Consider the following 70454-nt stretch of genomic DNA (forward strand, 5'->3'; position numbering starts at 1 on the left):
GCTGCCATGGCTGCCGTTTAAACACACTACAGGATAACAATGCACCGGCCCGGACCTTTTATGACAAACCAAAGTGACTGAAGAAGACACTCACCTGGGACGAGTTTGAAACAGTTTGCACTTAACCCGGCGCAGACAACAAAAGCAGGCAATCAAGCGCGCAAGCGTCACAACACAGGCGCTTCCGTGTTTCATATTTGGTTTTGTTCAAACATTTCGATTGGTGTTTGTGTGCAAAGTTCTTCTTTTTTCATACATATATCTTCACAGAGAAAGTCCTCGCCCGAGGTGCTCGTAAAGCACATGCAGCCTGCAGCAGTGCAATGTGAGCTGAAATTCATGTGTGATTCAACAGTCTCAAGTCAGAGACGAAACCAGTTAGCTGAGTAGAGACTGAGGAATTTATACACTCAACTTCAAACACACAAAATGCACCAGATCCGTGAAAGGCGGTGAGTTTAACAATAACTCATATCAAATGAATTCTTCAGATTCAGCCCGGGGGGCGGGGGCAAAATAATAAAGGCAAAAAAGACCATGACCTAAAAAGCTGAATGGAGTGAAACCAAAAATACTTCATTCTAAACTTAAAGAATTAAACTGCTATCCATTCGTGTAGATCTTGTCACAGGTAAGGCCGTATTACTTTGAAGTTTACTCTCTTTCTTGGATCACGTGAGAAGAGAAAACGAAAATATTTGTGTACGCGATGATTCATTTTCTATCGTTAAATTTAATGCAGTTAAACATTTGTGTTGCTATGAGGAAAAGTTTCCATTGTGTATAAGAACAAAGTTAAAAAAACAAAAAGCAGCAGAGTGACACTGATTTATGACTGACTGGCCTTTTGTTTGAATAGCAATAATATTAAACCGCACGTTTTGTTTATTCCCATAATAAATCAGACAACGCCTAATACAGGTGTATTAGTTAAATCCCTGGCAACGCTAAGTCAAATTGTGCCTCATACACTCTCATTCCATTTAACGCAAATCTTCAGTTACAAGAGCTCAAACAAAGAGGGACATGTCGTCATTGTTCGAAGTGTAATTCGAGCTGCACCTGTACAGACACGATGAGGAGGATGAATTAACACATAAACAACTGACAGACGGTGAGATTAGTTTGGCTTTCAGTGTCAACTGTTCATCCTGGAAGACGGGCTGTTGAATATTTTTCCATCAACGTTGAATATTTGGTTCACACCAGAAAGATCAAAGCGCTCTAACACGCTGAAATCTGCCTGCAAAACCGGATAAGAGTGATTTGCCCCATCAATAATATCTCAAGTGTTGACATCATCGCTTATATTTTCGAGCATCTTCTACTTCTAACAAAACTTAATTAGTAATCTGTTCTGAAGTTCGCTCTCCTCTGTGTCAGGGAAAAAATGCATGTGGCTAAAAATACAAGTTTGGGGAAGTGCCGAGCCTCCATGGGAAGTTTGAAGGTTTTTGAAGGTCTTTGTCCATAAACTAATCAAAATGACCAACTGTCCCAGTACTGTCAGAAACATCTATAATTGGCAGCTCACGTCTGAATGTAAGCGCTGACCGGAGACCAGCTATTCTCTTAAGCCACACAGGAGTCATGTGACTGCATCAAGAGACACTCTTTTTAAATGCTCCTGTTTGGGTATGGGGTCTTCAGGGAACTAAAAGGGTAGTTTTGTTTACATCTTATTTATAATTTCAATTTAAAAAATAACTTTTTAAATACGTATACAAAACAATATTTCTTCCTTTCCTTCTTTTCTCAGACAGACTTAAAAAAATATTTATATATGTATGTTGCCACTCCATTAACTGCAGTAAAGGTTACCACAAAACTTTGCCACTTTGATTTGGAAACGACTTCACGGGAGATCGAAAGATTGTTAAATTAAAGAAGAAGGTGTCTGTGTGGAAATCCTGCAATTCTGCTGGATGCAAGGAAGAGAACCGTCCGAGAGTTCAGCCCTGTCCAGTGTCGTCGCCCCCACCCCGCCAAATTAACAAAAGAAGAAACACATTGAGTGATCCCCCGCAGCAGGCCTCTCTATCGGCACAACGCAGAAAAGAAAGCCGAGGCCGAAGGGGACCAGCGAGGGCGCACACAGAAGGTACACGTATAGAGAGTGAGTTGGGTCACAGGGTTGGAGAGGTCGGCCATCCAGACTGAAATGAGCCTAATGGGACAGAAAATGTGTCCCCGAGGTGAACTCGGCCTTCTACCATTTCGCCCCCAAACTTCAATAAAGTACCTTTTCAGCTTCGCGACATGGAGGCGACAGGGCCTAGAAAGAGGCTGGAGGGATGCTGGGACTGTGGCGAGCACATTAATTTCTCTAATCTGTCCAGCAACATAAAGGCTTCTGGATTCATTTTTCAGCGCCGTCTCACCACTATTCTACTGCCTATCCAAAGCCCTGTCCAAAAAGTAGGTTTGAACCTCTTTGGTCCAGCTTAAAGTCCAACTTAACTTTCACATTTGTGGGAAAAGCAGTCAAATAAAAAGAAAAGTGGCATAGGATGCGACCCCGTCTACATAATATTTGATAAGATCAAAACTGGTTGTTGTCAGAGCTGTTTTCCAGAACAGAGCACAAAGCTCTATGGGGAAAGATTGATGATGGAAAATACCTCATCCTTTTGTGCTCTTTTGCCTCCCACTACGCGAGGCATTTTATAAGGCCTATTCATGTCACAATTTCAATAATCTGTCAAATTCTTGCGCGTCTTTGGACTCAAGCCATTTTTAAACCGAAATCCTTCTTCCCCCCCCCCCCCCCCCAAAAAAAAAAAGAAAAAGAAAAAGGGGGGAAAAATGGGAGACAAAATGAAAGCACTTCAGGCACTTCAGTTGATGATTCAGTTAAAAAGACTTTCTTCAAATTATTGCATCAGTCCAGCAGGTTTTCAGCAGCAAAGAGTCCTGCAGTGAGTTGGTCCCCCTGCCAGATGAAAGTCGCACGATGACGTTGCACAGAGACGCCTTAGCGCCGTTTTTGAAGTTTCTACAGTCTCGCGAGCTGCAGCATACTACGGAGGCAAACTGCCCACTGGGGAGTCAGCAGACAAATGAGCCAAAGTGTTTATACAAGCAAGAGTCAAAGAGTGAGCAGACAAGAAAACAACAGCATTCCTTTTTGTGGAGAGGGCACTGCTTTAGATCAATTTTAAAAAAAATGTTTAAAAAACAAAACCAAAGGTAAACTAGTGTACTTCATCAGCATCTTCACTCAGATATTTAACGAAGACCACACGACGCATTATACTGAATCTATCGGCAGATCACGACTTTATTTTTTTTATTCATTTCACATTTGAAAACCCAGTCGCATGGCGCAGAGGACTATAGAAAAGCAGGGCAACCACTATTGTTACAAAATGAATAATTTCACAACAATCTAAAATCTCTAACACATTGCAAATGTACTCTAAATTAAACGCATGCATCTTTGTGTTCAAGTCAGGACGAAGGAAGCGAGTAGCTTCTTTTGTAGCACTGGCAGAGGCAGTGCAGTGTGGACTGGAGGGCCTCAGTGGCTTGTCTAATTGAATGCCCTTCAGACTGATGAGGTTGCACGTATACTGCACAGCGCAAACTATTTCATTTTCATATTTCAGAAATAACTTCAATCCATTATGAGTGAAGCTTTAACACGCACACACACACACACACACACACACACACACACACACACACACATACACACACACACACACACACACACACACACACACACACACACACACACAGTGTCTGTACACATTGCAAATATAAACACGCAAAAAAGGGAGCTGCAGGATTGACAAACACAGTTTAAAAACACAGTGATTTTTGTTTCCCTCGTGAAATGTCCAGTATTCACACATCTGTACACTTTTAAGGATCTCCTCCAATTTGCAACAGTAGACCTCACCTTACCTAAAATGAACTTGGAACAAACGTATTTAAAACTAGTAGACACTCACTGTTTTATTGACCAATATGATTAGCACAAGTACACTAAACTCCGTTTATTGCATTTCACAATAATCTGCTTTGAACGGTCTAAAACACAACATCAACACTACAAAACTAAATTGCAAAAAATTGAAAAAGAAAAAGAAAAATCCTGTTTCTGAAATACACGAGGTAATTCACACATTGTTATTCTCCTAAACATACAAGTTCAAGATCAATGGTGTGTTCCAGCTTTCTTTTTATATACCAAAAATAACTATTATTATAGTGATTTCCTTCCAGTGTTGTTTGAAATAAATAGATTGTGCATTTCACCTTGGGCAGCAGGGCAAAAGAATGGCCCACAATAACATTTTGATAAAATGTATATTTTTTTCTACTTTTTCATCCTTCATTCAAAACATTTTTTAATAAAAAACATCATTTTAATTGAACTTCAAATAAATTAAACCCTGTGTCACGTAAAAATAATTCATCGGTATTCGCAGTAATCCATGCTATATAACATGCATTTTATATAACTTTGGACTTAAAGGAAACCGCACAAGATAGCTACGAAAACAAAATATATAAGTGTTCTATAAATAACCAGTTCTTATTCTACCCCCAGTAATGGTTCGTGGTTTTATAACCTGGTAATATCCTCGCCATGCTGAGCTCCGGTAAGTTCGTCGGGGGCCCCGGTGTTAGTGGCCGAGGCAGCGGCAACAGCGCCGGCTGCTGAGCTTGTGTTGGACCCGGAGGAAGAGGAGGAGGATCTCACTTTGGTGTTCGGGAGCCTGTGATCCTTTTTCCATTTCATCCTGCGGTTTTGAAACCAGATTTTAATCTGCCGCTCGGAGAGAACCAGGGTGTGTGCGATCTCGATGCGCCTCCGCCGAGTTAAATATCGGTTATAGTGGAATTCCTTCTCCAATTCTAAGACTTGCTGCCGGGTGTATGCTGTCCTAGACCGCTTGGGCTCCGTCCCATTGTAACCAGAGTTCACTGGAAGAAGGAGAAGAGGAGAGAAAGGGAGACAGAGAACGGAGGAAAGGAGGGGTAAACAAGAATGGCCTCAACTGAGATATGGCTGGAAAGATTTATTGGTTATGAATGTTTAGCTGTTTGAGAAATTTAAATGGGAAGTTAAGAACTTCTCAGCGTAATGAGAGGACACTCACATCCAACTATGAGCTAAATTATTAATGCAAGATTACAAAGCTCAGATTTTTTTTCTTATTCATTTCTCCCCCTCTCTCCATCGCGCAATACATAACAGCAGAAGCCACATGGTGATACGGCTGCCCTGAGTATACCTCGGCTATAAAATTTATGGTGGGTGTAATTACCAATGCCGAGTCGTAAATCCGCCTCAATTGTGCCATTTCAAAGGCTTCCCTGCTATCGGAGCAGGGGCTGGCAACGAGATGGGAGTCAGAGGGACTGATAAAGGGAGGGAAGGGGAGAGAGGAGCATGAGGAGTGCAGGGAACATAAACACACAAGTTGCCTACCAGTGCTGACGTGAATTTTCTTCATCCATGGGTACACCACAGGCTGTTTGGAGGAGGCTGTGCTGTTTGGATGCTCCGGGGTAGCTTGGTTGCAGGCGGAGGTTGCGGCCGGTGGGGTGGCGGGGGACATGGACAACTGTGGGGTTTCACATGAAGCAGGTTGCCCTTTCCCTGTCAGTAGATGCGCAGAATGGGGTATTCCATGTCCCCTTGGCGTGTCAGGTTCAGGGATGCTTGCACAGTTAAACTGGCGCTCTTGGTAGCTCGCCCGCGGAGGATATAACTCCTGATGGTGATGCTGGTAGCCAGTGTCCCTTGCGCGGCTGTAATATTCTGGACTATGCTCGGGGATGTAGTTATTTTGCGAATATTCCTCGCATGGAGGAAATTTCGGATCAATGTAGTTAGACTCCATCAAATACGAGCTCATGATCATTAATTTCTGGAGTGGAAAATAATTTTTCTAGCTTTGTCGTTTTTCTGCTCCATAAAGCCCTCCTACTTGCGAGCAGCCCTGTAAAGTTACTTTTACCACGTGACCCAATGGCCCAATAGCAGGGTAAGAGGTAGTTCCCGGATAAGGAACCAGAGGTATTTAGCATACCTACAGTCGCCATTGTGGGCACAAATCTTTCTCTCTCGCTCTCTCTCTCTTTCTCTCTTTCTCTCTCTCTCTCTCTCTCTCTGGCTGCGTTACCAAGGCAATTGATCTTGGGGACAAAACTAGTAGCTAGTTGCTGACCAAGGAAAAAATATAACAGGCAAATACAGTGGTCTCAATTATTCAAAGGGACAAGGATGAGGTGCAACAACAAACCAGTCATTGTGTTAGTTATAACACCTGATTAACAAAGACTGTCTCTGACAACAAAGCTTCAGCTGTGACACAGCCCAGGGTTGTGTCACATAAATTCTTTCTTTCTTTCTTTCTTTCTTTCTTTCTTTCTTTCTTTCTTTCTTTCTTTCTTTCTTTCTTTCTTTCTTTCTTTCTTTCTTTCTTTCTTTCTTTCTTTCTTTCTTTCTTTCTTTCTTTCTCTCCTATAAAACATTTCAGCAGTAACATAGGTAGGTCAGTGGAGAGGTGAATGGTCTCCAGCTTTTGAGGAGATGAAGACTGATCATTTGTGGTGCTGGACAGAAGTGGACAGAGAGAAACAATCTGCCTCAGTGGCAGGTTCTTCAACAATGAGAAATTTTGGTCTATCTATTTCGAATCCATATTAATTTCTTTAAAACTACACACTTGTATGGATTTTTTCAGCTTTTAAATGAAAATTGGTAAGAATAATCAGAATCAGAATGCTTTATTAATCCCTGCGGAAATTATGTGGCCACAGTAGCTCCAAGACAGTAAGAACAGTAACTAACTAAACTAAATTAAATAATACAGTATATTACAAAATTACAAAATATAACAAAAAAGATTTAAAAGATACAAATGGCTCAGTTATGAATATCCCAGTATATAGCATTAAGACTGGGACTGAATTACAGAAGGATTCTGTATCTGAGGTTGCTGCTTTAAAGTCACAGTAGCCAAAATCTGTTGGAACAAAAGCTGCAAAATGCTTTACAACATAAAAGATTTTAAGAGTGCATCCATGGTGCTTCTATTCTATCCTACAGAAAGACAAAGCTAAACTCTTTTAATCTCTAACCTTTGCTTCCATAAGGCACAACACAACAAAGCAACCATAGAAAACAAAACATTGCATAAATCCAAATTTGAATATAAACCCTGACATGCCACAGACGAAAATGTCATAGACACAACAAAACTGCAACACAAATGTGGGCTAAGCAGGCGTCAAACATCCAACTGATCAAACTTACATAATATCACTAATATGATGTCACAGATCAGGGGCACACAACCCTGCAGAGAAGCATTCACCAGGAGCTCACAAACCAGCCAGCAGTGAAACTACATCACTATTATGTCACAGAGCAGAGGGTGTAATGAGCTGCTGATTTAACTGCAGGACCAGTATTGTGTCACTGTGAAGTTGCTGCAGACAAGAGAGTCTGCTGTACACACTCTTGACTAAGTGAACATCTGTCCTAAATGCAGGATAGCAATTCATGACACGTGTAAATAGAAATCAGCCACCAGTCCTTGTGATCTTGAGTGGTGCTAATTCCCTCTTCTTCTGACTGCAGTTTTACAGCTTGAAAAAGCCCTTATCTGTTACCTGGTGCACATGTTTCTGAGCTTTGTAATGGCCCAAATAAAAGCGCAGGAACAATCAATGAACAGCATCTATGTGAGGAAAAACAACACTGTTAGGCAGATGAGACAGGCCATTGAAACTACAAGAAGTGCTGAAGAAGAACTGCAGAATGAAACATCCCGATGATTAGTAAACAAACATGGTTACGCAATGCTTCAAACTAGAATTTAAACAGTAAAATACAAACACTGAAAGTATTACAACATTTTCTTTTGTTCAGCAGCCTTTAGGCAAATCCACCCTGAAAATGTTGCATGCTAACCCTGGCTGAAGCATGACCATGAGCCAAGGCATACAGCACTGGTGGTCTGTTGTTTTATTGTAAACTGATACTGCCTGGGTGTATAAACTTGTCATGTGCTGGAAGCTTCCCATTGTTTTCTCAGAGTCAGCTGTAGGCAGACAGAGTGAAGTTAACCTCCCTATCACCTCAACACCCCCATGTTTCACATATATGTCTTCAGGTGGAGAGTAATAATAATAATAATAATAATAATAATAATAATAATAATAATAATAATAATACAATGATATATTTCCATTCAAACCATCACATTACAAGTTAAGCATCTATTTTCACAGCAGCAGTTAAATAATACGGTTAAAAACGACGTGAAATTGCTTATCGTAATTCCGGCTGTACTGTTTGTAAAGAATGCGCACGACATTTCTATTACCCCTAGTGAGGATGTTAGAGGCGTTTTATAGAGCAATAAAAGCCGTAAATCAGTCACTTTTAAACGACCCCTGGTTCCTAACGTGTTTTACAGGGTCTGACACAGTAGTAGCCGCACACTGCACGTTCTCTGTGGCCTACCTACACAATCTGTGGCTGTCTGAGCTATGAATACACTTTGTGACAGCGTTATTGCACTGCCAGAGCCCGTGGATGGGGTGGATGCAGGCTGTATGTATCATCGTTGATGCTTGTATATGCAAAAGCAGGAAGAAAAAAAATGCCAGAGAGACGTGAAGGGAAGCAGATGCAGAACAATTCATCGACTGGCGTGGTATTTCAGTTGCCCATGTATTCCTGTAGAGACGTATTTGCGACTGCTTGTACTTCACACAAATTCGGTTCTACAGGGTATACATATAGACAACTAATGTGTTTTAGGTTAGACACTGTAAAAGGTCATCTGCCGGGCAAATATCTGTGGCAAGCAGGTTATCGTGCATTTCACAGTCGTGTCACAAGAAGCATCAGAGTGGAAATACCACAGAAAGCGTGCGTCAAAGCGGATTCTGTTTATCAGGATTCAAGAAGCAAAGCCACAAACAACCCCACTCCTGCTATGGATACATCTACAAGCAAGGGAAAACACACATTTTAGGTCCTTTCTCTAAAAATAAAATATCCGTGAGTGCACACGTATGCCTACACACACACACACACACACACACACACACACACACACACACACACACACACACACACACACACACACACACACACACAAAGCATAAAGACGCCGTACGCAGAGAACAGAAAGGGTCTCTTTTCTCAACATTCAGCCTCTGCCTTTGAGGTGCCTCCTATATGAATATTCAGCTACAAACACGAAGGATACAAAGGGACGGCGTGACAGCACACATGAAAAATAAGTTTCTATTGTTCCCAACCATTTCTTCTGCTTGCTATTACCATACTGACCGCTCGGTAACCTTTCTTGCTGCCACTCTGGAAGCTAATGAGAAAAGCCTCGGATGAAAAATGCAATATCAGACATGTGACCTGTTTCGGGGTTATTAAAAACAGCAAACATGCTCAGATTGTGAATCAATGGAATTGATTAGAGCGGTGATGCACAGGGTGCTTCAAACACTGTCAAAAAACATCTCAATCTACATATTTCTCCGCCAGCATCCCGCGCATCAATTTGATTTTTTAAAATTGATTAACAAAGCCTCCCGCCCCAACACACACAGTGAACTCCCGAGAAGTGGTAACAAAAAAATCTAACTCATATTCATTTGGATTTTTTTCATATTCTCATCAAAAGACATGCTGTTTGTCGTGCACACAACCAGTGTGAAAGGAGCTACATACACACCACCTACTCCCTCTCGCCCCATGCGCTCTGGCGGACGCATTTTAATATTAGTTAGACAGCCTGACCCGCGTTTCACCCCTCGCGTTTGACTGGTTCCAATAGTTCACTGCCAAGGATTATTGATGGAGAGACAGCAATGAATTCTTTCTCCCCACAAATGGCTTTCAGATCGTGCACCTAGTTCAATAACTAGTTATAATGTAGAAGTACAAAAAATGAGGCCCTCAGGCAGACTAATTTGATGTTTCATTTGTTCATTTGAGAAATTAAGCTTTCCCTTTTCCTCCCCTGCAAAATAACAGCCTTACAAGCGTGTTCACACATGTACATATGTAAACAAAATAAATCTGTGCAAAACTATGTGGAGGTCGTTCTGTCCACGCAGTGCTGCTCTTTTTCTTTTTTCTTTTTTTTAATTTGGTGGCCGAGTACCTGACCTGGATGCAGACAGTGCAGCAATATTGTGCTCCCTGATGAAAACGGTTACGATGCGCTTTTAATCAAACTCTTAACCTAATAGCCTTTCCACGTTTACTCTCCCCAGGTGTAATAACGTTAAGCTGTATCGTCCAGTTAAAATAAAAAGTTTTAATGAAGTGCAGACAGACTGGAGACTAGTTGGATATGAATACTCTTTAAAAAGCAGCAGCCAAGGGAGCAGAGGCGGTTTCAGAAACCAGATTCCTCCTATAAACAGTTGGTTGGTTTCGAAGCAATGATGTGGTTCATAAGACTCACTGCGCAGTTAAATCCGGCTAACTGGCACTGCAAGAAGTTGAGAGGATAGGATGGTAATTCCATCTTAAGTTTTTGTTTAGGCGTCCAATGTTGGAAATCGTAAGAAACGAGACACAGAACATAACGCCAGAGTGTCTGGATAAATTAAGTGGAAGTGCAGATATTAAGGTGGTTGCTGTCATTGAAAAAGCAACTCCGCCAGACAAGCTTTACTCTCAAATAAAGGTAGGCAGATAAGCGTGGGGCAATGCGTAACACTTACTATTAAATCCGCAGTCTCACTCACGTTGGCTCGTTGAAATGCCTGAAAAATAGAGAGAAAGAACGAAAAGAATTAAAAGGGTAATCATGACAAAATGGTTCATAAAGGTCCATAAAAAATGTCCTCATTAAGTGACAAAATGAATTTTTGCACCCAAACTGCAAAAATAAAATTCTCGAGGAAGAAATTAGCTTTATAATTTGTTCAATTAATATTTTATTTTTAAAACATGTATTAGACACCCCCCCCCCCCCCTCAAAAAAAAAAAAAAAGAATAGAAAGAAAATGTTACTCAGTGTTCTCTAAATTAACGAAGCAACCTATTTGTCACGCATTTGAAGATGGCATAAACATATGCGGTGTCCGTACCATATTTCCGGTTTTTTGCTCCAATTTTAAAAAGCCACTGTATAATCTAAAAATAAATCTAAATATATAAATTGGCCACATACAAATATGAAAAGGAGATTATATAATACAATCGAAAGCCACAAATGTATTTCATTATAATGATTCCCTTCGTGTTTCCTACAGTAAATCACTCAAAGTTCAAATACAGAAAGAAACTGTTTGCATGTGTTTCCTTTTTTCCTAATGACCCGTCAGTCCGTCCCTTTGCCTCTCATATCCTCTGCTATCTACTTAAGCGAGGCTGTCCTAGAAAAGCTCTGACATGTGTAGGGCTGCTGCAGAACTGGGACCGAGGGCGAAAATTTAGGACGGGTCATTTTCAGACAGTAAAAGTAAATTTACAACCATTTTGGTATTTCCTTGGGCAAATTTTCTAAGAATAGAAATCCCAGGACTTCCAGAGCGCTGTGGAATTATGGCGGAGAGTCAATGATAATTCAAAAAAAACAAAACAACTAGTTTGTCTTCACATTGTAAATCAATTCTTGCTGAGTTAAACAAAACAACCGATGTAATAGGACTTTATGGTTTTTATTTGGGCTCAGACAAAAGGATGTTTGTGTTCACCCGGAAATGACCTCCGAGGTTTGAATGATGACAATGTCAGCTCCACAGGTCAAAGAAAGGAATACGACAGCTCAGAACATGGCAGTGAAAACGGATGTTTGTGCCATTTCACTTTTATTGCGATGCTATAAGAGTGTTTTTGGAAAGGTCTGTCCTAGTTTTTGTGAGGTTAAACCAGGTCTTTAATTCAAAGTGACTAAAAAGTACTGAGAGTAAAATTAGTTCGATTGTAATAAGCGCCCTGTAGCCCCATGAATGTGGCAAAACACACGTTAATATTTGTTTCTAATTTATTGTAAAAGAAAAAATATATTTACTAGTCATTTCTGCAGGAAAACAAATATTTTCCTTTTGTTTTGTTTCATTTTAGTGCGAGATTTATGGGAGTTAATGGGATATGACAAATGTCTGTATTACGTAAAAAAGCAACGAAATTGCTTTTGAAAAAAGGAGGAAATAAAAAATAATAATGAGAAGAAAGAGGAACTAACAATGCCCTGACTTGGACATGTTGCCCCCGCAGTGTATCACCCACACAGCAGCGTGTTATACAGTGCCCCCTATTGAAAGTGTATAATTTTTCCCTTGCACACCTGAAAGCAAACCAGGACAGACTTTACGTATTCCACATAAAGAAAATATTAAAAATAGGTTTGTAAAGCCAGGACTGGAGAGATGCGGTAAGTGGTCAGCCTTCAGTGCATTTGTGCACAACCTAAAGCCTCGAAACTCCTCATTTGGAAGAAAGCTGACTCAAATACTTTGTTTTGTGATTTTTAATTCTCACATTATGCAGCATTTACAGCCTGTAAATTCCTGATTCACCTTGTGCCTAACAGCATAGCTGAACACACCCAAAAAGTCTTACTGTTAGATTCATCCATTCGCAGTTTCACACACTGAGCAGCTTTTCTAAGCTGAACTACTTTCTAGGACGTTTTTAAAATAATGTAGCCTAAAGAAAAGCAGAAACTCGTTTAGGTTATAAGATCGCATAGTTTTAAGACTGATAACACATTTCTGCAAAACATGCACATGCACGCCTCGAGCTAACACTAGTGCTGCCTTTCGTAATATTTCAGTTTGGATAATGGCATATTTGAACTGCAAAAATGCCTTTGACTCAAGCCGGTTCCTTTGGCCCAGACATGACCCTAAAACAATATGATGATGAGTGCAAACAGTAACTTCGAGTCATGGTAGTCAGGTGGTTTTGCACTAATAAGCCTCTTTTTGTGGACTAATGCATTCTTTTAACCATCAGAGCCACCTTTTAGCACAACACAGAACAGCACAGAACAAATGTCACAAAATATGCTTCGAAACGTTTTGTATATTTTCAAAAAAGCGCATTTTCTTCCATCCAAGCGTCTGAAACCACGGCGCTTTTATTTAGAATTTCCGTATGTCACATGGAGGTAAGAGTACGAGGGGGATATTGGAAATGAGAGGGAGAGAGAGGGTGTAGTGGTTAGTGAGACGGGACGCCAGATTATTTTTGATAGTTCTGCCTGAACTTTGCATTTTCCTCACAGTCACCTTTCTCTCTCTCTCTCTCTCTCTCTCCCTCTCTCTCTCTCTCTCTCTCTCTCTCTCACACACACACACACACACACACACACACACACACACACACACACACACACACACACACACACACACATATATATTATTTTCTCACTCTGACATTAAGAAGAAAACTGTTGAATCAAATCACATCCACCGCATGAAAATGTGCGTAGGCCTATATTCTGTTATTTGCCAAGAATAAAATGCAACAGCCTTCAAATAAAAGGCTAATAATGGTTTAAAACGTGGCTCCTTAACACAAAATATCAGTGATCGATATATCCGTACGAGACACTTTTTGAATATTAAAAAAGAGCAAAGATACAATAAAACGTGTGAAAACAATCATTTTTCCGGGTGCTTAAAAATATGGCACAGTTTCATAAATACTCGCTGCGAATTAGTACATAGCGTCAATTTAGGCTCTAATCTGTTTAACAGTCACACATTCAGTTACAATATATATACAACAAAAACTACGCAGTTCAGTGAGCTAACGGCACAGCGCGCAGGCCTGTAGGCAAAGTAAAAACCAACTTACTGCAACAGCTCTCAGTCCTCCGCACCACTCGACTACACAGTCCAAAGAAAGGTACTGCATCCTCACTGCCACAAAGCCCTTTCTTCCTCCGATAAGGGGAAGCAGGCAGCTGCGATTCCGGACAGTTAAGATTATATATGATGTGTATATATCGAAGGTTTGTCAGCTCTTCCAGGCCATAAAACCCACTTAAATGACACCACGTGCTTCCTATGCACCATTCACAGGCCCTGCTTGAGGCAATTGGCATATGTAACCTTGTAAACTTTAAAATACCCTAAAAGAAAGACATACAAAAAGGGATTGAATGCGTTGTCCATGTATAGGTTAGGCCCAACACAGCGCAGAGAAAGTGGACGCTGCGCTGACCGGTTCTCATAACCGTCAAGGAAGTCAATAGGAAGCTATTAGTTTAAGAGGTGAGTTGATTTTTATTTTCTTTAAGTAGTGCTAGACAGAATTACCTCATAACCTTGGGCTATTCTGCGTCACGCCACTTCTTCTACTAAAACTGCCGCTACATTCAACAATGGCGTGATTTTATGTCCGCTATGCTACAGCGCTACCACATAGCGATGTTTTAACAGCAGTGTAATGATAGCAGGATTAAAGAGCAAGGCGACATGACAAAAGTAGCCATATGGCCTCAGCGGTGATGACGCGCCAGTGTGCGGTCACAGGAAACCAAAGTTTTGCATCCACGTTGTGTCGTGGGTGAGTGTTATCACAGGCAAGTGCGTCCCTTCCTTCCCTGACAAAACAGGAAACGGAGTGTGCGTGTGGTGGAGTGCTGGAGAAGGGGGCAATAAAGTTTTATGGGGGCCTTAGACTTCCGAGCGCGTTTGTGAGTCAATGAAAATCTGTTGATTTCGTGGCTCAAATGGGACAACGCATTTATAAATGGCTTTGATAGTGAACTGAATTCCGCCAGCCAACCCTCGAAATGTGTTTTAAATAATAATAATAATAATAATAATAATAATAAATAATAATAAACGTGCATGCTGACAGCAGGGAATTCCCTTACTTTTAATGAGTCTTTATTGGTTACAATCAACGAACAGGCCATCTATCAGTTATTGTAGGCCCAGTGTTAATCAGGCACCTTAAGTTTACAAAGGAGGGAAGAGAAATTGTTCCATTGCACATTACAACATTATCACAAACAGCCACTGAATTGTACATAATGATTCAAGAGTCACAAGAATATGACAGACAACAGGGATGGTGTCTTCACACGAAATCCACTCACGAGGACATTGCTTATTGAACACACATTCAACAGCATCCTAAATGCAACATGTCACAGAGTAAATTTCAAAGAAAAAGAAAAAAATGGAGAGAAGTAGTATTTGTAAGACAACTTAACTGTTGCTAAGGATTTTCAGATAAGTCAGAATTAGTATTTATTTTGACTTTATTTGATTCACTGACCCCTTTGATGCATGGTGATATAAAGATGGGAGCTATTCAGGTTACCTCTCGCTTACATAATTTAAAAACATTTTATTTTTTTTCTTCTTTTAGTGTTTGTGTGCACCTTTTCAGTGTACTGCAGACCAAAGCTTTGCAGCGGGACGGTTCCAGCTAACCCTCGACCCCCTGTTCCTCTCGTGCAGTAAAGTGAGGCTATCATCGCATGGGCAGCAAATTAATTTAGAAATGTAAACCGATTGATCAAAGTGAGCGATATTCAATACATTAGGTCCCAAACTGCAGCAAGTGACACATAATTGGTGATGAAGCACACAGAGCGGTGTCGTGATGTCATTGCTCCTAGCAGTTCATCCGAAGGTCAGGCGGCACTCCAGCATTGTGCAGTGAGGGGCTGAAAACGTGCTGCATGCACCGCGTTCGCTGATGCCATTTTTACTCCTTCACTTTGATTTTTGAGTCCTTCTTCCACTTCATTCGTCTGTTCTGGAACCAGATTTTGATCTGCCTCTCGTTTAGACACAGAGTGTGGGCGATCTCTATGCGCCTGCGGCGGCTCAGGTACCGGTTGAAGTGAAACTCTTTCTCCAGCTCCAGAGTCTGATAGCGGGTGTAACTGGTCCTGGACCGCTTACCCTCCGATTCTGAAGTGGTATTAAAATAAGTTAGCTTTCAGCAGCATTAGAGTGGAAAAAAATAAGTGGAATATAAATAATAGGCTAATAATATCATTACATTCATTACTATTACATGTTATTACAAAGCCTGGATACCCATAAGCACTACAAGCAAGGATCCATTAATTTAAATCCCCTTCAACCCCCATTTAAAAGATCAAAAATCTTTATATAACCTAATTTTAACCTGATATTACTTACTGTGGACTTGTGCAATAAAAATTTATGTTCATGCAGATAAGGATGGTTAACTAGACCCTTAATATAAATATGCTCAGTGCAGGGGAAGAGGGCCCACTTAATCCTTTCACAGCAAAACATAAAAAATACAAAATATTACTTAATGCATCTTATCATGATTTAATGCTTAGAAGTTGATAACTAAAAATATGTGGGCCTCTCGATAAAACCCTGGCCTCGGTTTAATAACGATGCACTGGAGTAGGATGTTGTGGGGGAGAAGCAGATATGTAAACTATAAAAAAAAAAAGAGGGGGGCGGGGGGGGGAGAAAAAGTGGGTTGAAGAAAGTGATGTTTTCCAGATACTTTTTTCAGATTTCCGTGGGTACATGCGTGCAAAGCAACAGAGCTGTGCTTTTGGAAAAAATAAAATAATTTCAACAACCCTGCAGTGTGTTTCTAGATATTTGCATATGGAGGCTCATAATAAAAACAGCATCTTTTGCAGCAAATGTGCTCCCTGTACGTCTCGCTGCCTCAACAGTACGCCAGTGGTTTGAAGGCATAGAGAAGAAGCATGCCTATTCAGATCTTTTAGAGGTGAAAAGTTCATGATTGGGTCAGGGCATTGGTGTTTGACAGAGTTCAATTTAAGGCTAAAGCTCCTCTCTCACAGTGTGTGTGCTGATGCAAAACACATAGCTAGACCAAGTCTATAAACGAAGCATGGCAAAAACTAATACTTAATGCTGCATTTGTAATATTATTCCATAGTTTTATCGCATTTTTGTTCTCTTATCCAATTATGCCACCATAAATCACAGCGCAGATCACATCTTCACCGTAACAGAGCAGGTTTACGAGCAATGGATGCCTTTGTCATAAAATTTATGACCGCGAGTTTTTATTATTTCCTGCGTTTGGCCTATAAAACTCAAGAGGGACACTGGAACGGGCAAAAAGAAGTGTTGTAGCGTTAAGGGTGAATAAGGGAAAGCATCTTAGCTGCACTTTAGAAAATATGCAAACTTTACCGTGGCTCATGTGCAGTTTTGTCATCCATGGATAAATCTGTGGTCGCTGCTCACTATCCTCAGGCTGGTTCACGTTTGTGTTTCGTTTCACGGACTGCGTGTTATCCGCGTTTCTGTCGCTCTCCTGGCTCATGTTGCCGCCGGATTTTGCGCTTCTCTCCGGGTCTCTGCCAGCCCCACGTCCGAGCAGCTTACTGCTGCCGTAGCTGAGCCCGCTGGCGTCCACAGACGAGCTACTGGAGACCATGGTTATTTGTGGTCCTGACGGGAGTGGAATATCCGTATTGCCACGCAGGCTAGTTTTCATCTCCTCCCGTTGAACAGAGGTCGTGGGGACGGGACAAGAGAATATCCCGTTCACATTAACACCCTCATAATGGCTGGACACGCGCCCAGATAGATCGAAACTAAACATAGTGTTAGGAGAACTTGTCTCGCTTGTTTGCCTGAGACTGGAGCTGTCAACAGAGCTCATTTCAAACTACCACCGACACTTTCTTTTTAAACTAGACAGGGCTGCGGGCTACACGTTGCGGGTATTTCCTTGTTTTTGTTGATCATTGCTTTTCTTTGTTGCCGCTTTTGGAAAATTCACAGCTGTCTGCCCTAAAAAATAATCCAGGATTTATAGGTGGAGTAGGCTTTGGTATCTTTTTTTAATTCTTGATCCGACGTGGGCTGCCCAAATATGGGGTATTTGTACGGGATCACGTGCGCATGTTGGCCAGTCATAAATTGGCTTTGATACTCAATGGGGATATTGATGAATAGGAGAAACGTGTCCGGTAAACTTTGAGCTGTTGGTTGTTGAGGACCAGGCAGGGATCTTTAGCGCAAAAAGGGCAGGACAGTAAGACAAGAGCGTCATCTGGTGTCTGGTATGGGGCAAGACGGTCAAGACCGGTCAGCTCTGTGCCCTGGACCGGCTGCCAGTCCACCATCACCAATAATAATAATAATAATAATAATAATAATAATAATAATAATAATAATAATAATAATAATAATAATAAAAAGCTAGGTTAAAATATATCTACGCGGATGGACTTGAAACGTGAACGTTGTTGGGAGTTTATATTACTACAGCTACGGGGATGTTATCGTGTTTAACAGTAGCTTAACAGTAGCTAATTCCTGTGCCATACCAATATCGGCGTCGAACAAACAGGTCTCATGTTTTGGAGAAACAAAAATTGCTTAAAAATATATGTTTAACGTCAAATCCTCCCTTTCTTGCCTACACAGCCTCCGGACCAAACAGGCCACGACAAAAAAATCTTTAAAATTTAAAGAAAAGCATAAGAAGAAAGAAATAGCAAACTTTCACAGTCCACGTTTAGGAAATCTCTTCGTATTTTTATTACGTATTTAAGGGATCTGTCTTCATCTGACTCATGAAACAGACAAGACAAAGGTGAAAGTTTTACAAACATTTTATTCCGTGATACACAGTTATGACAAAACATTAATGTTTGACTCTCAAACAAAGGTGAAGAATTACTAGTGTACAAATCTATCTCACGAGGAAGCATGTTGTGTCAAATGGTCAATGATCTTATGTTATGCAGCGTCTACCAAAGCGGCTAAATGCACATTACGTTTCCACGGGATTTACGTTATATACCGTTACTTTTATCATGTACAGACATTATGGTTTTTGTTTGTTTGTGTGTGTTTGCGCGCGCGTGTGTGTGTGTGCGTGTGTCTGTGCGTGTCTGTGTGTGCATGTGTGTGTTCGGACTGGAGACTACTACTTTTAGTTTGATGCAGGGCCCATTTTCCTGCGGACGATTCAAGTAATAGATTACATTGTGATCAAGTGTCCGCCCGCTCTTTTGCCTCCATGGAATGTGCATGTACAGTAATGAGTTTAGTCAGATCAACACTGTATTATAGTGAGGTGATCAAAGAGTTTCACAGTGATGGATGGGGTGTGTGAGAGGGGGGTAGGTAAATATACAGATTTCCTGGCATAGGAAGATAGGTAGAAATTAATACTTCTTTTTATTTCCACAATACAAGTGTGATATTTGCAATAAAAAACAAAACAAAAACAAAAAACCCTCAGTTCTCCACACAACACAGCGGCCAAACTGTGGCTGAAATAATTTTGGATTTCTAAGGATCAACACTCCTGTGGTCCAACACGAAATAAAATTGGTGAGAGCTGCGTGGTAGCAATCATGCGGTGAAGTCGCTCTCGAGTCCATGTAGATTTTTAGGTAGTTATGTTGGTTTGTAATGGTCATCGTGTGGTTTTTTATAATTTTTTATTATTATTATTATTTTGAGCTATTCTTTCTTCTTGTCTTCATCCTTCCCTTCTTCCATTGCGCCATTGCGTTCCTGCTCTTGAGACGCTCCTGTCTGTTCAGTTCCTGTCACCGTGGAGGTCAGGTTGCTCTCTTTCTTCCATTTCATGCGTCGGTTCTGAAACCAGATTTTGATCTGCCGCTCTGTTAAACAAAGCGCATTCGCGATCTCGATGCGTCTGCGCCTGGTCAGGTAGCGATTGAAATGAAATTCCTTCTCCAGCTCAAGCGTTTGGTAACGAGAGTATATTTGTCGTCCTCTGCGTCTGTCTGTCCCGTAGCCGACTCCTGCTGGGAGACAAAGTAAAGTCACTCATTTAAGCGTTAACAGCGCGAAGTCACGTTTGGATTTCAAATAAAACGTGCCTCTGCCTGGAGTCTGTTCATACTTGGAGGCAACTGAGCATAAGTTGGTTATTTTTTTTTGCCTCGTTGTTAGATTCATAATTGCAATCTAAATCCACAGAGAAAAATAAACGCATTTTAACTGGAAGGGGAAAATATATCTCAAAGGATATCTTTGCTGTATTATCTAAAATTATTAAAGCTTCTTAAGTAGTCTCTCTATCTCACTCTACTGATTATGGCTACTATATCATTCTTAAAATGAAAGCTGTTTGTTTGCACATGTTAAGGCCCATCTACAAGTCGAGGGGATACAGTAATGTTTTATGGGGCCATAAAAAGTAACTTGCTCTCTTGGTAAGACATATCGTAAAACTGGCCCATTTCCTTAATTTATTTGTCGTAGTAAAACTCACCGCCGTGTGAGTTCATTCGCTGCATCCACGGGTAGATCGGGATGTTACTTTTCTGCTCCTGAGCTGCTGCTCTTCCTTGATCCAGACTGTACTCTTGAGCAATGTGGCTTTGTGTATTGAGTCCCATATTTGTTTGTCTGCAGCTGGGAAGCACGTCCTTGTCTTGAAGAAACACGTTTGATCCATACTCATACTGTGCCCTGCCAGACCCAAACACCACATTATCTTGAGGAGAGTAGAAAGGTGCATATATCCGATTCTGGGTCACAGCGGCACCGTACGACGAAAAATGTCTAACTGTGTCATAGGTGGTGGAGTTTAGGGGTACGTTAGGCAAAACATCTTGACCACCGGATAAATGGCAGGAGAGCGACGGGTTCGCGAAATAAGAATTCATACCTTGCTTGTAACCCTCTCTCCAACTCTCCCCACTTCTTTATCGGTCTCTTTTCAATCTCCTTCTCAGTAAATCTCTGTGTCAACCAACCACACCTTTCTCCAAGGTCTTCTTTTTTTCCTCGACTTTCTGCCTCTGTAACTGGACGTGAGCTACTTTGAGGATTCAATATTATTAATTTCCAATCTCCGGTTAAGACGCACAAACCCGAGTGTTATAGCCGAGGCTTGGCTCGGTGAGAGACAATATGACAATGTCAGCTGACCATTCTCAACCAATTGAGAGGCAGGAGTTGAGGAGAAACTGTAGCTTTTAGCTCAGAGCTTGAACATTACGGCTAAATGTCGATAAACACAACGTAGACTTGGAGTGGCACACTATACAGCTTGGCTGAGTGAGAAGTTTTTGGCTTGAAGTTTATGAGCATGTGTCGTTTAAGCAGAAAGCAAGATGGAAAGCGTGGCCAATGTCATTCAGGACAGAGACCACATTCAGAGGAAGGAAGGAGATGGAGAATTCTAATGAAAAACACGTGAAATATTATACAAAATGCCTATTAAATAGTGACCGATAGAAAAAATAACACGGATATTAAAGCTGTTTACTAATGCAAAGCCATGAACTGTCATACTAAGTTTTCGTGTGAGTGATCTTGTGTGCGCATGTGTGTGTCCTATACCCAGTTTTAATCCATAATACAACATACACTGCTGTTTATCTCAGCCATATCAACAACTTTCCAATTTCCATGCTTTTGCAGTGACCTGGGGGAGGGTGTCGGCGGTAAGAATGCGTTTATGGTCTCTCTTCTGTGAGGGCAATAAAACAAGTGACGTTCCCCAGCTCACCAACAACTATCTCTGCAGCAAAGCCTTGAAACACAGGCAGCAATCTCTCCCGCTAAGAATCAAAAAAGCACTGCACAGCGTGTGGAGGCAAAGCAAAGACAAAATCGCGTGCAGGACAGGTATGGCACAGAAAGGGGAAAAAAGAATGAAAAAAATGCTCCTGTGAAGATGACTTCTGCCACCATCTTGAAAAAAGAATCCAATCAGTTGTGCGATCGTGCAAACCTGCTCATCAATGCTCACTGCTATTTCTCAGGTATAGTCTGTTCAAACTCACAACAAAGAACACTTTACTTCAAATTAATTAAGCAAAAAAATGTAATAGGCAACATGTTAAAATGCTTATGCAGATGTTCCAGTCTCTTTTTTCTCTCTCTCCTTGTGATCGTGCTTTGACATTCCTGTGACACACACAGAGGAAACGGGAACCGATTATTATCTCAGCACCAAATGATGGGTTTGGAAATTACTTTAGAGGCGTTTTGTAGAATTCTAGAAAAACTTGATCACGTGTTTTGACCTAAACGAGCTGCCTCCAAAATCTGCATTAGACGAGATCGCAGTGCGCTAATTTTCATTTTCATTTTAGAAAAACTTTTCAGATGAATTAAAACTAAAACGCCACACGTGCTTTCGAAGTAGTTTTCCAAATTAATGTGGCCGGTTTTTGTTTTGTTTTTTAATTTACTTTGTTTAAAAAATTTTTTTAAACAAGCCGCATCAGATAGCAATATAATAATAATAACAACAACAATCAATAACGCTATTGAAAAAGTCTGTTAAACGCAGCCCCACTGGCTGCAACAGCCTATTGGTTCACCTCATTGATTTCTTCAATGGAGTGAATTCGTGCAGCCTAAACGTGCAACAGTGTTTGGTCTGTTGTTTGGGATCCTGAATAGCCCATAAAAGAGACAAGAACAAAGAGAAGGAAGTAGCTGGTGCAGTAAAAGTTTCCCTTCAACTATTTGTGACCATATGTGACATCCGCGTCGCACAGATTTGAGGCAAATAAAGCGCAAAAGTTGGAGCCTGCAGTTTTCCTAAATTTCCGTCCTGGGACTGTTCTTTTTCCCCTCTTCTTTTTGATATCCAGAAACGAAATCACTTGATGACGGAGGTTAAACCAACACTTATAGCAGGAGTAAACTACTCGGGGTCCCAGTTTGTTTAGTGAACTTCTACCCTTCAGTGTGGTGTAATTTCAAAGGAGACCAAATTGTTGCAAACATTAAAAAAGTCAGTTCCCCCACTTTGACTGGAACTTGAATCCCACCAAAGTAAATATGAACAAAACGCAAATAAAATTGAAGTTTGTGATATTATATTTTTAGTCAATCCGCCCTCATGGTGGCAGAAACGGAATGTGCAATAGATTTGTGAAAGCTTTCCTTTGTTTCACCATTTCTGCTGTCGTCACCAAGTAGTCGGCATAATTTATTCCACACTGCAAAGTGTTTCAGATTAACACAATTTTCAGCAATCTCTATTCCATCAAAATCCACTCGAATTATTTGAGTTCTCAACCACAGATTTTCCTTATTGTTATTTACAGACACACACACACACACACACACACACACACACACACACACACACACACACACACACACACACACACACACACACACACACACACACGAAGAACAGAGCGGTCTGTAAACTTTGGGTTGTAAATAAAAGCTGAACAGTAAAGCCAATGTGTGGACTGGAGAGACTGGAATGCAGGAGAGCTTGTGTCAGAGTGCAGAATTAGAAAGGTCATTCTTTCCCTTGTGTTTTAGTGTTTTATTGCGGCCCGTGAGGCAAATTACACGCACGGCATTTGATGCAGGGAGGAGAGGAACCGTTTGGTGCGCGTTTCCACAATTTTTAAAAGAACATTATGTCCAGCGACGAATGCGTGAACCAGGAAAAGTAAAAATATAAAATACTATCAATACCCTAACATCCTGTTTCTAACCATGGGAATTAATAAAGATCATTCATAATTAATTCCTCAGTGTTATATGCCCTGAATTTGTAGTTTTATATGGTGATGCGCAACCAAGGCATAAACTAAGCTATTATTATTATTATTATTATTATTATTATTATTATTATTATTATTATTATTATTATTATTATTACTGGTTGAATTCTTACGCTTTGATGTGTTCTTGTGCTGAAGGCCTAACTTTGATAGCCCGCGCTCTGCAGCACAACATGGCCCATCAACATCTACGGTTGCTTCTATTTTTTTCTTAAACACAGCTTTCAATATCCAACATCACAACATCACTCAGCATTAGTTATACGGGACCCTTAAAATTTCTACATTATCGGCCATGATTAAAAACGCAGCAAGAGGGGCAAAGTCTGGTCATCCTCTGATGCTTTTTCCTCTCCCCCGCTTCTAACCTTACTAATAAGGAGTAATTCACATACTAACAATGTAAAGCCCTCTATAAGCACTTTACCATCGCTGGCTAGCCCAATTAATGTCCGGAAGTGTTCGACTTTATGCTCGTTAAGCACTCAGGAAGCTGTTGCCCAATGAGCGCATGTTGATCCACACATCATAAATTATGGCCATTAGTAGGCAAAATTTTGGTCCTGTCGGGATTTGTAAGTGAGGTTCTAAATGTGGTGATGCGGACAGATTCATGACTTCATGGAGTTTAATGCGAGCCTATCTCTGGGTTTAAAAAACACTGCAGGGCAAAACAATGGGCTGTGGTTTTCCCTTATTATTTCAACCAAGATTTACCTAACAACTCAAATGGCATCTATTAAATGGGCCCTCTTTCGCTCTCTCCCTCTGTCTTTCTCTCTCTCTTCTGCAGGCATAGTGCTGGGCAGCAGCGGACACGATCCATTGCAACAGCAATGTTTCATAAGGGAAAAACAAACAACGTGTTTAACAGTAGGTTATAAGAATTTAAAGGCTTTCACAACGAGGCTTTGCCAATAATTGTATTTTACAAGATTGAAACGCTGGACTGCTGAGACAGAAACAGATCACGTCGCTTTATTACATAAAAAATATTTAGTCTCTACACAGAGAAGAGAGGACAATTCCTCAAGCTAAGCTTTGATGAAACAACATCGCCAAACTTCAAATGCACAGCCTGCAGTCTCCCACACACACACACACACACACACACACACACACACACACACACACACACACACACACACACACAGTGTTATTTAAGATGTCTTTGGATACTTGTGCAATGGATACACTTCGTATATATTTTGTCTTACACTGATACTCCAATTCATTATCCTTCTGTTTTTTACTGAGGCTTTCGTGGTTTCTGTCTCTCCCACACAAACACACACACGCACACACTTGACGAGTTTAAACCTCATTCTGTGCTTTTTTTCATATGAAGTCCAGAATAACGTAAAATAATTGATCTGGATTTATTTTAATCAATACATTTATTTAATTGTTTTAGTATTTTTAGACGTGTTTGAAAGAAATTTGGGGAAGTGAAATGTATATGATGCAATGTCCCACCATTCATGCACAATATGCTATAAACAATGCACTGTATACACTCATTCTGTCTCACTTATGACGACACATTTGCTACTGTTAAATGTCCACTGCTGTTGCTCTTGGTGTTGTTGATATTGTGCATATTTGATACAATTTTGAACTTATTACTTACTCGTCCTATTTTATTTTTTTTCCCGGTGGTGTAAATAAAATGAAATGTTAACTCTCACGAATGTCGTGGCGTGCTTATGTGACAAAGCAATATCTTCTACAAATCACTTCATCTCATCATGCTAAAACGAAAACAATAAAACAGACGAATCTCATTCTCCAAAGTGACAACAACAAATCAGAAACACTCCTCGGTGTCAGGTCGAGCAGTTACTCGCTGGCAGCAGTGTATCAGCTGACATCCGCAGTGAACCGCCGCCGAAAACCAGCAGCCATAAACATCAAGCCTCAACACCCGCCCACCTCCACATATAACGCCTCTTGTCGCTAGGGGGCACTGCCGGGAGACACCAGTGTGTCACTGTGTACATACTGTGAGCCTATGTGTTTCTCGTGTGTGCGTGTGACATAGGGATGTGTGAAATTGCTTATAGATGTTATGCAGGCTTCTGGCAGAAACTGGGTTAAACGTGTGGCAGCAGATGTGAAAACAAACCATAATTAGAGAACATCAGCCAGAAATTAATATCATTCGTCACTGCCTGGTGAGAAGGGCCTATGTGAGTGATGAGAAAGTTTACTATCACAAGGCAATCAATTACATCGGGTTGGCACAGCGCCTTTAAAAATACACACTGGATGTAGGCTGAAGCAGCCACTACCCACACAGGTGCTGCCACATCAGCCAGAAAGAAATAATGACAACCGCCCCGGGCTTCAGCACCCTCCCAGGCTACAGGTCAGGTCACAACTACACTGAATAGACACCTTCAGTTCTCATGATCTCACACGTTCATAATTTTCACAATCATCTCAACGCCACAAGGACCAGCCGATTGAGAAACAGATCATTAAACAGTTAAGAAAAGCAGCTAGTAAAGTGTATAATCTTACCCCCAGCAGGCTCTCCACAATTTCGAGCGTCACTGTGGTCCAACAAAGCAGCTGAAGGGTCACGATGGCGAGTGGGATATATCAACACAACGCACATCTCCTCTGTGCTGCTGGCTGTGTTCACATTCCGGCGATAAGCAGCTTATGGAGACAGGGTGTCTGCCGGGAAAAGTCTTTTCTAGCAGGCTTTCTTCTTCCATTTGCTGTCCCAGTGGTTTTATTGCCTCCGGTGGGGGAATAAACGCAGGCAGCGGCTGGTAGAGGCGGTGACTGTCCCGAAGATCTCACTGTCAGGAAGTCGGGGATCGGGTGAATAACACGCGCGGCAGTGCCAAGATGACTGTGCAGCATTTTTTTTTCTTTAAATATTACAATAAAGGGAAATAATATGTTTCTACGCCCCAGCTTAGTCTGCTGCTGATACAGGGGAAGGACCAGAGAATAGACAACAGCATAAAGTTCATGTTCATAGCGCCTGTGCCACGTGGCTCGCTTCAGCCAATGGCAGAAAGGATTCAGTCGTAAACTTTTATTACTCAGCTGTAAATTTCTCCTTTTAACAACCAGGAATGTTTGCACCCATCTTGTCTTTCCTCTCTTTTTTCTTCTTCTTTTTTTCGATTGAACAAAACTAAACCACCAATAATATAATACATGACAGCGAAATTCCCCATATGTCACATATCAGACATGTGTCAAAATATGACAGTTCCCCTGGTGGATGAGCTCTATGCCAAGATGTCCCCCAGACAAGTTGGGAACGTGGAAATAAAAGTGTGTGAGTGCGAAGGCGAGGTAGGGGAGTAAGAAAAGGACAGAAAGCGACGGAGACGCAACTAATTAAACTTCAATTAGGCTAAACTCTACTTCCATATAAGGGCCTGTGCTTCTCATACGGAAGCAAACAGATGTCAGGATAGTCTGCACCTCACATCCAATATCAAATACGCAGACACACCAGGTGCAAGCATAATATCAAAAATTATGCCTGCTGCAAGTCATTTGTAACAAAATATACATTTTAAAAAGCAGTTGAGATTTGAGCTGGAAAAGAGAACACTCTGTTATGAAAAGAAATATACATACACTGCAAATGTTGTGCAAACCTTTAACGAAAGCTAACATCAGCACACGCAGAAAGAAAACAAAATATCTAATCGCTGCGCGTAAAATTCCTCACGCATAAAAAGTTAGGAGGTTAGGTGTTTTTTTCTTGACCTTCAGCAAATATACTGTATCCTAATACTTGCGTAATAACAGAGAGACACGGATCAAGATGAGAACAACAGCAGACGTATTATTTAATTTAACACTAACACGCAGCTTTGTATCTCGTAAATCCTTTTACAGGAAGTCCTCTGGCTTCGCCTTGAAATAATCACCTGATGTGTCGTTTGATGGCGAGTAAAGCGCATTCTCTACAAGCTAAATAACTAACAAAATTTCCCTCACTTACTAGTTTGAGTGGTGCATCTTGTCCTTGCAGGCCGTCATCGCCACACGGAGCTGAGGCACACAAAAGATGCAGGCCGAGCCGCGTCTTTACCACCGCCAATAAAGTTTACAGCAGGTACACTTAACTTTATTGGTAATGTCAACCCTCTGTTAAAACTACACACACACACACACACACACACACACACACACACACACACACACACACACACACACACAGAGAGAGAGAGAGAGAGAGAGCGAGAGAGAGAGAGAGAGAGAGAGAAACACACACACACATTCACACAAAGGGGTAATACGGGATGCTGGATAGCTGTGACTAAGGGACACTTCCGGAAATTTTCTAGAGACAAAGCGCACGTAAACAGAGAAATAAACACCCTGAATTAAAAGGTTGCGCTTTGGCGCAACACTGTTTGATCCGAGAGAGAGAAAAAGTCACTGTTAGGGGGAAAGCCATAAAAAGAGGAGACGTGAAAGACTCCGACATCTTTTGGTCTCAGTCTGGATTGAGATGAAATGGGAATGTTTGATTGAAAAATAAGTTTCCAGTTAATGTGGATAAGTTTGCGTTTTTGCGAATAATGTTCACATAAAAAGCCTTGAACACTGCTTTCGTTCTGTCTTCCTTCGTTAGGCTGTGTTATGTTGTTACCCTTCAACACTATTTATTTATATTTATTAATTCATTTTGTTCAAATAAAAGAGGTCTGAAGCACAACAAGAGGTTAGTTCGTTTTTTGTTTTTTCCTTTTCTTTACAAAAGAATTCTTAGATGAGGATAATTTTCCAATTACGAGTGTGGGCTTAAATATAAATAGTTTCAATCGCACATTTCAATATGGACACTTTTTAACTACACATTATAAAATCCCCTAACACTTACTCCTTGGCATTGCATTTGTGTCCACAATGTTCCATATATGCACTGAAGCTTATTTGAACCGTTTACAAGTGAGCAAATAAAAAGCAACAGACTTTGAATAATTTAGCTGCCTAACGCTGAAATTCGGCAGCTAAATTATTCAAGTCCCGGGTCATGTTATGGTGTATTTACTACTATTATTTACTTTGAAATTACGTCTAATATTGCATTAAACTTGCAATAAATGCATTTTTTAAAGAAACAATATGTTGAAAATCATTCTGTTCTCAATTTGAAAAATTCAGATCCGGTTAAAAAAAGGGGGGTGAGGGGGGAATCAAACCGAGAGAAGGGTGAGGTCGAATTTCATGTTTTGAAAAAGAGGGTTCAAATTTCTGTTGAGGGCTAATATGATAGAGCAAGTACTGGTATTTTACCCCGTTAACAGCACGTTCAGAGACCCACATTGGTGTACCGTTTGATATTTATCGCAGTTTAGTCCTACTTGAGTGTGTTACTCAGATTTCACGTTGTCTGTTCACGTCCTCTGTCTGTTACAACCCGTCATCATGAAAACCAGCTGGACTGCCGAAGAGAGATGTTACCTGTTACCTGCACTTGGCCTCCCCCGTTCGCTTTGATTTCAGCGCTCTGGTGCTTTTCCGGCGGATTGTCTGGACACAAGATTCACGCAACACCTTGCAAATGTATGGCCTCTGACAGATAAAGCCTCCCTCAAGCTCTGCCATTACTTTGTTTGATTATTAACATAGCACGTCAAATGTTTGCTCATCTCATCTCTCAAACAGCAATCAGTCATCCCGAGATTCATTAAGGAAAGCTTCGTGTCCTCCCCGAAGAGAGGAAGTTTCTTATTAAGAGGATGAATCAAATACGACTCAGGCTTTGGAGAGTAGGCCTGCTGTGAATGGGATTCGCTGTCTTTCCTTAAAAGGTAAAGGGATACATCCGCAAACGCGTGTCTGGCGCTTTTTTAATCGAACTGTTCTGAAAGTTTAAATTGGGAAAACTTTATTTAGGAGGCTTCTGCACTATCTTCCCTCCTGCCGAAGCACTTTTTGGATGCACAGGCTGAAAATCGAGGCATCATCAAATCATCAGTTTTGAATTATTCAGGGGGCTTTTCTGTTGCACGTTATCTACTTACTGTTGTCCGTGCATGAAAACAGGGGTTCATATTGAACTCTTTACAGTGTGTAAAAAAGAAAATACTACCCTGCATATTTTCACTTCACCTATGTCTGCATGCATTTGTTTTGTGTACACGGAGAAAGGGTGGTGATGATGTTTGTTCTAACAACAGAGTGCACAGTCTTAATAAAACCAGAAATGATAGTGAGCCATCTTGTTTATTCGTGATTTTACATCAACAATGGCGGGGACACACAATTCCGTCTTTCACAGGAGAAACACCAGAAAACGAGCATATTGTTAACATCAATATATAACAAGACGTACATAAAGATTATATTCAGTGCAAAACAACTACGCTATGTCACCAGCACATTAAAATAAAAATTCCCTTACTTTAAAATCGTTGTAATTGTAGCTGTTGTTATCATACACAGTACATGTGCGTTATAGGCAGTTTTAGTTGTTGGGGAAATAGCTTGCGATCAAATCAGAGCGATGCCATAAATGTGGAACTGTAAATTCTGCAAAGGCAAAGCTCTGAGTTTTTAGGTAGTGCTGTGGTACAATCTCAAAAGTGTTTACTTGGCTTTGAGCTAAGTGTCTTCCCAAGACTCGCAAATTGTCTTCAACAAGTGTATACTGTTTGTTGGGTAAATGCTACATACATAACTTAATAATATAAGGTCGATATAGAACACTTTAAAATTAAAACCATATGAAATCTCTATATTCAGAAATCTCTATTGCAATTTCCCCAGGTTTAGGTAGCATCAAAGGATTCCAAACGATTGCATTTCCCTGGTAATCCTAGAGAAAGATGTCTGAGGAGCTAATGGCTGTCACATGAAAACGAGTAAAACAGTAACAGTAACAATTATAATAATAAAACTTGTGGTTTATACAGAGGCTGCTAGCCAATGCAACTGTTGCGATGATGTTTTAACACTTACTACTAAGTTATAGGCCTACATTTTTTTTACAATTTCAGAAAGGCTACTTTGAAGTGATGTCTTTTTTTTATGTAGGCTATAATCTATTTACAACACAGGTCGGCGTTGGTCATGTTTTGATCTTATTTGGCTACGTTTTTGATACAATTATTATTAAAAGCAAATTTGTAAAAAATAGCTAAGCCATTTTCCATCCAACATGCGTTTTAATTTACCCTCCCTTATTTTTTTAAAACAATGGCCAGAGTTCTATGGAGAAAAAAAAAACGCTACAAGCGTTTGTAGCTTCTACAGAAAAATCCAAATGGTAATGCGCATCATGTTAGGATAAACGAAAGAATGGAGAATTTTGTCTATTTATGACAGCAATATTGGTGGGATTCCTGATCCCTCTTGACAAAATAGAAGGGTGGTCATAAAGTTGACGCTCTCTGCCTCCTTGTGACTCTTCGTCTGTTTATGGGACCTCTCCTTTTTTCCTCTTTTTCACCCATATAACCATAAAAGGACCATAAAATCACTCCTTGGTCTCTTCTTTCTCTTCCGCTTCTTTCTCTTCTGCCTCTTCCCCTTCACCGTCCTCGTTCCCCTCTTCTTCGGCCTCGGCTTCGGCCTCTCCTCTTTGACCCGGAAACTTGTCTTTGTTGTTCTCTTTTTTCCACTTCATCCTTCTGTTCTGAAACCAAATTTTCACCTGTCGCTCGGTGAGGCTCAGGGCGTGAGACACCTCGATCCTTCTCTTACGGGTCAGGTAAGGGTTGAACAGAAACTCCTTCTCCAGTTCAAGAGTTTGGTAGCGACTGTAGGTTTGCCTCCCATTCCGTCTTCCTGGGGCTTGAAATATGAAATAAAGCCAGAGGTTAACAGGGCTCACCACGATCTCCCCATAAAGACATTCAGATGGCTGATAATTCTTTCTGAATTTACTCATTTCCTCTGCACAATCACTAACCCATTTCAGCTCTCACACATGCCAGATCACACTCAATGAAAAGAAAGAGCGAGTAGATGTCTTCTTGCAGTGTTAAGCTGGGTAAGTTAGATTTTCCATTAGCAGGAACATATATCAGTGTACACACAGACCACCCACAATAGAGTCCGTAGTTTGCTTGGGATCTGCAAATAAATGTCTTCAAAGTAATAATAATTTACACACATGTCTGCTTCATTTACAGTTCATTCTGCAGGTCTGATGCAACTTTACAACCACATCCCCCAAGAGTTAGTGGAGTAGGATATAGTATTATTACTTTGAAGTTCAATTTTTAATCTGTACACGAAGGTAAAATTGCTCTACATCCCCCATCAATTTAATGATGTTAAAACTCTACGAACAAAATCTATATACTCCTCCATGTCAGATTGGGAGGGGTGTTTACAGAAACTACACTGTTTCCTCTTGCAGCAGAGCCCATATAAACTTGACTGACATTTTCATTCATACTCATACAGGAGGACAATAACTAGGTAGGTAAAAGTATGAGAAGACAGAGATAAAGTTGGGGACGATATTGGGATGCATGTCTCTGAGCAGAAATGAAAAATGAAGCGCACACCTGTGTGGAGCTAAAGTAGCCTTATAGCCTGGACAGAGAGATCCATGAATGGAAGGGGTAATATCTACAAAGCCCTTATGATTATGGCTGTATGTGTCTGAGCCTACAGTGGGCCTGTGGGTCAAATTACCCCCAAAACTCTAAAACCCGGATTCTGGATAATCGTGGTATGTTGTGTTTTAGCTAACCCCCCTGTCACTCTGCATGCTGCTAGTGTGCATGGTATTATCGTATTTTAGACTACGACTTATCCATCCATTCTCATAGCTCTATTAGAGTTTGTGAAATATCTTATGTGAACGATAATTGACTTCAAAGAGCGTGTCATGTGGCTGTAATCAGCAATTCAGCGTTTAAAGGCACTTTGGAAAGCAACCATTCAGCCCTGTATGGGCATGTGCTGCAGAGTAACAGCAGCCTGCACTTCAGGTTCTATGTGCCCCATCATGTTCTCTGACTTATTTCGTTTTATAGTTTAGAGACATACTCTTGTACACCCTATGTATTTAGCACACATGCACAATCACACACACATACACACACACACGCACAGACAGGCGGATACACAGTGACACGCGCGCACTACACGGCAACACTGAAAGAATAGGAAAAATTTGTATGATTCTGACCGTGGGGTCTCATCCAAGGAAACATAAGACTGGGAGAGGAGTTTTGATTTAAGTGGCCTTGTCCTTCTCCGGGGTTAGAGCTGCTCGACGATTTACAGTCTGGGTATTGCGCTAGGCTTGCGTCTTGTTGGGTACCATAAAGCGTTTGCCTTGGAAGGGCTTCATATCCATAAAATTTCGTTGCGTCTCCGTGGCAAGCCAAAGCGCAGGGGTTTTGCTGGTATCCGGGGTTGGAGATCCCCGTGGTCCCGTGGTGAAAAAAGTCCTGCACATGATGGGATGGGTGCTGAAAGCCCGGTGCGGCTGCTCCGGGTCCGTAAACTAGCGTGTGGCTGCGGGCAACGCTTTGTGGAAACCTGCAGTCGTAGTAAGTTGGCTCCAGTGACTCGCTGCCTTTGTATTTAGAAAAAAGAGGGTTAACAAAATAGGAGCTCATGTTTAGTTAGCATCAAGCAGACGGGCTCTCTCGCAGCAGAATATCTCCTTTAGGATGATGGCAGCCTTTTGTTTAGGGTCCCAACTCGCACAGCGCACACAAGCAGACAAACCGGAACTAGGAGAAACGCTGCCCCTTTGGACAATCTACGGCAGCTCACTCTCTCTGAGCCGTTCCTCTCATCGGATTTCTCCTCGCAGTCGTGAGTGGGTTTTTTTTCCAGGTTTTGCAGTCTCAAACCCGGCTCATGGCATGTGCTTTGGATGTGTGTTAGCTAAGGTTACAGCTGGCTCGCTCGACCGGCACAGTCACAGGCGCTGCTCTTTTCTTTCTTTTTCCTTTTTTTAGATTCCCACCCAACCACCCCCACCACAGGCTCCCTCACCCTCCTCCAACCTCACCCCCCCACCCCCCCCACCCCTTCATCTTTCCATGACCGGTCAGACGTGGGCCCTGCGTATATCCACCTTGAGAAAGGCTTCACTAATCATAACCAACAATCTAAGAGGCTGTAAATATGATCAATGTTAAGTTTATCACACAAAAAAACCTTTCTAACAAGCTGAACAATTCAGTTGTGAAATGGTTACGATATAAAGACGATGAAGCATGATACATTTCCTGTGTAGTCTGAATTTATAGTTTTGCTTCTTTGTATGGGGGTTATGAGCAGGGAGGATTTCCCCTCTTTCTAAGCGGATTAAGCTGCTGTGATGAGGTATTTTTATTTTTTATTTTTTTTCTATCTAGCCCTGAAGGTTATATACAAGTTCCCAGAAAACAGTTGGCCTTTCTTGGGCTCCATTGGGTCGGGATGATATTTGGGAGTTTATCAACAGCATTAAAACGGTATTAAAAATAAAAACAACACAGATTCGGAGCTATTCAGTCCCCCGAGCAAAACACCGAATTGAAGACAAAACATTCCTCGATGCAAAACCGTGTAGAGGCCAAGGCGACAGATTTCCGCCAGGCGCTCCAAAGCACCGATGCACGCAAATATAAACACGACCTATGAATGCTATAGGTGCCATTTACTGACCCCGTAAAACCGACGAGGATGGGCAGTAAATCTCACACGGGGGAGTTCATAAAATTTAACATTGAATGTTTAGGTGCAATCAACTCGCACGATTCCCAGCTCAGTACTCGCGTGGTCTCTATGCCTGTGTGGGTTTTTGTGGGGTTACTGACGGTTTCTACACATCATCGTAAAATATGAAAGGCGCACTGGACGAATTTATAGACCTTTCACACTCTATAAATATGCAGATTGCTAATCACTTGTTGGAGAATTTGAATTGTTGGTACAGACGTTACAACCGACACGGACTGAGGACTAAAATGGTACAGGTAGCCCTTTCTTTACTGGACATATTATTATTATCATTATTATTATTATCATTATTATTGTTATTATTATTGTTATTATTATTATTGATGCAGCGGTTTATGCTTTTGCTGCTTTTGTTATCGATGTGTTGCTTTGTTGCCATTCATTTATTGCACTGATTTTATGTTACAGATGCAACTGTTTAAAAACTGCTAATAAAGGAGTCTCTGGCTGAATGTGATTTTCGGCTCTTTATTAATTGTGGATTTTTTAAATACTTTTTTAAATAAAGTGTCTCAGTCTGGTTTGAATTTACAGCTTGAAAAGCAGAGGCAGCAAATATAAAAAACACACAGATTATGCATTATTATGTATTATGCTTAATTAAGTTTTTGTAAAAGGCTATGAACATGTACTGCATGTATATTGCAGATATGATTTTGCGTTTTTAGAATTGAGCACACAACTACCACCCACAAAACAGCCGTATTAACTCATGAATCCACAGACAATGAAAGAAGCTACAAAAAAAACGAGTGAATAACAAAAGCATAATCTTTTTTTCTGAAGTGAAAAAAAGATTACTATATTTGCACAGATTGTTTGGCCAGCACAACAACCAGCTGGCTGCATTCCGGATTGCTGTTCTGTGGCCTATTACACAAAATGTGGTTGGTGGCCATATCTGTCATTTTGTCATCGATAGGTTACTCTTCACTCTTCAGCCAAACCACAGAGCTGTAAAAAAGCTCTTCAACGCAGACACACTCCTCAAAACGTGGACATACAGCGTCATCTAGTGTCGAAATGTGTCATTAAACCTGAATAACTCCACCAATCAGCGACAACTGCTATGTGGCCAGAAAGGGTTGAATGTATAGAGGATGTGTGCACCCTGTATTTTTCTTTAAATAAAGTTAAAGCAGTTAATTACCGTGGAATCTATAAAACACGCGCCTTCTGTCTTCGTCTTGCTTGTCTGTAGACTTGAAATAGTTGCTGTGCTGTCGTTTCCTGTCGTGGCAGCTGATCACTTTTATACAAGAGATAATAGCGCTCTGCAGCACTCACATTTATGCACAATGGTTATTGACTTTTCCCATCTAATTGTAGACTAATAGACGACTCATATGATGAAGTGCAGGGGGTTTTGCGGCTGGCCCAGTCAGGCAAAAGTCCCCAGAACAGTGCGCATGCTTCTCCTTTGAACGAGTCCACCACCAGCGTCCATTAAAACCATAAAGTAATTTAGCCCAGACGTCTAGCCAGTTAGTCGAGTTTGCTTTGTTGGTCTGCATTTGAGACAAACAGCCGAGCTCCAACAGGGGCTGTAAAACTGGCATTTTTGTCCAAGCAGAGCGGAAATGCACTGGATTGGGCTTTGAAATTACAGCATCCTGCCCGTATTGTTTGCCACCACAAAAAGGCAATTTAGGTCTATCCCAGGAAACAAATGCGAGACATGGGAAACTGTCTCTCGCTTAAAACGAAACTTTTCAAATCTGGTCTCAGATTTTCTGATCGCCAATGAGCCTGGCAATGCAATTAACATTTAGTTAGAAATTGTGTTTAATTGGTGGTTAATGGCTTTTTTAGTACTCTTTCGGAAACTGCACAAATGTGGTTGATGGGCTACTTTCAACTCATATAGGGCATTGACCTAATAAAGAAATAAATATGGTAAAAACCTCGTGCATTCATCTCTGTCCCTATAAGAATATTATATGAACAATTTAAAAAGGATCGCCTATTTTAAGCCAGCATTTAAAATGTTTTGGTACATTTTAAAACCTTAAAGAGACGTGCTTTTGGGAGAAATTTATATAAAAAAAAATTACTATGTATTTTGTTATTGATATAAAACATAATCAATTCTGCGTTGAGAGTTTTTTTCAGGTCTACTTACTCTCCTAAAATGGATAACGTATAAAACGGTATGAATGTGAATGTTTGCGACTAAGAAGCTGTAATTAAGACACAAGTGCAAAGCGATGCCAAGCAAAATTAAAACAATGCTGTCCCAGTAAAGCTTTAAATAGGCTACGCCAAACTTTCTATTTCGCCATTATTTGTAATAGCAGAGCTCATTTAGGCCTTTAATGTAATGGGGGCACACTCAGCGGCCAAAACAGTGCGTACTAAAAAATGTGAAGGAACTTTTATTAATAAATCAACCGTCTTTTGCGTTTGTAGTTTTGGTTGGGTCCGTTTTCCTGTTGTTTTGAATTTCAGAAATTTTTGTATCCATTTACTTATTTTCTAGTACGGGGTAATACTGCTTTGGATTCCCCTGTACAGCCGTGTAGTCTGCTAAATCCGATCGCAAATACAGTCTGCAAAGCCACAATAAACACAGAAAACAAGAGCTTGGGATTATGGTTATATTTGCAGAGGTCTATATCTACACTCTATAATTAAACTCGTAGGCTACAGTCAAAAAAAGGAGAAAGAAAATGTGCACAAATACAGCTACAACTATCACAAAAATACAAGACAGACATGTCGACCGCAGATGTTGCTGTACAAAATACTACACCTGCACAACAGCGTACAAAGAAAATAAACATGAAAGAAAACATTCACAGCATAAATTATGGTTTTTGTGAAATTCAAAGGAATTCAAGTATTCTCTTTCTCCGGACAGTTTAAGCGTATCCAAACTGCGCTTCTTTAATTTCTTTTACAAAACCACATATCTCGAAGTGAAAGCAAAGTGTAATTCTCTCCTTAGAGGTTTTCCGTTTTCTTTTTTCTTTCTTTTTTTCCTACTTAAACGCTCGACACATAAATGTACACTAAAAAATAATATTCGGCATCAAACAGTCTGGAAGTTAAGGTTAATACAAAAAAATCCAACAAAGGTGATAAATATAAGGAGGAGAGGGGCGCTTGTCGTGTGTTTTGGTGCATCTGTGCTGTCCATTAGACTAGTGGTTATTGTTGGTTGTTGTGTCACTGTAGTCCACATTATTGGTCTTTGCTGTCGGTCTTTTCTTTGTTCATCTTCTTCATCTTCATTCTCCGGTTCTGAAACCAGATTTTGACCTGCCTCTCAGTCAGATTCAGCACTCTGGCGACCTCGTATCGGCGGTCTCTTGTAAGGTACATATTGAACAGAAACTCCTTTTCCAGTTCGAGAGTCTGGTACTTTGTGTAAGGACATCGCTTCTTCCTTGTGGAGCGGGCGTGTATCCAATTTGCCACAGGGTTATCTGCAAATACAAACAACAGCAATGATAAAGACAGAATAACAATATAAAGCTAAATTGTGAAACAGATGACATCAGCATTAACTGTTCGGCCTTTAAAAAAAATAAATTGAATGAGCCCCTGGATTTATAGGAAATCTGTGGACTCATCAGAAAGTGCAACAAACTGAAAACAGTGCCAAGGCACACACAAGTTTGGGTGTACGTCGTTAAAGCTAAACTGCCAGTTAACATTTTAAGGAAAGATTCTCAGTCTTACACTTTCCAAGCCTCCACTGATTTGCTTCCTTGTCCCCTTAACTTGTGAGTAACACCGTCGTAAAATACTCAATGCGCTTATTCACTTTATTGGCCCATAAAATGGCCCGTGGTTCAAGCCTTTACAGGTCCGTGGTGAAAGTCCTCGAGTATGTCCCTACATTCCTCAAGTTGTCTGAAAAAAAGAGTCATGTGAATTTGTTTTGGACCCAGAGAAGAGAGCAGATAGTCATATGCATGCATCTCTTCACTATGTGAGAACCGTTTTTATTTCCTTTTATTCCATCTGGGGGTCAAACAGAGCCAGAATGTGGCTTTTCCACACGGAAAGGGCCCATCTAACAATACAGGACTTAAATTCGGCTTACAAGGTTTGCTGTGCCATCTTTAATAGCACGGGGTCAACATAAAGTCGTAACAATGCACCATATGACGAATATGGATTCTTAAGTGAGTTTAGGCCACCTTTAGAACACCTTGCATGTGTTTTAAGCTTATGCAACATCCTCCCAAATTCAACGTCTTCCTGTAGGTTTGAGTCCATGTTAACAACCCCGTCTGGTTTTATTGCCCCAATATTAGCCCAGAAGCATTTGTCTTTTATAGTTCCTAAAGCTTGCTCCCTATAGCAAGGAGCGATTCAGAGCTGAGCTGAAAGGAAGAATGCAGCAGTTTATAATTTTACTTTTAAGCAGGACGTTCAAATGGCTCTGAGCAAAAGCATATTTAAAGCTATCCCAAAAAAAAAAAACACCCACCGGGTTGTAAAAAGATCGTATAGGCGCATGAACTTACTCGGATCTAGCTCCGGTTTCTCATCTTTATGTTTTCCTGAAGCCATGAGCTCCGACTCAGGAGAGGGGAGATTCTGCTGCGTCTTGTCTCGCGTGTCAGTGGATGAGCAGTACAGATAATCCGTGTAGGTCCGTCCGCTGGAGCCGAGACACTCGCCGGCTCTGTGTTCTTGAAATGCATCGGGCTTCAACCCGTAGTGCCTGTTGTTCCCCGGATAGCCATGGAAAGGCACGGCGCCTGATATCGGCTCCAGCCATGACCGCACATATCTCGAGTCTGTGCCTAAGTGAGGTTGGTGACTGTATGGATGGTAAACCACTGATGACTGGGAGTGTACAGGGGCCCAGGAGGTGGAGAAGACGGGTGGCTTGGGTGCGAAGCTGCAGGAAGGATAGTCAGCACACTCCGGTACTAGCGACGTCGGACGAGGACCGGCTGGGTGCGAACCGGGCGCCGAAAAACGAGTTGCAGTAAGGACATCGTCGTTTTCATGGTTGATCAAGGAGTCCACATAATAATTACTTATGGGACCCGTGGTCGACATGTCGAAGCTTCACCGACTCTTTTACATGCATCCGATTATTATATGGAGTGTATGTGTACTTTTTTTTATCTAGCCATAGAACAATCAAGGCAGGTAATTATTTCTCAACGCTTCCCGGGCTGCTATTGGCTGCCTCACCAACACGTGATTATATTTACCCCCACAAAAATTGTACAGTGGATCAATGCGCCACTTATCTTGGGATACCAGTACACATAAATCGGATTAAAGAATATAATCTTTTACTATTTTTTCTCGGAGGCACAGAGGCAATTCCAAAAACTATGTTCTTTCATGAAGAAAATACGCATTTGTAGTTCTAGTAGTGGATCTACCTCTAGTCGCACAACAGACCTGCGCACATTACGTCTAAGAGCAAGGCACTATTTGATGGTGTAATCAATCTTTGTCTGGCAAAATCTACCGTAGCGCCATGCTGTTGCAAGGGATAGTATTACAGCAAAGTGTTTACCGAATCGTTTACTCTTATATCTTTATCAAACCACGCTTTAAAGCACGTTTGATAAAGCGGAGGTGTTAGAGTTTCCTGCGGCATGAGGTTTATTTCTTAGGAGAAAAGCCTCCACGGTGGCTAGATATAGCTGGATTGGATACTGGAGAGACTGAATCAAAAATACGAGGATGTAGCATACGCCACTAATAAAGTTTGCACTGTTTTAACGAGGATACAGCAAACATTTCCTAAATGGGATCTGCAGAGATAGGAGAGGTGGGGATTCAGATTCTTGACAAGCAGCCCACTACGGCGCGCTATATTCGGCTAGTGACCGTTCATGTTTTTATGCCCATCAATAAATTTTAACGAGGACCATTTGATTGTTCATAAATGTGTCGTTAATAAGACTGCATCCGAGTTCCTCGCTCAACATTAAACCGGCACCACCACCACCACTATGAGTATCTGAAACAATTCATATGAAACAAGAAGGGCCGAAGACAGCAGAGCGGACTTTGGAAGCAGAAGAGGTAAAATGGTTCATTAAAAGGCTAACTGTGAAAGCTTTAATGACAGGGGTAATGTTACTGTTGTATCCAGTGGCATGAGTCTGCTGTTTTTGCCCTGCAATGCACATGGGTAGCTTGTCAGTTAGCAGGCAGTGAAACAAGAATTGATTCTTAAATAGAGATGCAGAGACACAGCAAATAGAAGAGGATCAACTATACGGTGATACAGGAGCAACTAAAGTAGCCACCGGCGTCATACAGAAGAAAATATAATGCATTTGCGGAGGGTGGATGAGGTAGATAGTATAGATGTTGAATTATTAATTCCTAAAAGCTGCACACGTTCCAGTGTGTGTGTGTGTGTGTGTGTGTGTGTGTGTGTGTGTGTGTGTGTGTGTGTGTGTGTGTGTGTGTGTGTGTGTGTGTGTGTACCCACACTGTTATATTTTGCCCATATGTTGTATTTGGACTATTTAATCTGTTTTATGCAGTATTTATTCTTTTATGTGCAACTGCAGGTTTAATGTTTCAGATAATATCGTCTCTGCTGTGGACTAGTTGTTTATAAAAGGAATTGAACTGGCAAAAAAAAGGTTAACTGATTGCAACCTTTAAGACAAGAAATCCATTTTGGGACGTGCAAAGCTGACAGTTATGTGCAAACGAGAAAATATGTGGTGTGGAAGAACAAGTCACACTTCACTGTGGCAAACATTATCTCAAACTGGGCTAAAATACAGTTTCATGCACTGAAATATACGAAACAAGAGTTTAACAACAAAGAAAGAAAGAAAAAAGAGCGAAAAGAATGATTGTAATAAAATGATAATTATCCCAATTTGCAACATCTGTAGCGTTGGCGTTTAAAAACGAGCCTTTGGCCTTTGTCAGCGCCAGGCTAAGGAATAAACGATGTCGGTAATTATCCTAGATCAGCTAGAGTCAAAATACAGTTTTACATTTGTTGATTAACCGACATGATATTCAACATTTTGGCTTCGTGGTGTAAAACAACGTGCATCAAATCATATACGCAGTAGGAAGTCCTACGTTTGTGCTCGCTGCTGAGTTCAGATTCAACCATGAAATTTAAAAGACCAGACGGCGGACCTTAACCCGGATAACTCCAAACGGTGTCCTGGTGTGTGCTGATGAATGCGCAGCTCTGAGCCTAGTTATTGTTCACCCGCAGGTTAATCGAGACAAAGAAATTTACCAAATGTGCTAATCAGTTCTTTTATTCATTTGTTTTTCTGGAGGTTTAACATTTGCAGTCTGCTGATTTCAGATATTCCCAGTATAATGAAATAGTACTCGAATATATCCTGTATCGATGTCTGCAACAATGCACTAATATCATTTTTATTGTTTTGAAGTGTGCTTTTGTTTCCGTGTGTGCGTGTGTGTATGTGTCATTAATGAGAAGTAACTTCTGTTCAATTATCTTCCATCATCCATTTCACTCTTGTATCCGTCTTATTTTGCAATAAATAAAAAAGTATTTTTTATATAAACCATTTGTTGTTCGTCGTTTCTTTTTTCTTTTGATGAATGTCTGTCCTTAATCTCTATTCTTCCAGGGCACAACTACACTTGCAGCTGAACCAGCTGATAATATACTGTCGCAGAAAATCCCCTTTTGTTGCATGACCAAACACTGTCCTACTTTAGTTCCATAACATTTTATAGAGAAACACAACCTCGTGTAGCAGAAGTGACTGTTTTTGTTGAACACGTGCACTCTAAAATCAACAAATCAAGAGTGAAACTTGACAAATCAAAAGTATACGGCTAAAAGTTTAACTGGAGAAAAATACAGAACCGTCTGTTTGGCTTGTTTATGGGATTTGTAGTCGTCTGTGGCACAGTTGGTTTTATATCTGAGGTTTCAAAAAATCTCATATTGGTCTAATAACGATTTGTAATCTATGCAATATATGACACTGTCTATTACAGGGAGTCTACGTTTTCATTTTACTACAGTCGTTTGTCCTTCTGACATGCAAAATAATTTATCCAAAAAACGGCTTCTTGAATCAATGATGACAATAGACTAACTATAACTCCGCCAACATATGTACGTCAGATTCTGACATGTATCACTTACACACATTTCCCATGGACAAAAATACACACAAATACAGGTGTTGTAGCAATTTTCAAAAAGCCTATTTGTGCCGCATGAACCAAAGCGTGTGTTTGCAGTGCACTGATGCTTCTTATTAATACGGACTCACAGTCATGTAATCAGTGTTTGCTCCGTCAAAATAATCTTCGCGCCCGCGTTTTTAATTCAGCAGCCACCTTTCACCGTAAAAAATGATTGTAGATGAATACAGCAACATGCTTCTCGTGATAATATTAGAAGGGGAACTTCAGCTAAGATCATTAGTACACTTGCATGAAAATCGCCGTGTGTGCGGATTGCGAATTTCTCTGTAAGTGTATCTTTATAAACCCGCAAGGCTACTCAAGCTGATATCACACCCAATGCTTATTCAGATAAACTGACTCATCTTGATTGTCAAGTGAGTCAGAACTCTGTATCTGAGTCTGCTTTTATCAGCAAAACCGGTCCGGGGAAGATAATAAACATGGATACGAGGTGTGCGTTGGAACATGACTTTCTTTTATTAGACATGCCAGTGCCAGAATGGAAGCGCATTATTTTTCCTGTTTAGAGCAGAGATACTGAAAGTAATTATTCTGTCAAATGAATGGTAAGAGCAAGATAACTACTGCAAAATTGACAAGACATCACAAGACATCACAAGTTCTAACTCACGCGCGCGCGCGCGCACACACACACACACACAAATACGAAATAAACGCGTCTCATTTCTCTTTTCCAAAATTAGTTAGTCACGTTCAAATACGACATCTAGGCTATGTTATCTGTTTAAACTACACATAAAGATAATTCAAAGAAACGTTAACACAATGTGTTCATAACGCCCCAAACGCTGAATATTAAGGACCACAGAGTTGTACTATGATCTACTGAAAGGCCAAAAACTACAATAATAATTTCTCCTCCTGTATTGGATGGAAATCCCAAGATAACCGCTGCACGCCAGTGTTTCAGAGAATCAATAAATGACATTCTTATTCTAATAAATTAGCTTTAAAAATGTATTTCAAACGCATTTTGTGTCAAAACAGCCCGTAAAGTGATCAGTTCTGAAGCTGATCAATTACAGTGCTGGTGAGCAGGCCTGTGACAGTTTGAATTTTTCGCGCAGTTAATATATAAAACAGCGTAAGTCGCTTTCTCTCTCTCTCCCCCCCCCCCCCCCCCCCCTTTTTCTAAGGCCACGAGTGTCACTTATTTACAGAAAAATTCTATTCTTATTGAGGCTTTCCTTTATAATCCATCCTGAGGCTGGAAAGCGTTCTCAGTTATTAAATGTCATTCAACAAATCCAAAAAAGGCGCATTTTAAGAGTCATTCCTGCACCGCACAAATTGGCAATAGAGCAGTCTTCACATTTTCCATTCCAAAGAAAGAAGGATAACACCCCTTCTGAATTCAAACCCTAATCAATCTTCTTGGTAAAATGGTAAAAATAAAATAAATTTCGAAGTGCTACTTTTTCCTCTCTATCATAAAATAAACATAATGAATGTGGAAAATGACAGTAGAAAAAAGGTAAAGGGGGAAACAAAGAAAGAAAGAAAAGCTGTTAGCATATTTGGTTCATGTCTGATCATGCCAGCAGCAGTGAGACATCTTGAGCTGTCCCAAAGGAAGCGGCTGTGTAAAGGCTTCAGTTCCTGTGCGCAACTACAAAGTGGAATAAATTACTTTATGTGTATATGGTTTTAGGGTGAATCTGTGCAGCTCTCGGGGCTGTTTTCGGCGCTGTAAAGTCTTTGTCAGTGGTGCATTCCAAGAGAGACACTCATTCACTGAGCTGAATGAAAGTGACTTTGGATTCCAGACTGTCTCTTCCACTGGTGCTACCGCTACAAGGAGGGGGCTGAGAAAACAAGGGGAGATAGTGACTAGCATAAACACTGGACTGCCTTTCCAAAAAAAAAAAAGTGCTTGCAGAATAAGCAGCTCTTTCATCAATAAGTTATTGTGTTTCATTGACCGCTGACGTAAGCTAAAACCCCTTTCCTGACAGATATCTAGTCATTTTTGAGAGTTTCTTTTCTATTGTCCTTCTCCCCTTTTCATTAATTTTAACTATGATAAAACAATGTTTATTACAAGACATAAAGTTTTGCCAACTATCGGTGACCGTCAGTGAGTTTAGATTCAAACATAAATATCATTCATTTCTAAATTCACGCTAGAAATGAATGGTTACTCTGATAATTTAATTAATTTAAGTGCCATTAGTCCAAAAATGTACACTGAAAGTGTTGCGGGTCGACTCCAATAAAGATATAATGTGTGCCCATTATGTTTTGGAAACTTAGCCACAACACATAACAGATGAAACCGTGTAAAACCCAGGATATTCTTCCGCATAGTGGTCCGTGGAAAGACAAAATAAAGTTTCAAACATTTAAGTAGAACCAGAGGAAACACAACTGAAAGACATAAAAGACCCAAACACACAAAGATTTTTGTAGGAATTTGTACTAAAAATGTAACATTTTGAATCTTCAATGCAAAATGTTGCTAACGGAGCGATTGTTGTTTGTGTGTATTCTAATGTTTTCTAGTAAACAGTCATCAGTAGCTATTGCTGGAAATGACAAAGTAGCTTTTTGTGTTGACGTTAGGGAGCCTATCGCTGCAAAACCTCCCAGCAAATTGGAAGTTGGAACTGAACGGCCTTTTGGTTTTAAACACTTAAAAGAAGTTGTGCATTAGCAGAAGAGAGAGCTCAGATGAAGTCATAGAAGTGTCATTAGCATAAATGTCCTGTTACACATTTAATTAGTTAAGTCCGCGACATATCCAGCCACCTATGTATCCATGTCTCTTTCTATCTCATCATAAAACAGCTGAAACAACGAAACCTAAACGGACAGCCAGTGATGACAGATGCACCACTACGCAGTCTAAAACTTTACCCCATGTTGTTTACAACCTATTCTCCTTCTGAGAGCCTCTGGGAGGTTTTACAGCCCACCACAAAAATAACAGCAAAGAAAGAAAACGTCTCTGTCCAAGGTATTGCAACTCAGTTCATTTACAATGCCATTTGCGGGGACCTGTGTGACTATAGGGGGTAATTCGGCGGAAATTGTGCCCTTGATGAAGACGAACTGACGTAATCAAGGCAGTTTCTTGTTGCCGAGCCAGGAAGCCAACCCCAACAACATGAAACTACCTAAACCACGCTTCAGCTTCGCGCAAAGGGGTTTACAAAAAATATCCATGGAAAGGACAATGCATGAAAAGCCAAGTGGGGATTAACACTATCCAGCACTAAGGGAAAAGGCGAGTATGATACACACTGTGGTCTGCAATCATGCTGCTTTTTACGCTGCCTGTAGACACATTAGATGTGCCATGACTTTTAATTGTATCGTCTCAAAAACCGCATCCATCTAATTTTGCTACTCTTCTAAATTCATAAATATTATTGTGTCAGCGCAGCGTAAATTTAGTCCATTCGTTAAGTAAACATAGCCTAAAAATCCAGTCCAGCAAATCTCCAGAGCTAATCCAAAAAACAAACAAACAAAGAAAACAATCAGCAACCAGCATCGTGATTCGAGAAAGAAACTGAGTAGCAATCAGCAGCACGCTGAAACAACTTCATTCAAACTACGGACGCGAGCAGGCGTGCACCGTGCGTGCCAAATGAGCTGTCAGGCAAAGTTCTCTGACAGATGCGCCACACTTCCCGAAACAGGAAATAAAAATATTACGTAAAACCGGGTCCTACCTTCACTTGCCTTCGGTAGACGCCTTCCAGATGCGCTTTGTTATCCACGTGTTTGCCGTGACGCTTGTTATTATTGTCACTGGAGCCGTCGCGGTCGCTGTCCTTTTATCCACCATCCTCCTTATCTCCTGCGCCCATGAAGCTCCACTATCCCCGGGGTGGAGGCGCCTGCTCCTGCCAGCCCAGCGCCTCTCGGCTGGGTCCTGCACACTGCAGTCTCTGCTGTGTGGATTAGCCCTCCTCCACACACACCTTTAAACGCATCTTTACTGCTGCAGCACATTATATTTGCAGATCATAAAATCCACCCCCAACGCTTTCCAGGGCGAACCTGACATTAGAATTTTATGACCTTGACTTACTGTGGTCACCTGGATAATATTTAAATCAACGTTATGGTCTCTCACTTCTATTAAAACTGCCATGATCTCCTTCTCTCATCCGCAGTGTCTCTCCCTCCCTCTCATTTTCATTGCTATGCTAGGGGAAGGACAAAGTTGGAAATAGCTTTTTATCTAATTCGCCCTCCTTTCTTTCTTTTTTATTGTTTTGGAATCGTTCGCCATGACATAGTTTAATATCATCGCGTGCATGCACATTACACACCAAGGAAGAAGCAGCAGCACAAGTGGCATTTCATTCATTGAAGCTCAGCAAAATGAAACCGCTTACATGCCACTAGTTATTTATAGACTGCGTGAATGTCGCCTCCTCTTTTCCTTTGGTTCATGTTATATTACAATTAAAATGACAAGCTAATAGCACCTTACTGTCCGCTACAACTGTTTACCTGGAAAGCTCAGGTCTGGTCTGCAAGTTGCAGCGTTTAGATCGTTCATATAGGAAGGCACGATGTGTGCACGTGTGCTTAGTGTGCACATAAGGAGAAAGATCACTAAATAATTGCTGGGTGTATCATTTATAGACACATGCATATCTGTTGATATCTTTGCCTGGGCTGTCTGTGTGCGTGATTTGGATGTAATGGATGTGATGTATGATGTGTGTGTGTGTGTGTGTGTGTGTGTGTGTGTGTGTGTGTGTGTGTGTGTGTGTGTGTGTGTGTGTGTGTGTGTGTTAAATATCTGCTCAGGAGTAGTTGTAGACTGCGCTCTGTTCCCTTTCTCGGCTCTCCCTGTTTAGCTTCTTGAGCTTCATGCGTCTGTTTTGGAACCAGATCTTGACCTGTCTGTCGGTCAGGTTGATACTCCGGCTGATCTCCAGGCGGCGCTCCCGAGACAGATACATGTTGAACAAGAACTCCTTTTCCAGCTCCAGCGTCTGATGCTTTGTGTAGGGACAGCGCTTCTTCCTTCCACTTTTGGCTTTTAACCAGCTTCCCGTTGTCTTTTCCGCGGACAAATCATCTAGCGGAGCGAGAGAAATAAGACAGTGAGAAAACAGGCGGCCAAATCCCGACATTTTGCGCGGAGATCTTCAAGGCGTTGATCAGTACAGTAGATGCTAGGTACACGCCCACATCTTCTAAATGCACATTCAATACCGTTCAAAGAAATCCAAATTAGTAGTTTAAGAGAACAGCTTCACCTGGGTGCTTCACCTCCGCTCTTACTCGAACAAATGAACTACATCGAGCATCGCACCTTTTCTAACAACTCCTACTGCTTGCAAATTGCTTCTGTAAGATGTACAACTATAATTAGATGGAATCAAACGAGGGTGTGCAGACACTTCCTTTGTCTATGTTGGACCTCAGACTCCCATAAAACTTTATTACCTTTGCACACCGGAGCCAGATATATTTTTTATTTTTTTTTAGCTTCATCTTAAAACAAGAGGCGGTCTCTGCAGCATGATACCAGATTTAGGGGGGGGGGGGGGGGGGGGGGGTAAGGACAAAGAAACAACGCATCGAAGTACCAGCAGCGGAAAAAATCACACTGCTGCGCTGCACACTCACTTAATTTCTTGATTAGCTCGCAGACTCTAGGGAATAACCCCCCCCCCTCCCCCAACGCCACACACGTATAAACACAGGCAGATTATTTTAATAATTACCCTAATGTGAACAGTCTCTGTGTGCCCAACATTTAATCATTACCAAAACATTTAATTCCGTAATTTAATTCTCACGAACACGCGCAAACACACAGACAAACACACACACACACACACACACACTCTCCCCCTCCCAAATCCAAATATACACAAACACAGACCCTACAGCATTGTCCAATTAAATTAAAAATAAAAGCATAGTGTTGATCTTCATCTATAAATAACAAGGTGAAATTCACTTTAAATAAGCTAATGAAAAATATGTAATAACTTTAAGATTCATTACGGGTGTTATACCAGTGCCATTACGACTAATACTACTAATACTAATGCTGCTGCTATTACTATAACTACTAATACTACTACTAATAATAATGATAATAATAATAACTAGAAATACAAAAAACGATCAACAGATTGTGTTCTTACAGAATTAATTTACCTCTGCATATTTTGTCAAATATAACGTGTCAGCTTTCTTTCCTGAAAAAGCAAAAGTATTGTCCAACGTGTTCTTTTAATTGTTTTACGTACACCGTACAATTAGTGGCCTTTCATGAGCTTACATTCTGTCTATTATTATTATTATTATTATTATTATTATTATTATTATTATTATTATTATTATTATTATTATTATTATTATATCCTCAATAATTTGGGTCGAAAAGTTTAAAACTTTGGAGACAACCCGTACAATTTAATACTGCCTCAATGCCGGAATTTTGAGGTATGAAATGGTGCTGTTACTTCTGTCAATAAATAACCAGAGCTTGTATGAAAGAGAGAGCGGCGGCGGAGGGGGGGGGGCTGTTTATTCTAATGATAACTGCCCATCTCACGTTGTCACATTAATGGAACTGTGTTAAATGCCACGAGCACCGTACCCCCTCCTAGGCCAGGCTATCAAATCCCCATGCAGACCATATGACTGATATCAAACACAAAGCTACATTAAAGTTATTAATTATTGCATCTGTGCGATCCTTTTAGTAACACCGTCAACAACCCGCCTGCGTGTGCGCGTGAGCATTGTACTGACACATATGCACGTGTCTGAGTTAAAGTTGGGGGTGGGGGGTGAGGTGGGGTGGGGGTGGGCGTAAATTAGCCTTCTACCTTTTAATTCCCCGTCCGAGATATCTGTGCAGCTGTCACTCTTGGCCTTCTCTTCCTTCCTGCTCTGACTCTCCTCTGTTTTGGAAAGCTCTCTCGCTGTCTCCTTCGCTTTGCTGCGACTTATTGTCGATTCTGCTGATGGTTCAACAGATGTCGCCAAGTGGGTCAGAGAGAAACTGGAGGGGAACTGCCGACCATCCTGTGGCGGCCTCTCTCCGCTGTACACCTTGAAACATCCGCTGGAAGAGGAGGCAGTTTGCTGAGGCCGGCAGCTATTGTCCCCAAGCCGGATGTAAGTGGCTGACTCTGTTGTCTGTTTCCCCTTATTGCTGTCATCCTGGTAGAGGCAACAAAACGCCTCCTCTTTGACGCTACCCATTGGAAACGAGCAGGGTTGTAAACACTGGGCAACAGGTTGCTCGTCCCTGGAGGTTTTGGAGCCTGGGGTCCATGTGGCCAGTTGTGTTGACAGGTAGGCCTCATCCTGGAAGCCGCTGAGCGACACACCGCCCGGAGTAAGAATCTCGTCTCCTTTCGAGAGTGAAGACAGTCCAACCTTCCCACTGTTTCTCATCACTGAATATCCGTACTCTGCAGCTGAGTGGATGTACATTCCGGGGTTGCTGGAATAACTGTCACCCCTGAAGGAAGATGATCCTCCCATTAAGGAATCCATGAGGAAGTTACCGGGAGCTATGTTATTCGGACATGACATTTTTGCATTTGGTAACACAGTAATCGTTTGGTGTGTTCCACTGGTCTAAACTACGGGATTCTCCGGGAGAAAAATGACAGTAGGATGCTGACATCTTTTGGAGGGGGGTGCAAAAATATCAGTAACATAATTATGGATGCTCGGAGACATGTCATGTGAGTTTCAGACCAATGGCTGCGTGGAAGTGGCCTTGATGCTCCAGACTGACGTGACGTCAGCGCGGTCAAGTTGGGAAGAGTAAGGGTTTTTTGGTAGAGCAAGAGCGCCACCTAGTGACCATCTGGGGGTCAGACCAGCAGGCCCATACCAGGAAGAACAAAGGACGGCAGCTCTTGCTGCAGTGATTTTAAAGGCTCTTACTACGTGGCTTTTGGATGTTTTATTTCTAGTTCAGCACAAACTTTTAGATGCTTCAAAGCAAATTAACTCAGCCATGCCTCGAGTTTCTGTTCGCCTCGGAGCTTATGCTGTGGAGACGAAGCCGCCTGGATTTGATCCAAATGGTACAATTTGTGTATTTTCTTTTTGTTTTCTTCTTTTTAAAACTCCAACCGCTTTGTTGTTGTCACAGGTTTAGCGAGAAAAGCTGTAAGCGGGAAAGAAGATGTGTTGTTTTCTTAAACAAAGCCTCAGCAGGAATGAGGACATTTTTTTACGGTGGGAAATTTAAAGAAATAGTACAGATGAATGTGTGGAGCAGCCCAAAAAGTAATTGGCCAGTAATCTTTTTCTTTTTGCTTTTTTTCCTTTTGATCTGCTTAATATAAAACTGTCATCTTTTGGGAAAAGGCTTTTTGACTGATTGTGTAGCATTACCACCATAATTTGTATTCTCTGATTATTAATTTGGATTTGTTTTGTATTACCATTGTGCTCCAGCTGAAATGCACCAGAATTCATTAGACTAATCATAATAATAGTGCCACATCTTTTTAAAGCAATTGGTCAACTTCAAGTAGACTGAAATAACCAACGAAGCAGCACTTGGTTGTTTAACGGGGTGTCGCCTTATAATGTGTTCAACTGTACGGGGAAATTGCAAATGGATGGCCTACAAGGATATTTATGTTGTGGTGTACAGAATTATATTAAGTGTCTTTTACGTATATATAGCCTAATAAATAGGTATTTGCTTACTTGAGCACATATAGTATTTCTATAAATGTTTCAATTCCTTTGCACATGTTTGGTTGTGTTATTATTAGTACTTTAACTGTTTTTTTAAAATAGTTTGTTGTTTTGCTTTGTTTTTATTACCATTATTATTGTCATCATTATTTCACACGCGGAGTAGCAGTGGAAACAAGGATTTGAAAATAATTTCCTCTATTCAATATGAGCTTTGAAAGTGTTTACGCACAGAAAGTTTTTTTAATGTGATTTTGTTTCTTCTGTCCTCAACGCTAGATCATGTCTAAATTATAATAACAGTTATCATGTAAAAAGCATAAAAACATGGGGAAAAAACAAACAACGTTTTATTCAACAAAGTAGAATAAAACGGATATAAAACAAATATAAATGTAGGCTGTTGTCCAACTTTCATATCACGTAATTTAAAGCCTACATTAAAAGTCAGAAGAACAACAGCGTTATATTTTATACCCACTGGATTGAAACTGAACCGTAGTTTAGCTAATTGTTGACTTTTCCTCGTTAACATAGAAAAGCTGGCTAGAACGAGTTAGACCTCAGCATATTTTGTATTTCAGCAACTGTAAAACTTGGCTGCTAAAGCAGGCTATGTTTAAACGCTTTAAAATGTTTCTTAAAATGCTTTAACCACGGAGACGGTTAGCCTGCTTGTTTACTCTGTGAAAGAAAATGCACGCGAGGCTGTTTCCAGTTCAGAATCATTTCCAAAGGCAAGGGCAACATATTTTGTATCACTTTGCGCTTTTGGTTATGTGTCGGTGTGTAATGTGTATAAAATGAATACACACACACACACACACACACACACACACACACACACACACACACACACACACACACACACACACACACATACATACATAGTCAATGTAGGTGAAATAAATACTCAGAGTAAATGATGGTTGTTTTGTGTGTTGTTTTTTTTCCAAACACGCGCCGAACACAATCTTGGCCGTGTGGATACATTACTGTAGTGAACGTGTTCATCAAACACCACAGCATAAACAATACCCTGGTGTTTGGCAATGAGGAGACAATATAGACAACATAGAGAACGAATAGAAATGTAGCCAATTTTCACACCTAAAAATTGTGTAACAAAAGCAGGTTTTTGCTTCATAGAAGGACACAACACCCACACGTTATATTGTCAGCTCATTTCACAAAGTCACACCACTGACAAACACGCACAAAAATGCTTTATGACACATTCCCACCTAGCCCGCAGGGTAACAGCGACTCAGCACAAAGCCTGAAACAGTCACGAGTAAAAGCAAATTATATGCGCACTAGTTAGATTTAATAACAGACGCATTTCACAAAAGACGCAAAGAAACCTCACAAACCTGGCAAAAGTGCATACTGGAGTGATATATCTGAAATGATAAAGTAAAATGACACAACGCCTGTTGTTATGGTAGTACCCAAAATGTGTGCTGGGATGCCACAGATGGGACAGTAATGTGCTGTTGCAGAGCTGCCAGCAGCATGGAAAATGTGCAGTGATTTCAGAACAGAAAAACACGAGCGTATGACTTGATTGTTTTTTTGTTGTTTATATTTTTCTTACAGCAGAATGCACATTCACCCTGCACATGATGGCAGAAGAGCTCCACTTGAAACAATCAGATTTGCGTGACTGTGATTATCATAAGCTAGAAGTGAGGGGAGCTAACTGTTGTACTTGCTGTAGAGTCCAAAGATTGCGGTAGTTAAAGCAAAGCTATGTAGCAGGGTTATTATCCCCACCTTTATGCTTTTCTTAAAAAGAAACTGAAGAAAACTTTCAATGGGCATTCATTCTTCTCTGCTTCCATAACAGAATGTTGTTTGTTTATACAGATCCATTTCTCCCATGGAAACGCGAGAACCACCTTATTTCCCAATAAGTGGTCCCTGAAAATTTCTGGATTTTTTCCTTTTTCCTTTTTTTCAATTTTTTTCTTTTTTGCAAGACGCCTAAAGCCGGTTTTGTTGTCTGGCTAAACATTTTGAAGAAAAAGCTGCCCCCCCACACACACACACACACACACACACACACACACGCACTTTACTGGCACTGTTTTTTGTTTTGTTTTTACCATGGTCTTTACACTTGTCTAAATTTCAGCCAGCAACCAACACTACTGCAATAATTTATCGTATAAATTATTGCAAACCTGGAGGTTGTTATGATAATGCCAGCAGGTATGGGTGGTGAATGCTGCGAGACAGCCTACATGGTAGTGGGTTTCCTGCACTAATCAGGAGCCACTGGGGCGACATAACTAATTTGCTCCTGGCGGCCACTTTAAAATATCTTTCCAGTTGCAAGTAGGCAGGCTGTGCTTTGTGAGCTCTTTCATGCTGTTGTCCACTCCGTGGCTAACTTCAAATTTATGGTGCCAGGATCACGCAAGCGCTTAATTAAATAGCAAAGCGATAACCACCATCAAAGTACAGCAGGATTACATTATTACCTTTTTACCGAATACCTTACACCAGATGCCATGTGCATGGGATTTAAACTTTCGATAAGTTTTACCAAAACTAATTTTGGTGACAACAATCCATAAATGGCAGCCTACAAAAGCGCTAATGTAAATGCAAGCTAGTTGGTTGCAGCAATAGGTGCTCGTTTTACAGCGACGAACTGGTTTATGGCCCAATAGAACCGGTTAGGTGCTGAGATGTAAGTACAACATCGTAGTATAAAAGCATTCAATAGCCTATAATCACTTGATTAGAATTTGCAGGAGGCGGGTAACAAAATACCGCCAAGTATACTTACAAGAAAAATAAAGCAAATTTAAAGTCAGAATAGTTTAGAGATGAAAACAGCAACAACAAAAAAACAAATGTCTGCCTTAAATTTGTAACAAAATGGAAGAAAAAAATGAACCAGAAAGGAAAATGTAACCGTTTTTTCCCTGTATTTAACTTTTTTTTATTAACTTTTTAGTTTTTTACTGGTGTGAAATGTTTTCTTTTTTCTAAGTTTATGAGGGGAAAAGACACACACAAACACGCACAAGACGAAGACACCCTCCGGTGTTATTTTATAATTTAGTTTTTGTGCATAATAAATAAAAACATGATCTTATTACCAGTTTTCTGGCACAAAAATATTACTTATTATGTAGGCGAATTAAATACATTTCCTCGTGCATAATAATGGACCCAGGCTACATCGTCTCCATTCTCTTTCCTCTGCTCTAAATGAAACAAACCGCCATGTTTTTCATCACCGCAACACCCAAGTGCACAAGCCAGACTGACGCATGGCGAGAGCCGCATTCCAGCACAGTGGACGGTCCTTTTGTCACACATCGCCAAAACTGATGTCTGCTACTACTACACCTAATAATACTACAGTGATGTCACCGAGGCATCTATATCAGGAAACGTTTTCAAGATCCCGTTGAGGAAACAAAGCAGTTCTCAGAGGCCGGGAGAGTCCTGGCCCCCGTGTGGCTGAGAGACAACATCTGCAGAAGACTCTGCAGCACTCTCTGTTAGTGACGTTGGGTGTTGGAGAAACCTACAAATTACCACGTCACTGTCCCAGGGCCAAGGTTGGTGGGTGTGGCGACGAGGGGCTGGTATAGCCTTGATCTGGTCGGCTAGCGTGCTTCGTCTTTCTTGAGTCAGAACAGCCCCCTGTCATCCCTGATGATATACTAAGACGGGCAGATTAAGTCTGATTTCACTTCATGCAGATAAAATACATGACCTTCTAAAGAGATGCACAAAAAAGCGCCGGTCATCCCTTTTACCCCCCCCCCCCCCCCCCCCCCCCTTTTCCCACTTTAAACCGTTTAACTTGAAGAAAAACCTTATTTCCGAAAATAACCAAATTCACACCAATGGGAGGAAACACAACAACGTGCAAACGGTGCGGTAATATTTCTGTTGATCAGAACAGCCCGTGCAGTCTTTTGTTAAGTCAAGAATCAAAGGGTAGACTGACTCACAAGGACCACACACCCACGCACTCACAAACCGTCATATTTGCACTTACAGAACCTCCCATTACGACAAATACACTGGCACAGCCACACACCAGCACGTTTTCTTTTCTTAGAGAATACAAATCCAGATCTACAGTTTACACCAAAATGTTTTAAAACGCCTCATGCGTGAAAACGTATACATTTTACAAGGACAATAAAGTGTATTTACTGGACGTGGTAAAGCTGGTAAAGTTACCTGCTGTAGTTTAATGCGAGGGGTCAAAGTTGTTCTCTGTACACATTCCATTTTCTGTTCCCACTCACTCTTATTGGCCCATTCCGCCGCTGCACACATTTCCGGGCTAAAGGGGCTCCTTGATTCCACTTTATTGCATCGGGTTAAAGGTGAAGGCCTTGACATTATGGAAGTTCAAAGACTACATTTAATTATAAATTGTACTTAATGCACACGTGCAATCATCATGCGCATATGTTTAGCGTACGCGCACACAAACTAAACACACATGCGCACACATAATCCACACACCCGCATATATATATATATATATAGACACAGTCGGTCTATGTCTGTCTCATGTCGAAACCTCTTTGCAACGTTCCTCGGACATGTAGTCCTGCTTGTTTACTATTTACTGCGGAAGTGAACGCCATTTCCCCCGAACAGACGGTGCAATTAAGAGAAAAAATAGGCATTTAGTGCCTGTGTCTTTATGGCAGTGTCTAGACTACAAGAGTGGCGATTCCATTTAGTGGGCACTAAAAGAGGATATCATTGAACCCTTCTTCTCTACATTTCTAAGATCTGAGCTTCACCTCTCTTTTCTTTTCTTTTTTTTAACAGTTGTGCTAAAATTCAAACATAATCCTTTTTACACCGATGTAACCTTAAAATTGTCAAAAAGCCCTCAAGTGTAGCCACTATTCCTTATTTTCCCAATCGACACCAAATCCACCGCACCAAATGCGTGTAGACTCGTGAACTGGCATTTAACAGAGGTTTAAAGTGTGCACATGTTATGTGTGCAAGCCAGCAGCGTTAGGTTATACACGCATTTATGAGCAGTTGGTATTTCCAAAAGGTTTTGACTCACGACCAACACAAAGTAACAAATAAATGCACACAGAACCACTGGTAAGGGTAGTAATTAAAAAGACAAACAGCACAAAGTCATTGTGATTTGCCTATAGATTTTCTGTTTATTTCATAGGTATTATGTTAATGATACACAGGCCGACAATCTGCTCTCTGGAATCGAAAGCAGCAACGCTTTAAGCAAATAATTTAACAAGTGTTGGCGTTAAAGCTGTTAGAGTTGAATGGGCACTGTACTGAAAAATAGCAGCAGGGATAGCGGAAAGGAAATTCAACATACGGTTATTTACAGTCATGATAGCACATTGCATAGGCTACTCTGTACAGTTGGATATACTTTTTTTTCACAGATTGGACGTCACAGTTCTCAATGGCGAAATATGCAGCTTAATTAAAGATTTCGTATAATTTGCTCGTACTCCGGTAAAGAAATAATTAGATGGGAATAAGCTATATACAAAGACCAGAGCTGGGGGTGAGAGCTAAAAGTTGTCTGCGCAATAAAGGATTCAAAATGCTTGTTATATTTCATATTGTTTTTAACAAATATGTGAACAATAGAATAAACACAATGAAGAATCATGATAAATAGAGGGACATATTCAAGAACAGCATATAAATGATTATTCTAATCGTGTAGGCCTTTTTCTGGGGACCAGCTAGAAATTCAACGCCGCCCGTAGGGCTATAAGAAAATGGCGATTTTTATCCCATGCAGGCCTATTTCTGCCACTGTCCACTTTAGCATTGCACTGTTGGTGATGTGGGCTGCCTTAGAAAATAGGTATGCCCACAGTGACAACTCAGTGAGATAAGAGGGGGCCTAAATGCCACCGTCCCACACTGTGACACTCTCTGCTCCTGCTCACAATAGGGGATTTCCAGAGAAGTACTGGAGGCGATCTCTGCTCAGCTTCTTCTCTTTCATTCTTCTATTCTGAAACCAAATTTTAACCTGGCGGTCGGTGAGGTTTAACATTCGGGAAAGTTGAAGCCTTTTCTCTTTGTTGATGTAAACGTTAAAGAAGAATTCCCGCTCCAGCTCTCGAATCTGAAACTTGGAATATGGACACCGCTTCTTCCTTGTTCGAGGAGCGCCTGGAGAAGAAATAAAAGTGAAAAATAAAATTCAAAATAAAGTCGAGCTGCCACGGAAAATGATCAGCGGCGTTACATTAATTAACAACAACAGCAATGCGTTTTTAAAGGGGGTCACAGCGAGCTTAAGTGCTGAAGAGGCGCCAGATGCTAAGAATTCAGTTTCAGTGGCATTAGTACTGATAACATTTCAGTCAGCATTCATCTAGTGAACTGGCTGAAGCTATCAGATAAACCAACCATAAAGAGTGTTAAATATCCGAATCGCTTGGAGTAAATAATATCAACTTACAGCCTTTAAGTACGTGTTTATCTGTTATAAATATACAACAACAAAAGTATTTCACCGCATTATGTGCGCCACATTCCCCTGGAGCTAAACTAACAATTTACACAATCTTTTGGCAGTGGGTTTAAATGCACTGCCCTTGCCTGCAATGCCATACCAAGACCTCTGTGGCCCTGTAACGTCTTATCAAACAGGTGACCAGGGAAATGTGTGTGTTTTTTATTGTTTTTTATGTGTGTGTGAAAGAGGGCTAAACACCGGTCTCAGCTTGTGTCTGTTCCCTAGCTGAGCTAAAACAATGCACATGAGGCTAAATATGTTCTGAACACAAGCACCCAATCTCTAAAATTTCCTTTTAAAAATAAAATCCATTTTTAGATTTTTTTATTTTATTTATTTCTTTAGATAAAGTTAGTCATTAATAGAAATGACAGGCGACCTCATACAAATCATAGGAGAAAAGAAGCCTAATGTGCGGAAGGAAACATGCACATTAATGAATTTAAGCTTTTTCAGCGGATTGTGGGGAAGTGGAATAATGTGCAGCCTATGCAATCTCCACATACAAGGGAAAACACGATTAAGTGTGCTCGTAAATGAAGGAAACGCTTCATTTAGATAGATAGATAGATAGATAGATAGATAGATAGATAGATAGATAGATAGATAGATAGATAGATAGATAGATAGATAGATAGATAGATAGATAGATAGATGCATTTAACCGTAAAGTGTGTAATACTCTTCGCAGCATGTGTTTTGCGAGCAAACCGTGTACTAAAAGAAAATTCACAAGACGCCAAAAGCAATGTTCTGCCCAATTGGTTTTTACTCTCGACAGCCCAACGAGAAAATCCCTTAAAATGCCCAACGCAAGTTCATGATCAAAGTTAACATTTGTCACAATAGCTCTCTCTTAAAAATTTCACAGACTCTCACCATAGAGGCGTCTGTGTATAACATCCCCTTTTTTTCAAAGCGCTTTCCCATCGTAAAAATTCTTCTCGTTGCAAGAAAGAGCGTTGTAGGGTTATAATAAAATCGTTTGAATGCTTATAAAACTCCACATAAAATCTGACCGACAAAACACCGGGTTAGTCCCCTTAACCTTCCCCCATTTTACAGCTCGGTATACCTACTCGAGTGGCTGCTCTTGCTGGCGTTGCCGTCCTTGGTTGTTGCAGAGGAAGACGTACATGAGCCTGAATTTGTGTGTTCCTCCTCATCTTCTGGGTCTTTTTCCTGCTCCGCGGCTCCGGGTACAGACGCCGTGGGCTGCTGTTGCTGTTGCTGTTGCTGTTGGGAGTCGCTTTCCAGCTTCTCCCCTTCGCCCTTTTGTAAACAATTGTCTGACTGATTGTCCGTGCTGCTGCAGTACGCCGTCTCAAAAAAGCGATCGAAACCTTGCGGGAGGACATTGTTTTTCCCCACGCCGGAATAAAAACCTGTGGAAGGGTGATTGGAGCCCGGATGGGTGTGATGGTGATGGTGGTGGCTGTACACACTCTCGTTCTTCATAAGCATTTCTGTCATGGTGGATGGTGGAAGACAGTCTCTATGCACCAGATCCTCTCCCGAGTAGCACGACGCATAGTTGCTTCTGTGGTGCCATTTACTAGCAGGGTCCAAGCCGTAAGAAACTTCCCGTACCGGCTGCACTTGAGACAGATTTGTGGAATAGGGGTAGCTGATTTGTCTGGACGGGGCCTGTGGAAGAAACGAGGAGACGGCAGAAAACTCGGGGACGTAGTAGGTGCAGCTGGGGAGGTAGATATTGGACGCACAGCCCGTCCTGTCCCCAAACTCGGATGTCCGGTCTTTGCGCGTCTGGGAGCAGAAGTTGCCCAGATTCACCGAGTTAAACATCTTTCTCTCTCTCTCGTGCTCCGTACTATAGATAGATGTTTTGGATAGGAGCTGCAGCAGAAGGGGAAAATTTGGGAAGGCGAGATGACGCGCAATCCGTCTAAGTCGCCCCGCAGACACGTGATCGAAAGTAGATATTGTCATATATCAATTTGGAAGAGTTGGATGTGTAGGAGTGGTTGGCTTTAGGTAAGATCGAGGAGGTTCAAATGAATAATTTCCAAACACCACGGGACCACTAAGAAAACCAGTAACAGATTCCTGTTTGTTGGCTTATGACAATTAGAAAGATATGTGCTGTGCATGTTTATGTTTATGGGCTGCTGGTAGGCTAGCTAAACAGCTACAGCTCCTTAAAAAGGCATAGCACAAACTGCAGAGTCCACTCAATGGCATGATTTTCATAGTGTTATGGTTTTACAGGTAAGATTATTGCAATTAATATTATCATTGCAATAATTACGCTCACTCTTACGAGTGAGTACTACTGGATTACTAGCAATGTAAAAGTGTTGACCAATGAATTGCAAATTATGAATACTGATCTTGCACACAACACAAAAGAAAGGAGGATAGTGATTAGCAATCACAGAGAATATAGCCCATATAAAGCATAAGCCCGTTAAAAAGCAGCCCCATGAGCTCCGTCAGCGCTTCAGGATTTATAAAAAGTTGCACAAATCACAGCAAATGACTCGTCTTTTTACGCTTTTTAAGAAGATTATGAGCTATTATTTATTTTTGATGCATTTCCACTCGTAAGTGCTTATCCGAGTTCGCTGCACATAAAATCGTGATTAATAAACACATGTCTGAATCATTCATAGTTATGTTTTTAAAATTATGCAGCAGCCTATTGCATTACTTTGCCGTTACGTTATTTAGGGTTCATCAAATGAAAAACGGGGAAGGAAACCGTAATTACACTGCAAGGTGAAGCATGTTGGTTGAGCAAATTATTCGGTCCACACTAATTATTCCATTTGACTCTGGATAGTGACAGAGTTCATAGAAGACAATCAGACAATTCAAGACCTCGATCCTGGAATCCCTGCAGAACCATGGGCCATGCATCTAACCCAGACCAAAAGTGTGCCCCAATATATATAAACACACACACACACACACACACACACACACACACACACACACACACACACACACACACACACACAAATAATTAGTACCTCAAATGACTGGCTTTAGTATTACTCCAGTTTGGAGTGGTTATTGGCAACACTCCTCAGAATATTCAATGTGTTGAATAGCTTACACTTTCAAAATGTTCTGATTTATAAGTTTGGAAAAGGTGTGGTTGGACTTTATTGGCATGAAAATCCTTCTATAAGTATCTATAAGATGCAGAGCAGAGCAAGTATTAGTCCTTTCAGTAATGCGCTGCGCTACTTAAAGGCCTATCGACCGAGTAGTAGGAGTGCATCCGACGTTTCCTTCTAAAATTAAATAAGTCCCAGCTGATGGTCCAAGCTGCTCTGATTATTTTATTTTCACCAGGATGTCGACATTCATCCGTGCGTGACAGACAGGGACGTGTTCCTCGAACTTTAAAAAAAATTCCAATAAAATGAATTGTTTGGAGAAAAGATGCGCCTGCGTGTGATTTCCTGCGTCATTGTAAACTTTTAATTGTACTGTTGAGGGCCATCTCAGAATCTTTATAGACTAACTGATACTATCTCAAGGTGAAATTAATATGATGGCCCATTGTTTATGATTATAGGCTGCTTCCTAAACGCTGCAATATACTCTCAAATTATTACCCAATTTTCCAATAACACAATATCGTCCTGTTGCAGTATCTTCGGGGACACCTGTGTTGCTATACATATATAAATTCAAAGAAAGTTAGTGACTTCGGTGATTCCCGACAGCAATGGGAAGAAGAAGCAACATCATCCGACCTCAAGCATTGGAAGTGAGATTCCACTGCAGGCGAATTTGTGAAAACGTGGCAATGGCATTAGCTTGTTTACTACCCCTACAGACAAAAGGTTGCCTCACATGATGCATCCTGAATCCAAGTACAAAGAAAGCAGACAGCTGTCCAGACACAGCACTTGAATTTGACCACTAAAATCCTCTCTACGTCCACCATAAAACTGCGAATGGCTGTAGTAACGCTAAATCCCTTTGTTCCATAGAAAACCATAAACGCTGAGAATGAGAGGAATTTGGATTTCAGGAAGTGGATATTGTGCAACCTTTCTACAAAGAGGCAGCGATATTAATTTCAGTTTGATTTTTTATTTATGTTTGGGGTTTTGTTTTTTTTACTTCGAGCCGTCAAACGCACTTAAGAAATATTTAAGAAATCTGGTCTTTTGTTCCACGAATATCGGAATAAAAGTTTCAAATCTGGCGTTTGGGACGTTTGCGAGGCAAAATATCTACTCAAAGTTACTCGGAATAAAATATACTGAGATAAGCAAAAAGAAAAAGACAATAAGAATTTATTTGTGATGCGTGAAGCCCGGCTGCTGTATTTATTTATTTTGTTTTTCTCATTAACAATGACAGCTCTGGAAATATTTGTGTAAACACACTGGCCCTGTGGCCTATATGGACACATGTTTGACACATGCTGCTCCATTACTGTTGTGCTGCTGTGCAGCAACAATAATAATTCCCGCATCAAAATGTCATTGCCAATATTAACACTATGAAATACATAGTGCACTGTGTGATTAAAAATAATAATAAAAATAAACCCGAGACTTGCATTTGAAGTTGAATTTCTAAAACCCGAAAAACCGCCATACTAATTGGCCTTGGCTGTAATAAGGGTTCTGAATTATGATATTTAAAATGCATCCTTGTGTGAGCATCGCTCTGATCATAATATCATCCAAGAAATAAAGAGTAAATAATAATAATAAAAAAACAATAAATAAAAACTCCAAACTTTCCTTTCAGCGGGCAATAACAGAATCGAGGCAGACAGTCCAAAACAATACTGGCAATTCATTTCTTCATCATAATCATTTCAATGATGCGTAATAGCCCGGCATAAATAAGTAATGCGAGGGTATGAATAAGCGATGCACTAATGAAATTTAAAGGTTAAAGCTGCTGATCTCGACAACAGAAACACTGAAAGGCTTCTCTGGACTCTGAAGTATTTCTACATTTAAACAAATGGAAAATGGCACTCCTGGTTGCATTTAAGTTGCGGTAATTGTCATAATATGGAAAAATATGACCAGCCAGCGTACATCACTTGGCAATATCCGCTTCCTGTGGGTTCAAACACTGACTGCTTTCACCTTGGTGCGCAAGGAACAAAAGTGAAAGAATAGGATTTACCATGTGTTTATTTCACTGGATGTGGGAGCCGGAGCAGAAATTCCGCTAGCAGTAGGACCCAGGAAAGTTTGATAAGGCTGCACCAAATGAGCAGGCAAAGCGTATGCAGAGTTTTAAAGCAAAATGGCCTGTATCCCAGATATGTCTCCTTATAATTCTAATTAAAAATAACTCAGACAATGAAAACATTTTAAGTGCACGTTCCAGTAGTCTTCAGACACAATGTTCAGTTTGGTGCTTTGCTAATACTCCCTTAAATATCACTGTCAAAGCACTGTTAGCTGTCTGAGGAATTTAAGCTATGTGTTGCTACCTAGCACCAAAATTACAGCTGTTAGCCTAGGCGTCACCTTCTTGTAAAAAAAGAAAGAAAGAAAGAAAGGGGTTGCGCCAAAGTGTCGATAAAGCCATTGCCAAAAGATACAAGTTTCACCACAGACACAGAGCTACACACACACACACACACACAAATACACAATGGGTGCAGTTTACCAGGACATTGCTCTACAGTTAGCTGAAGTCAAGGCTAAATGTGGGAAGCCTGCGTAATCATATTACTGTCCCCTCATGGCCTAGATAAGTTTAATTGGATGTAAGCCGGGCAGTTAAACTTCCCTGTATGAGCTGTGAAGAGTTCCAGGCAACACTAAAGAGGCTTGTTTTTCTTGTCTCTCTCTCTCTCACTCTTTTTTCTTTTTTTAAACTAAGATCTTCGTGAGTGCACCTAGCGTAAAGCGTTTGTGGTGACAACAATAGCTGACAAGATAAGGCTGTGTGTTGCTGTTACATTTAGAGCAATCTCCAGAGTGTATTTCACTTTCAACCACAAGGACATAAAGCTTTCACAACAATGTGTTAACGCTCTTTTTTATTAGAAGTATTAAATGATTGCACATCACAAGAAATCGCTCAGTATAGTGACTACTGGATTCAGCTCCCATGTGTTATTTCGACGCCCTAAAAAGCACAGAGAGAGAGAAAGAGAGAGAGACCTGGAAACCATTTAAGCAGAGGAACAGTGAAGCGAGTCTATCTGAACAAATTCTAGAGGAACTAAACGTGAGCTTCTATTTGTGTTTTGCTAGAGGGACACTCGGCTTCACGGTTAATACTATTCTACAAAAGTCAGAATAAAGAGCATTTTATTTGAAGAGCCTACTTGAGGCTATGGTCTGTCACATGCTGATGTATTTAGAAGGATATTTTTAGGCTCGGCGTGCACTGGAATCTTCTATTTACTAGAGTTAATCTTCTAAAATACCTAAATTATCTTTTTTTTTTTAAATCACATCACATAATAAGAAGGGGCATTTAAAAGGTGAAGAAATGAATAAATACGTTTTCTTTTCTTTCCTTTTTTTTTTACCGCGCTTACGATATTACGCATTGGACGGACCCAAGCGTGACGCATGTGTTTATTTTGAATTTGCCAACTTAGAGATAATGCATTTTGTTTGGTTTCGTCATATTTTGACATAACTCAACTTTAGTGTAATAATTATACTATTTTCTTTTCTTTTTTTTCAAGCGTTACAAGGAAATTCCTGAGGTTATTGTTTTGTTTTGTTTTTAATATTTGATCTAATCTTTTCTGATGTTACCAAGCCCAAATGAGAAAATGTACATATCCACGCATACAGCAGGGTAATCGTGATAAAGTTTTGAACGTTAATGCAAACTGAGATACTGGTGGCTGATTTCTGCGTGGGTGTCAAAAGTCGGTTTTGTTTGCGTTAGTCTTGCGAAAAATGGTTCAGTATGCCCAAACTAAAAGCGACGAGTTTCCTGCTGTCATCTCAGATATGCTTGAAATACTTGCTTAAACTTAGTGCTAATGTTGTGTTAGCTCTGATATATGTTTGCTTTTTAAGGAGCCCTTACATTTACACCGTGCCAATGCATATAAAATAATAGACGGTAATATAGCTGAAGCTACACCACACATGACTTGAACCAACGCTGATCAAACTTGAACAGGTGACGCAAAAATTTTCACCATGTATGAAACAGTTAATGCAGTTCCATGCTTGCATACTTGACCTTCAGTGGGCACTTTAAGGCCCTTGGAAAGAGTCGCCCTTGGAAAGACAAGTCCTCTATCAAAAATACGGAATGCCAATTAAAAACGCCTTAAGTGTCCTCGTCAGAGAGAAAATCAAACAATTTGTCAAGAAAAAAGAAAGAAAGTTCAATCAAAATACCGGCATTATATAGCGCCATACTGCATAAACACGAGCTGACCAGCGCTGTGCACAATGTTTACATTCTTTATATTATTGCGAAAATATAACATAAAGCCCTGCCGTGATAATACAACTGGCTGATCGAGAAACATTACAATGATTTCAATCGATTCTGAAATGTTTTGCCTTTCTTTACACCAGGGACAACTGGTCTAAAAGGAATTCGGCTCTTTTGAGAGAGCAATGAAACCTTCACACCCCGTATTAAGGGCTGTTGGAGGCGCGATGCTATTGAAAAACAAATTGATACGGGCGTGCATTTCAGAAAAAAAGCAGCTAGTGGCGAACTCATTTCAAATCATGTCAAAATCAATATATAATAGTTCTGAAAGACGTAAAACGATATAGATCTCTTACGTTGAGCATCCTACCTATCTTCTCTTTATCACATTAACAGTCTCCTTTAAAACACACACATTCACACTCACGCACGTCCACACACTCCACACTCCCCCTCTGCCACACACTTTAGTAGGAATAACAGAGCTTTCTATTTCTCAGGCCAGCTTTGTACCATAAACGACAGTGGGGTGACGGGGGACGTAGACCACACTCCACACAAGTTCTCTGCGAAGGGCACTGTGAAGCTCAGTGACCTTTGGGACGCGGAGACAGGCTGCCATAAACAGATTTAGCCAGTCTCAAAGTCAAAAGTGCTCAAGAGCTGTGAAAGACCTATTGTAAAACCCTGCAACGCCAAATATCACCAGATTGTCTGGAAACGCAAAGCATATCTTTGATTGTTTTTGGTTTTTTAAACTCATCATTTTGTAGAAAGGGAATTCGATCACTTTAGAATGCAGACAAGACATGTAAAGGCAAACTAAAATTAGATATTACGCAGTAATCATTTTTAGCCTTAGAAGAACAGAGTGGCAGGTAATGGCGTCGTGAACTGGTGTTTCCGGACGTGGAAAACCTTCCAAGCAATGATAAAGTGAAGCAAAGATCCTCTGTCTAAATAAACAAGTTACAAAAAGTAATAAATAATATTAACAGATAACTCTGGCTTGAAGTTCAAGTTAAAATTCCGTGTTCGGCATTTGATTCGACACAGTTCAAAGGCTTGATTGTCAAGTTAACGAGTCCCAAAAAAATCCAACCATTTCACAAATGACGCATTGAACTAGCCTCTAAATACACACGAGTGTTTGTGTCATTTAGTCATGACACTAATCGCATTCACGCTGTGCTGAAAGTAGACTTGTTTGGGTGCTTAGTCTAATTACGTAGCTGTCAAAATACATTCGAATTAAGGTGTCATGCAAATTGTTGCTGCTGTGAATTGCACTTTACTCTTTCTTTGTTAAGTGAGCGTTAATCTACCGCAGTTTGTTACAAACCATGGATCCTGGTTCATATCTATTGCTTCTCGCCCTCGTTTTCATGTCAATAGGTTCTTTTGCGGGTTATAGAAGCAGATCCATGGAACCTTAATGAGTTTCTGCCAGTGTTGTCAGCGCTTCATGACAGGTTTTTCTGACTCCTTCTAAAATATATATTTGTATATTCGTAACATAGTATGGCCACGGAGGTTTGCGATTAAACAAAAAGCAAGAAAGACGATTGTGCTTTTTCCGTATGCCATTCTCTTCTTACCAATTTAACAAGGCAACGCACAAACATAAGATACAATTTTATCTCCTTTCATGGTCAACAACGCGTTTGATGACCTGAAAAGGCTGGAGCTGTTATGAACGACGTCCTCTCGGTGATCAAATTCAATAAAGCCACTTTAAGATCGCCTGGCATTATTTCATAGTCTTAGTTAATTATTGCAACAAATACTAGGTGCGCTTAACGAGTAATGTTTTGCATCAGATTGGCGTCGCTTTGTGGATATGATGCACTGTGTATTCATTAAAACATACACGGACACATGTGTGTTGTCATCGCTGCGTAAAAAGGAAAATATGTGAATATTACGCACTGCTTTCTTGTTTTAAAGGTAAAGAAATGATTAAAATTCAGTTGCCGTGATATATCGAAACGATTTCAAATGTAGATTTTGCTTAGGCCTACCGTTTTATCAGGTAGGCCAAAGCAAAATCAACATGATGCCAGCATGTGTCTTTCATTTACGCCTTCCCTTGAAGTGTCATGTATTTAAATCCATAAACAATTGGAGAAGTGTTAATTACATTTACTAGGGTTACTTAAAAAATCAGCATTTAGATTTTTGTTTTCGTATCCGCACATACATCGTGCCGTTTTTGAAGCAGTGTGTACAGACAACCTCACGGAGGACCGTACAGCCGTTATATTTATTAAATCATATGTAGCACATAAAAGTACAAAAATAATTCTGAATTGATGAAAATACTAGAAAGGCTTTTGTTGCGGTTTAAGATCCGCCTAACTAAGGAAGGTGGTTGTCGGTATTAAGGTAAACAGACACACATATCAGCTTCTTTTACTTGCGTAAACAGCAATATGATATAGCTCCGGTAACACTCCTGCAAGACTTTTATCAACTCAAAATAAACGTTTCGAAATTTCAAAAGCTCGCTGATATATCTTAAATCATAAATATCCGAGGCAATAGTTAATCGAACACCAAGGGGATTGTGCCAAGCAATGAGCTCACGCAATCTTACATTTGTACATGTATGCCTGATCACGCACAGACCAAGTCAGGAATGTCATTCAGTCAGGCGGCTGCAAGGAGCAGACGTTCACAGTTCACTGAAATGGCAACATCTGATTCCAAATGCAGACAGCACAGCAGTTTCCAGTGAACATAGCCTACTTCACCATAACTCAGACTGCAAACTGTTGAAGACTGCGTGCATGTTATATTAAACTTTACTTTGATATATAATTATCACACTTATAAATCCGCACTGCAAGGCAGAAGATGGGATACACAAGGAAAAGGCAGTCCAAAGGGCTCGACTATATGGAGCACTGGGGTGTAACCCCATTACTGCTTTACAGAGCTATTGCGTGTTTAGCTGCGCCGTTATAGGCTTGTAGCATACCAGTGACATTGATTAGGTCGAACTTCAAGAGAAACCACAAGGACGGAAAAGGGAATTTTACTTTAAACCAGTCTAGGTGTTTTGTAGTTGTTGTTGTGTCCCAGGCTTTATAAACACAATATTCAGTGTTAGTTTAAAATATGCACCTGGATGCAATTTTGCATTTTTACCTATTTGTCTATAACCTACCTTTGCATCTGTTGCGGCAACAATAAAATAAATAAATAAATAAATAAATGGGCTCTATTTTCTTACGTTTCACAGCATGTGTAATTAATGTGCCAACAAAACACTCTTTCAAATGCTTTCAAATGTCCTATTAATGTTCAAATCTTTATTTCAGTGTGGTGGACGCGTGTAGCTTTTAAACCGTGTTACAGGTCACGTCCAATAAAATAGTTATCATTGGTGTTGAAGCAGAAAATTCAGATAAGCAACATAATAACAGGCTAATACCAGTAACCTTTTCAATACTGTGTTTTATTGAAGACCTTACGCATATACATTCATATCATTATTACTTTTACAAGACAACGTAGCAATCCTTACAAGCGCAAAGAAAGGAATGCAATCGGAGTGACATAAAATAACGATAATAAACAACTACTACATTGAAACGTCGTTTTTTTAAATGTCATGAATGGTAAAACAATAATAATAATAATAATAATGATGATAATAATATTAAAAAAATAAAAACATTTGTAAAATTTTAAAAAATTAAACAAACCTTACATACCATTTCTTACCATTCTTGACACTATACACTTTTGGCCTACATTTCCAGCCCTTACAACCACAAATAGGCTATAGCCTATGGAATGCGATATTGTTACAAGACGGTCAATAACATAAAGCACTAGCCTATTACATAGCGATAAGGCCTCCTCAAATAGGATGCAAATACCAACATATGTCATTTCATTGAACAAAGTTGTACACAAGTACAGGGTAAAGAAAGGGGCAACACTGACCAAATTGCAAAAAGCAAGTACATTAATAGGTCTAATAGACCGTCCTCCCTCTCTAATAATAATTCTAGTAATAATAATTCTAATAATAATAATGATAATACTAATACATTCTTTGAAGACGTTGAGTCCAAAAAGTTTTAGTTTGTTGGCATTTGTTTGGAAGAAAAAATATAAAAGTCACCTACAGAAAAAGTATCCTGCAGAACATGACTTATGATTATTTCACATCAATAACATGCTGAGAACATTTCACTGCTATAGCTTACTCGTTGTACATGACGGATAATGCACTGCATTCACTCTGAATTAAGGGAGCACACACATAAGCCTATGATTACATTTTTTTATTCTACATATTGATTAAAAAAAAATCATAAGCACCGAGTTTCTGAAATGCGCTTTCCCCAAAAAACAACTTATTCTCCCGCTGTTGCGAGTTTAGGCGGGTCCCTCGCTGTAACCGAGTTGGCCTTGAACACAGTTGTGTAGTACTGTTCAATCTTTCCATTACAGGTCCTCGCTAGTTCATTGTAAAATACACTTTTTTTGACTGGTACAGTCTGGACTTAAACTTTTTATAGCAGCTCAAACCCGTTTTCTAACGGTGACCTCACTAAACGAAAGAAACGCAACCCATGCAGGATTCAGTGGTTGATGTTAAGACACGTAAAAAAGCAATAAAAGTAGGGGTGAAAGTGGAAAATACCTTCAGAAATCTATTTGCACATGAACAAAGTCATGGCAATCAATTTTCAATGCGCAGTCATAAAAACATTGATATGAATTACACTGCGGTTTTAGTTCTCGCCTCCTCACGCAGACTCCCAGACTTCCAGATCTGCCGCCCGTGACCGTGAACGTGCCCATAAACGTGGCGAAAACTATGGAGACAAGATAAAGGCGTTGTTCCTCTTGCCTAACAAAGTATGGCATGTGGAGGTAAAGGCGACCGAAACCGAGATTCTTCTTTATCACGTCATAACTTCAGACATTTCTTTTTGCACTGATTCGCCCCAGTCAGGCTTCCCTGTCTGACTTCAGTATTATTTTTAGGCCTATTTCGAGGGCTCGCCGACTCTCCCGCCTTATTTTCTCTGACTAAAACGGTAACAATCCTGATGTCGTCACTATGTGTCAACCGAAAAGATGTTACACTAAAGACACATTTAGGCCGTACACTAATGTCATGACAGATCGGGATAAAGTAAAACACACGCACACAAACACATTCTCACAGCTTCTTCTGTGCGATTATACCAAAACGTGAAGACTCACTGACGTGTATAGCTTTGGATGCCAGGCAGCGGCTTGTTTAGGGTTTTTGCAACCCGCACCTTTGATATAAAAATATTAGAAATAAAGTAGGGTAATAAATGCTTGCAATGTAAAAGATGGGTAGATGGTTGCATGCACTAAAAGAAGACCTAAGGGAGCGTAGAAGGCTTGGCTTTTTCTTCTCTTTTTTTTTTCTTTTTCTTTTTTACTGCCTATCGATTGACCTTCTGCCGCATCTCTAAAAGTAGGCCAAAGCTTGCTCCCTCAGCATGAGTCTCTTCTTCTTCATCCTGCGGTTCTGGAACCAGATCTTGACTTGTTGGTCACTGAGG

At 40.6% G+C, this 70454-nt stretch overlaps 8 protein-coding genes across 11 annotated transcripts in view; all 8 read right to left on the reverse strand.

Annotated features, from left to right (window-relative positions):
* Positions 1 to 3256: 3256 nt before the first annotated feature.
* LOC146683951 (homeobox protein Hox-C4a) lies at positions 3257 to 47005 on the reverse strand. 4 transcript variants are annotated; one of them, XM_085442850.1, is made up of 4 exons: positions 46019 to 47005; positions 10729 to 10770; positions 5444 to 7703; positions 3257 to 4935 (listed from the first exon to the last, which is right to left on the reverse strand). In XM_085442850.1, the coding sequence occupies exons 3-4, from the start codon at positions 5877 to 5879 to the stop codon at positions 4574 to 4576; spliced, it is 798 nt and encodes a 265-aa protein (XP_085298976.1). In that variant the 5' UTR covers positions 5880 to 7703; positions 10729 to 10770; positions 46019 to 47005; the 3' UTR covers positions 3257 to 4573. The 4 variants fall into 4 exon arrangements, with proteins under 4 accessions (XP_085298976.1, XP_085298978.1, XP_085298975.1 ...); XM_085442852.1 differs by lacking the exon at positions 46019 to 47005 and adding an exon at positions 26016 to 26668 and having other exon boundaries at positions 5444 to 6573; XM_085442849.1 differs by lacking the exon at positions 46019 to 47005 and adding an exon at positions 26016 to 26668.
* On the reverse strand, positions 14830 to 17845 carry hoxc5a (homeobox C5a). The gene is made up of 2 exons (XM_085443398.1): positions 17143 to 17845; positions 14830 to 15894 (listed from the first exon to the last, which is right to left on the reverse strand). The coding sequence occupies exons 1-2, from the start codon at positions 17615 to 17617 to the stop codon at positions 15686 to 15688; spliced, it is 684 nt and encodes a 227-aa protein (XP_085299524.1). The 5' UTR covers positions 17618 to 17845; the 3' UTR covers positions 14830 to 15685.
* hoxc6a (homeobox C6a) lies at positions 18587 to 20956 on the reverse strand. Its single transcript, XM_085443343.1, has 2 exons — positions 20216 to 20956; positions 18587 to 19742 (listed from the first exon to the last, which is right to left on the reverse strand). Exons 1-2 carry the CDS (start codon positions 20610 to 20612, stop codon positions 19435 to 19437), a joined length of 705 nt encoding a protein of 234 aa, XP_085299469.1. The 5' UTR covers positions 20613 to 20956; the 3' UTR covers positions 18587 to 19434.
* Positions 29690 to 33384, reverse strand: hoxc8a (homeobox C8a). Its single transcript, XM_085444296.1, has 2 exons — positions 32626 to 33384; positions 29690 to 31274 (listed from the first exon to the last, which is right to left on the reverse strand). The coding sequence occupies exons 1-2, from the start codon at positions 33059 to 33061 to the stop codon at positions 30958 to 30960; spliced, it is 753 nt and encodes a 250-aa protein (XP_085300422.1). The 5' UTR covers positions 33062 to 33384; the 3' UTR covers positions 29690 to 30957.
* On the reverse strand, positions 36768 to 39331 carry hoxc9a (homeobox C9a). The gene is made up of 2 exons (XM_085442854.1): positions 38657 to 39331; positions 36768 to 37606 (listed from the first exon to the last, which is right to left on the reverse strand). Exons 1-2 carry the CDS (start codon positions 39198 to 39200, stop codon positions 37362 to 37364), a joined length of 789 nt encoding a protein of 262 aa, XP_085298980.1. The 5' UTR covers positions 39201 to 39331; the 3' UTR covers positions 36768 to 37361.
* A 43-nt stretch (positions 47006 to 47048) lies between the features above and the next one.
* Positions 47049 to 49937, reverse strand: hoxc10a (homeobox C10a). Its single transcript, XM_085442847.1, has 2 exons — positions 49157 to 49937; positions 47049 to 47385 (listed from the first exon to the last, which is right to left on the reverse strand). The coding sequence occupies exons 1-2, from the start codon at positions 49869 to 49871 to the stop codon at positions 47108 to 47110; spliced, it is 993 nt and encodes a 330-aa protein (XP_085298973.1). The 5' UTR covers positions 49872 to 49937; the 3' UTR covers positions 47049 to 47107.
* A 6224-nt stretch (positions 49938 to 56161) lies between these two features.
* hoxc11a (homeobox C11a) lies at positions 56162 to 59469 on the reverse strand. Its single transcript, XM_085443344.1, has 2 exons — positions 58599 to 59469; positions 56162 to 57170 (listed from the first exon to the last, which is right to left on the reverse strand). Exons 1-2 carry the CDS (start codon positions 59467 to 59469, stop codon positions 56938 to 56940), a joined length of 1104 nt encoding a protein of 367 aa, XP_085299470.1. The 3' UTR covers positions 56162 to 56937.
* Positions 59470 to 68332: 8863 nt separating this feature from the next.
* Positions 68333 to 70454, reverse strand: part of hoxc12a (homeobox C12a) — a 3969-nt gene continuing 1847 nt past the window's right edge. Inside the window, exon 2 of the mRNA XM_085444517.1 lies at positions 68333 to 70454. This exon is cut by the window's right edge and continues 145 nt beyond it. Within this exon, the coding sequence (XP_085300643.1) occupies positions 70361 to 70454 (94 nt within the window). The 3' untranslated portion in view covers positions 68333 to 70360.

The sequence above is a fragment of the Copadichromis virginalis genome, linkage group LG20 (assembly GCF_057382275.1).
Source record: "Copadichromis virginalis isolate Kocher_CV1m ecotype Utaka linkage group LG20, C_Virginalis_male_GT1.1, whole genome shotgun sequence".
NCBI classification, from domain to species: domain Eukaryota; kingdom Metazoa; phylum Chordata; class Actinopteri; order Cichliformes; family Cichlidae; genus Copadichromis; species Copadichromis virginalis.

What these genes read in the sequence shown, in the direction of transcription:
- LOC146683951 (XM_085442850.1), bottom strand. Translation starts at nt 5,879, where the DNA reads ATGATCATGAGCTCGTATTTGATGGAGTCTAACTACATTGATCCGAAA. An exon ending in GAAAATTCACGTCAGCACTG is followed by an intron (nt 4,936 to 5,443) that starts GTAGGCAACTTG and finishes TCCTTCTTCCAG; the next exon opens with TGAACTCTGGTTACAATGGG.
- hoxc5a (XM_085443398.1), bottom strand. Translation starts at nt 17,617, where the DNA reads ATGAGCTCTGTTGACAGCTCCAGTCTCAGGCAAACAAGCGAGACAAGT. An exon ending in AAAACTGCACATGAGCCACG is followed by an intron (nt 15,895 to 17,142) that starts GTAAAGTTTGCA and finishes ATACCACTTCAG; the next exon opens with AATCGGAGGGTAAGCGGTCC.
- hoxc6a (XM_085443343.1), bottom strand. Translation starts at nt 20,612, where the DNA reads ATGAATTCTTATTTCGCGAACCCGTCGCTCTCCTGCCATTTATCCGGT. An exon ending in GCGAATGAACTCACACGGCG is followed by an intron (nt 19,743 to 20,215) that starts GTGAGTTTTACT and finishes GTCTCCCAGCAG; the next exon opens with GAGTCGGCTACGGGACAGAC.
- hoxc8a (XM_085444296.1), bottom strand. Translation starts at nt 33,061, where the DNA reads ATGAGCTCCTATTTTGTTAACCCTCTTTTTTCTAAATACAAAGGCAGC. An exon ending in TCCTTGGATGAGACCCCACG is followed by an intron (nt 31,275 to 32,625) that starts GTCAGAATCATA and finishes TCATATTTCAAG; the next exon opens with CCCCAGGAAGACGGAATGGG.
- hoxc9a (XM_085442854.1), bottom strand. Translation starts at nt 39,200, where the DNA reads ATGTCGACCACGGGTCCCATAAGTAATTATTATGTGGACTCCTTGATC. An exon ending in GAAACCGGAGCTAGATCCGA is followed by an intron (nt 37,607 to 38,656) that starts GTAAGTTCATGC and finishes TTGTATTTGCAG; the next exon opens with ATAACCCTGTGGCAAATTGG.
- hoxc10a (XM_085442847.1), bottom strand. Translation starts at nt 49,871, where the DNA reads ATGTCATGTCCGAATAACATAGCTCCCGGTAACTTCCTCATGGATTCC. An exon ending in CTCGGACGGGGAATTAAAAG is followed by an intron (nt 47,386 to 49,156) that starts GTAGAAGGCTAA and finishes TCGCTCCGCTAG; the next exon opens with ATGATTTGTCCGCGGAAAAG.
- hoxc11a (XM_085443344.1), bottom strand. Translation starts at nt 59,469, where the DNA reads ATGACAATATCTACTTTCGATCACGTGTCTGCGGGGCGACTTAGACGG. An exon ending in CAGCAAGAGCAGCCACTCGA is followed by an intron (nt 57,171 to 58,598) that starts GTAGGTATACCG and finishes TTTCTTCTCCAG; the next exon opens with GCGCTCCTCGAACAAGGAAG.